Source organism: Coenobita brevimanus, chromosome 40, assembly GCF_032717465.1.
Source record: "Coenobita brevimanus isolate Jiangsu-jjx chromosome 40, ASM3271746v2, whole genome shotgun sequence".
In the NCBI taxonomy this organism is placed as follows: Eukaryota; Metazoa; Arthropoda; class Malacostraca; order Decapoda; family Coenobitidae; genus Coenobita; species Coenobita brevimanus.
The window spans coordinates 59,586,979-59,659,067 of NC_136993.1; the positions used below are offsets into that span (position 1 = coordinate 59,586,979).

General features: G+C 42.0%; 1 protein-coding gene across 1 annotated transcript; it reads right to left on the reverse strand.

Annotated features, from left to right (window-relative positions):
* Positions 1–15,489: 15,489 nt before the first annotated feature.
* Positions 15,490–35,040, reverse strand: LOC145397143 (ionotropic receptor 93a-like). Its single transcript, XM_080270340.1, has 7 exons — positions 34,921–35,040; positions 23,060–23,136; positions 22,417–22,576; positions 20,994–21,259; positions 17,498–17,635; positions 17,061–17,247; positions 15,490–15,765 (listed from the first exon to the last, which is right to left on the reverse strand). Exons 1-7 carry the CDS (start codon positions 35,038–35,040, stop codon positions 15,490–15,492), a joined length of 1,224 nt encoding a protein of 407 aa, XP_080126466.1.
* Between the last annotated feature and the right edge of the window lie 37,049 nt (positions 35,041–72,089).

Below are 72,089 nucleotides of genomic sequence, written 5' to 3' on the forward strand. Positions count from 1 at the left end.
GTTGAGCAGCGTATGTATTACAGACTTAATATACTAAGTAAGTCTAGTTGGACCCCTCTTCTTATTCACTCTCTCCACTACCTGTCGGTTCTATGGCTAACCTCCTTCTGAGCTCTGCTTCCTAAATTCTGGTGTAGCAGGGGTCGTGTCACGTGTGTTACACTGTTGTTGAAATGTTCTAGAAGCCTGTGTGTGAGTATGTGTGTATGTGTGTGTATGGTCACTAGGCATTGTTCGTGTGCTTATCTCGCTGACACACTACCTATCTCATCCCCTGACTTGCTGCTTCCGGTGTATTGTCAACATTTCTTCACTTAGACTTGCAAGCTCATATCCCGTTCCCAGGCTTGCCTGGTGCTCTGTCTATCTATCTGTCTATCTATCTGTCATGTTTTCTATAATGAATTGTATTTATAATATGGAGTCCTTACAATGTTGGTCTTCCCTCCCCAGTCTCCATCTTGGGTTGGGTTTTTGTCTCCTTATGTGTTTGCTGTGTCTGGCGACTCGCAATGCTGGGAAACAGGAGTCTTGGGGGTTGAGCAATGCTGCATGTTTAGCCCTACAACTAGCACCGCAACTCTTTAGTCCCCTATTCTGACTAGAAAAGCAGCCTGGCTGGGCCCGACCACGTCAATCGGCTGGTCACTTTTTGGCTGGGGTCAAGTGGGCACTGGGGGATCTGGTGGCTCCTACCATCCTGGAATCCCCCTTTTACGGGCCCCCAGTTGTTACCTGCATATACCTTCTCACTACCTCTTGGGTCGCCTGTGGTGTATCCATGGCATATGACCTCCCATTGTTGGGTTACATGGGGGATGAAGGAGTGGGGAATGATTTTTTTTTTCTTTTTTAGCTGCTCATGGACTCATTTTATAAAAATAATGTTGATGACCAAGCATCTGTCCCTGGATTCTCGGACTCGCACTCACTCATTGCCACTCTGGAGCCTTACTAGGCCCTTGGCAACTATCATCCTTTGCCCCAGAGTCGAGCTGGGACTGCGAGACATTCACGTTGGGCTGGTTCAGCCCTGCGGTTGGGCCAAGACGAGATGATGCCAAGGGTGTGTGCTAAATACCTAGTAATGAAACTCTTTGCACAGGTCAATATTGGATTTTGATATTTTTGATCTGCACCATACAACTGTCTCAGTTTGTGAAAGAGAATCTAAAATATCTTTGCAAGGGGATGGAGGCATCCTTATTGAGGTGTCCTCCCCAGAAGAGAGCTCCCAATTAATGGGTTTGACTTCAATTTCTGGTTCAGGTGTTTTGCATTCCACGTGCTGCTTTTAACCAACATAAAAGTGTGATTTTTTTTTTCTCATGACCTCCTCCAATACTCAGAGGCATGTTTGTTAGAGAAACTTCTATCTTTTGGTGAGGTGGCTGTTAAGCACTGCATTAGAAAATCAATGGTGTCCTGACCCTGACTCCGACCTTGTTCCTGACTTTTGACGAGTTAACCTTACCCACTTCTGGGAAGGCGGCTTGCCTGTCACTTCCTATGAAGTTATATATGCCTGCCCCAAAGCATGGTTTGCACTACCAGGGATATGGACATGTCATCCAATTTTGCTGCCGTGCACAGGCAGGCCTTCCTGGTGTCTGTCTCCTGGTCTTGCTGGTGTCTGTAGCAGACTATGTCATACCAGTGAGTGTCCAAGCCCTTCAAATGCTATCACTGTGGGGGTCTTCATGCTGTATGTTCTAGAAACTGACCTTGCTACTGTCTGGAAAAGGAGATTTTGCCCATTCGAACACATGAGAAGGTTTCGTTTCTTGAGACTTAAAAGAGAGCCCAGACTCATTCCTTCCAGCCTGGGGTTACTGCCCTGTGACTTAGAGGCTGCCTCGACTCATTCCAGTGCCCACTCATTTAGCTGGTGATTTGGAGGCTGCTGTTCCCAAGTTACTACTGTTTTTGAGACTGCGTTCAGCCACCCTATACTCTGTTTCTGCCTCCACTTTGGTGGCTGACTGTTTGTGCATTTCTGCGCTGATGGCAGATGTTCACGTTGATGTATCTCCTTTTGCTGCCTTATCCACTATTCCTGAGGCTCCATCTATACCCAGCAAACGTCAACGTGGTTCTTCAGAGTCCTCTGAACCTGAAGACTGGCCATCTAAGGTCTCTCATGTCGAACCTTGTATCGACCTCTCTCCTGTTCATTCTGCCCCGGAGGCTGACGGGTCTAATCAGGTGGAAGCTGAAGCTAATGGTTCACCTGTGGTCCGGTCCCCAAGTGGGGATGGTGTTGGACAAACCATAGGAGATTCAGTTCTGAAGGATAGCATGTCATCCACACTGGGTTCTAGTCCTGTGGACTCTACTTCCAATTCTGGGGCTTCTGGTGGTCGCACTGGCCGTCTTACATCACCAAGGGCGGCTTCCAGGCCACCTTCCAAGCAAACTGGTATGCCAACTCAAAGGAAGAGTGTTGTAAAACTTTCCTCTTCCTCATCCTTGTGTTTGCCTTCGGATGTTCAATGGAGTGGCCACGTGGAGGTGTATGCCAGTATTGTGTGCAAATTTGGCCTACTTTCAGTAGGTTGCGGTGCACCTCAAACAGCTGCAAGCAGACCTCTGATGGTGCTCCAGGAGGGATGAAATGGAAGCCCCCTCTATACCTGTCCAAGAGATAAGCTCTAATTTTCTTTATTTTGTTAACATGGGCTTACCCTGCTCTGCTAGCCTGTGTTCATGTGTCTTCAGTTCTTCTTTCATCCGGCACTAAAGTTCTACGTCAGGTTTTATTACATCTGACCTCTCTGCCGCATACAATCCTACATCATCTTACTCCTGTTTCCATATCTTGTCGACGCCATCACTCTTCTGTCTGTTTTACCTGGCCAACCCCCACTTTCCAAACTGATCTGCTCTGCAAGGTTTGCATAAAGGATTAATAAGCATCGAGTCACATGTAGATTCCATGCTCAGTGATATTATCTATCAAGCAAATGAACTGGCCAAAGGAGTTTATTGATCATAATAAGGAGTGTAGGACCGCTGAAACTAAAAGGACTCCTAAACAAAATATAATATGCCATGTTTAATTCTGATATTATATGGGACAGTCAAAACTCAAGTAGAACTTAGTATTTTCGCCCCACCACCGTACTCTCAGATATTGTCTTACATGACAGTGTAAATACTTCCATCATAATAACATTTGGAATCTACCTCAATCGGCAATGTGATTTGAAATAGGCCAAAATATAAATTAATAAAGCAGCCTCAATACATAATAAGATGTTGTGCCTTGAGAATCATCTGGATATATCGACTTAAACACCTAAAGGGAGCTGTGTGGACAAACATTCCCAACACATATCTGTACCTTAAACTGAATGCCACGTAGTTGTCCATGATATGTGTTTTTGTCTGAAGAAATTTTTGTATCTTACATGTCATTTCCAGACGATTTACGTCCCATGAAGGGATCTGTAATAGTGTAGTTAACTGATATTATTATCTACCACTAATCATCGAGAAGTCGCCCGTAGACAATGGAAGAATATACTGCAAAATATGCGGAAGATACAGTGGGTTGAATTAAAGGACAACTTAAAAAGCAATGACATCTGCATTGGTTTGTTTTATAGACTGTGAATTTCATATGAATAGTTTCTTTTATTCTCACTTTATACATCAGCCTGTGTCCAGTTTCACCACTGTGGGTCAACAACCCATCCATGTCTTTTGTTTTAATCATTCTTTTCCCCCATATACCAGTTAATATTGTCGAACCCACTATACACTTCATGGAGCTGTTTTTCCCCACTGGACTTGTTACATCCATGATCCAATTTCCCCTACAAACGTATTTCTCCTTGCATCAAGTTTCTCACCCTGCCAAAACATCCCATGCACAACGTGGGTCTGTTTTCTACCATGTGTTGAATTTCCCTATTACCTTGGTTTTAGCCAATGAACCTATTTTACAGACTTGGCATTCTTTCCCATATGGACCTGTTTCAGCAAAGAAATATTTTAGCTGCAGGGACCTATTCCCACGACGAGCAGTATTTCTTTCAGACGAGACTTACATAATACCCAATGAGACTATTTTACTATCATAATGCGACTTACACTATATTCAGTCACGTATCATTCGTTGCCCTGTTAAACCATACGAGGGGAACTAACCTTTCCCTCATGGATCTGCTGCTCCTTATGTGGGAGAGATCATATATATATATATATATATATATATATATATATATATATATATATATATATATATATATATATATATATATATATATATAGATATATAGATAGATAGAGAGAGAGAGAGAGAGAGAGAGAGAGAGATACTGCCAGATGCCTTAATCCCGTAAGGGGTGGCTACGACTAAATCGTCTCCATGTCTCCCTGTCCCCCGCCATTTAATTGCCCTGCTCCCAGCTCACTCTCCCCTCTTTCATACACCTCTCCACTCCATCCCTCCATCTCATCCTTGGCCTCCCCTTCCCTCTCACCCCCTCCACCTCACTCACATACACTTTCCTCGTCAGTCTCTCACTCTCCATCCTCTCCACATGGCCAAACCACCTCAGTGTGTTTCTCCTAACGCTTCCTATCACATCCACATCCACACTGCAACGCTCCTTCACTTCCCCACTTGTCAGTCTGTTTCTCCATGTGACTCCACATGCTCCTCTCAAATAACTCAATTCCACTGCTCTCTGGTGATAACTTGGCCATTCTCAGGGTTCGTCTAAACAGGAAGAAACACACAAAACGCACTTATCCAACACTAACGGTACTAGGCGAGAATACAAACTCAGGGTGGCGATACAAGAAGTTTACTACTATCCTTAAAGTCTAATTACAAAACTGGTAACATTAAGTCAAACATATTTGAGACATATAAGACAAATGGTCATTCTGGGGAAGGTGGGAGGGTCTTAATCTGAGGACACAAAGGGATCTCTACTCCTGGTGCACTAGGGAAATAGCAACAAAGTTTATACACAGGGAAAAGGGAGGAGATCCGGAAGTTGGGTATACGTCTGTACTGCAGGAGGTTGTTAAAAGCGTATCAGGAAGGCAGAGGCCAAAAGGGAGAAACTGCGACTCTAGTTCCGAAAGGACAAATCGGATATCTAGTTCTCACTACGGACCGAGGAAACAGACGTTAGAGTGGACTGTTCCCAAAGAGGGCACACAGGGAGGTTATAAGGGACCTGAGAAAGATGAGACGGCAAAGTCATACAGTTGGGCCACTGGGATCTCTCTTCCAGGCGTAGGGGGGGAAGGGACTGTTGGGGCATAGAAAGGGGAGCACAGGGAGAGGGGTCACTCTGGGGGATCATGCTGTCTTGCAGTGGCCGGTCCAGGATAAGAAGACATCGTGGCTACTTTGGAAGTGAACTGTGTCAAGTCAGTTCCGCTGGGACTTCGCATCTGCATCTCAGGGCAAGAGGGACGGCTAGTGGTGGTGTGTGCACGGTTCCTGTGTCCCTCCAGCTTGGAAGCTCAGATGGTGGCGATCCTGGTGGATGGGCAAGGCTACTTCCCGTTTCCTAGGCAGTGGTTTTTTAAGGCAGCTGGAGAGGAGACTGTGGTAGATGGCTTCGTCCAGGTTATGCCTATACTGTATATATACTCACGTATATATACTATATATATATTGTAATGCAAGGTGAAAAAGGCCCAACTCCTCGGTCCTAAAACACTTAACGTGTAGCGGGGTCCTCTTTCGTGACCTGAGCTTAGTGCAATGAAAGAGAGGCAGGACACAAAAACTCTAGGCAATAACCTTTTACACGTATATTCCCACAGCCAGACACAGGACAAAATACAGATATTACAACACGAATAGTGACACAGAAATAAAACCTTACTTAGGATATTAGTATCTCGCAGGATACTGACTAAACCACTACGGTTGTCAGTACAGAATGTCTATAGTGAACAGGTGTACAGGGAACACGGGCGCGCATGAGAGCACGGGAGGGGGAAGTCACACGGAGGGGGGGAAGGACTCGTGACGAGCCGGAACAGAGTTATAGTAATATTGGGAAAGGATACGTCTTTCTAATTTACTCTTAGTATCACTTGATAGAAAAAGCGTTTTGACATTTGATCTATCACTCGTTTATATTACGTTAGTTATGGGGAGGAGATGTTGTAGGGAGAGAGGGAATAGCGGAACACTGGATATTCACTGTATTTACGGTAATACAAAGGGACGGATATTATTCTCACTTTCTATGGTTTTTTGACAGCAAGGGACATATGTATACTTTCACTACAGAGACTTCTTCAGGGGAAGAGTTCTTACAGGTTTCTTATGAGGGCGTCACTTATGAGTCAGAGTTCTCAGGATTCACTCATTGTTCTCATCCTTACTCACTCGCCCGTGATTTCACTCGCCCTGCTACTGAACATACATTTAGTCACTATATCACTGTAACCTGTTTTCTAGGGCAACGTCACACTTAACCTAAATCACTTTCACTTATTATTGGGGCATCACCACACTTATCATGAGTCACTCATCGTGGGGGGCGGGGGAGAAACACGCCGGCGTCAATTCTGCCGGGGTAGGGGCACCGCCAAGGGGAGGCGTGCCGAGAGGGCACGGGACAACTCGTAGGGGCGTCCTCTCGCGTCCGGGGCTACAGGTGGCGAAGGGGCCCGCAGTCTCCGGGCTGGGCTCAGGGGTGTGGCCCTCAGGACTGGGGCCGAACAGCTCCAGAAACCTCTGGTGTAAGTCTCGGCCGGAGGTGGGAGTCTTACGCCGTCTTGGGGGCGTAGGGAGATCACGCCCGGGCGTCCTGGGGAGGGTCTGGAGAGGCTGAGGACTGCGGTCCCCAGAGTCTAGGGGCGCCGACAGGGGAGGACTGTGGCACTGGCTTACACTGGGGTCCGTCAGGTGAGTCTGCTCCAGAGCCAGGCGTAAGGAGCGGAGGCCAGGGGAGGCTGTGAGGCCTGGCTGGGATGCTCTGGTACGGGAGGTCCGGGCTCTTGTCTCCTGCCGGGGCGATGACTCACTCAATACCTCCTTTTGTCCGTGGGGCCCGGCAATTGGCCGTGGCTGCCCAGGGGCATGGCTATCAGGTGCCAGGGCCCAGCAATTGCCCGTGGCCTGAGTAGGGGAGTCAGCGCACCTATGTACTTCTTCGGAGCGGCAGTAGGCCGTCTCCTGCTTCAGGAGGGAGGAGCGGCAATTGGCCATCTCAGGGGCAGCACCTTCGGAGGGGCAGTGGGCCGTCTGGCGAAGGCGGGAGTGGCAGTAGGCCGTCTCCTTCTGCGGGAAGGAGGAGCGGTAGTAGGCTGTCTCAGGGGCAATGTCTTCGGAGAGGCAATTGGCCGTCTGACGAAGGCAGGAATGGCAGTAGGCCATCTCCTTCTGCCGGAGGGAGGAGCGGCAGTAGGCCATCTCAAGGGCACCACCTTCGGAGCGGCAATTGGCCGTCTGACGAAGGCGGGAGTGGCAGTAGGCCATCTCCTTCGACCGGAGAGGGGAGCGGCAGTAGGCCGTCTCCTTCGACCGGAGAGGGGAGCGGCAGTAGGCCGTCTCCTTCGACCGGAGAGGGGAGCGGCAGTAGGCCATCTCCTTCGACCGGAGAGGGGAGCGGCAGTAGGCTGTCTGGTGAAGGCGGGAGCGGCAGTAGGCCATCTCCTGAGGGGCGCTGTCTGGAGTTATGAAAGCAACTCCACCCCTAGCTGATTCAGCAATCCCACTCCCTGAAGGTAGTGTCTTTCTCCTACGATGCTGACGGCGCGACGGCTGGGTGACATAGGGGCGCACGGCCTGGGCTGACATATGTCGTTGTTGCTGTGTATCCCTTCGACTGGTGGTGGCTACTCCGTTGGGTCCGGGTGGGGGTGTTGGTACGTTCCCAGGCACACTGGGCTGTATACCACTCGCCTCGTTGTCGGGGGCACTATGGTATTCCTCCCCTGCTTCCATCTCTGGGGCACTAAGTTGTAAGTCACGCATTTTACCACTCTCCCCCTGTGAAAAGTCACGTCCCCATGGCTGGAGGTGGTATGCTTGCGTGTCGTGGGTGGCGTACACAGGCTGGAGGTGTTGCAACATGGCTTGCCAGGCGGTGGTGTAGGAGTTTTCCTCCTGCTCCGCGTCGCAGGTGAGGAAGAGTGTGGGGTTGGTGGTGGTGGATTGGAGGAGGGTTAGCAGGTGGTGTGGTCCACGGAGTCTTTGGTTCCTGCCAAGGGTAGGCGCCCATACGGCCCGTCTTACTCTCATCTTGTTCGGTGTGGCTGTCGGTGTGGTCGGAAGCTGAATGCTGGACACCGAGGGTAGGGGCCGGGTTTTGTGCCGTGGTAATGCAGCGTTGAGTCCCTGGGGAGTACAGGTGGAGGGGATTTGGGCCTGATGTATCATAATGGTGTGAAGTTGGGGGGAGGCAGGAGGTATAGGGGTATGGGTGTATCGGGCGGTTGGGCGTTAGAGTCGGCCGAAGGGGGTGGTGGTGGTTCTGAGGGTGGGTGTGGGTGGGGAAGTAGGCATGCGGGGTGGGCGGGGTTGGTTAGCACGGGTTGTTGCGCATGTTGGAGGCACGGTGGAGGGTGAGATTGTCAGAGTGGCGTGCGTAGGTGTGGAGGGGAGAGGGCGGTGGTAGTGGGTTGTCCTGTGGGGGTGGCGGGGTGGGCGGGGAACGTGGGCTCGGGTGGAAAGGGTGAGGCTGCGGAGGGAAGGGGTGAGGGTGAGCAAGGGGAGGTTGGTGTGGCGGGTGAGATGTCAGGTGAGGTGCGGGGGGTGGTGGCGGCGCGGGAGGCTGAGGTGGTAAGGGGGGTGGAGGGGGATGGCGAGGAGGAAACATAGCACTCGTATGTGGAAGTGACAGGTGGTGCGGGAGCAGGGGGAGGTTGGGGGTGTGGGGTCGGTAGCGATGATGAGGTCGCAGGAGAGGTGGCTTGGAGTGTAGGTGGCGAGTAGGGAGTGCGATCTTGTGGTGCCATCCCGGTGTTTGGTGGTGGGGTGGTTTGGGTGGTAGCAGGGTTCTGTGCTAGTGGTGTGGGGTGGGCGGTGGGTGCGAAGCTAGGGGATGGTGCAGGTGTGTGGGTGATGGCGGACGGTGTGCGGTGCTGGAACCGTGGTGACTTGGCAGGGGCTGTGGAGTGGGATGTGGCAGGTGGTGTGTGTCATTGGAGGCGAGGAAAGGTGGGGTGAGGTGTAGGGGGAGAGGGAGCCGGTGGTGATGGAGAGATGCGGCCTCACAGGGTTGTCTGAATGTTCAGGGATGGGGCAGTGCAGGTGGTAGCAGGGGGCTAAGCTCGTGAGAGAGTGATGGGTGGTGGGGTGCAGCATATGGTGGGTGGCGAGGCATCTGGTAAGGTTAATGGGAACGAGGTGGTGGTCCGTGGGGATGGTGAGGTTGAAGGTGGGGTAGGGGAGGTGAGCGAGGAAAAAAAGGTGGGTGGGGATGAGGCGAAGGGTGTGATAGGGAAGGTGAATGAGTTGACCATGTGGGCGGGGAAAGCGAGCAGTGGTAAAGTGATGGTGGTGGGTGGTGCGGGGTGGTAGGTGGAAGGCAGTAGACAGAGGGGAGGTGTTTTTAGGAAGTAGGTTAGGGGAAGATGAGGGAAGGGTCCTAGGAGGCCTGTGAAGAGGGAGGCAGGTTTTGTGTTGAGGGGGTATAGTGGTGTGTGGGGTGGGAAGGGTAGAAATAGGGGCAGGAATAGGGGAAGGTAGAACAGAAGAGATAGTGAGAGGGGAGGAAAAGGAAAGCTAACATTCCCCCCTGTCGTAGACTGGGAGAGATGTGAGGTGGCCCCCACCATTAAGGTGGGATGCGGGGGCATTGGAGGGGCGCTTTTTGTGTTTCCTTTTTTGTATTTTCTTCCCCTGAGGCTTAGGGGAATTTGCGTATGGTGGGGAGGTTTGTAAGCGCCCTCGTGTCATTTGGCTGCACTGGGCAGCTTCTAGCTGCTCACAGATGTCGTGGATCGGGCATCCGTGGCAGCACGGAGAAAATTCCCACAGGTTGACAGTGACGAGGTCAATGGGGAATTGATTTATTTCGCCGATGCGTTGAGGGGTGGCATGGACGGCTAGAAAGCGCCTCATTAAACTGATATCTTTATCCAGGTCTCCCGTTGGTTCGTGTATTATGAAATGTTCTTTAATAAAACTGGGGAGAATCCTGAGGAGTGTATGAAACGTGAGTTGTTCCCGGGTTTCTTCATCTGCCTCCGGGTAGGCAGTGGTGACTCGGCATCTTGCCAGAGTTAGGGTATCATTTAGATTCCCGTCAAATTTTAGACTATCCAGTTGGGATAGTGCCACCACTTTCCCTAATGATGGGCTGATGGCCTGAACAACGAACTCCATAAAGTTCTGCCAGGTGAGCTCCGGGACGATTTTCGGTGCTATGTACGCCACCGCTTTGCCCAATAGTGGGAGCGTGACTGAAATTTTCTGCTGGTCATTCTAAAAACCAATATCCAGTAAGGGTTTAATTATCGTCAGATACGTGTGTATATCATACTGGTCAGGGTCAAACCTGGGTAATTGTACGTGCGGTTTAGTTGCCATGTTGCCAAGTATTTCTCACTACCTCCCTTCTACGCCCGGGTCAAGAACCACCGCTGGCCACCAGTGTAATGCTAGGTGAAAAAGGCCCAACTCCTCGGTCCCGAAACACCTAAAGTGTAGCGGGGTCCTCTTTCGTGACCAGAGCTTAGTGCAATGAAAGAGAGGCAGGACACAAAAACTCTAGGCAATAACCTTTTACACGTATATTCCCACAGCCAGACACAGGACAAACTACAGATATTACAACACGAATAGTGACACAGAAATAAAACCTTACTTAGGATATTAGTATCTTGCAGGATACTGACTTAACCACTATGGTTGCCAATACAGAAAGTCTAGTGAACAGGTGTACAGGGAACACGGGTGCGCGTGAGAGCGCGGGAGGGGGAGTTCACATGAGAGGGGGGGGAAGGACTCGTGACGAGCCGGTACAGAGTTATAGAAATATTGGGAAAGGATACGTCTTTCTAATTTACTCTTAGTATCGCTTGATAGAAAAAGGGTTTTGACATTTGATCTATCACTTGTTTATATTACGTTAGTTATGGGGAGGAGATGTTGTAGGGAGAGAGGGAATAGCGGAACACTGGATATTCACTGTATTTACGGTAATACAAAGGGACAGATATTATTCTCACTTTCTATGGTTTTCTGACAGCAAGGGACATATGAATACTTTCACTACAGAGACTTCTTCAGGGGAAGAGTTCTTACAGGTTTCTTATGAGGGCATCACTTATGAGTCAGAGTTCTCAGGATTCACTCATTGTTCTCATCTTTACTCAATCGCCCGTGATTTCACTCGCCCTGCTACTGAACATACATTTAGTCACTATATCACTGTAACCTGTTTTCTAGGGCAACGTCACACTTAACCTAAATCACATTCACTTATTATTGGGGCATCACCACACTTATCATGAGTCACTCATCGTGGGGGGCGGGGGATAAACACGCCGGCATCAATTCTGCCAGGGTAGGGGCACCGCCAAGGGGAGGCGTGCCAAGAGGGCACGGGACAACTCGTAGGGGCGTCCTCTCGCGTCCGGGGCTACAGGTGGCGAAGGGGCCCGCAGTCTCTGGGCTGGGCTCAGGGGTGTGGCCCTCAGGACTGGGGCCGAACAGCTCCAGAAACCTCTGGTGTAAGTCTCGGCCGGAGGTGGGAGTCTTACGCCATCTTGGGGGCGTAGGGAGATCACTCCCGGGCGTCCTGGGGAGGGTCTGGAGAGGCTGAGGACTGCAGTCCCCAGAGTCTAGGGGTGCCGACAGGGGAGGACTGTGGCACTGGCTTACATTGGGGTCCGTCAGGTGAGTCTGCTCCAGAGCCAGGCGTAGGGAGCGGAGGCCAGGGGAGGCTGTGAGGCCTGGCTGGGATGCTCTGGTATGGGAGGTCCGGGCTCTTGTCTCCTGCTGGGGCGATGACTCACTCAATACCTCCTTTTATCCGTGGGGCCCGGCAATTGGTCGTGGCTGCCCAGGGGCACGACTATCAGGTGCCAGGGCCCGACAATTGGCCGTGGCCTGAGTGGGGGAGTCAGCGCACCTCTGTACACCTTCAGAGCGGCAGTAGGCCGTCTCCTGCTTCAGGAGGGAGGAGCGGCAGTAGGCCGTCTCAAGGGCACCACCTTCGGAGCGGCAATTGGCCGTCTGACGAAGGCGGGAGCAGCAGTAGGCCGTCTCCTTCAGCTGGAGAGGGGAGCGGCAGTAGGCCGTCTCCAGGGCAGCACCTTCGGAGTGGCAGTAGGCCGTCTGGTGAAGGCGGGAGCGGCAGTAGGCCGTCTCCTGAGGGGCGCTGTCTGGAGTTATGAGGGCAACTCCACCCCTAGCTGATTCAGCAATCCCACTCCCTGAAGGTAGTGTCTATCTCCTACGATGCTGACGACGCGACGGCTGGGTGAAATAGGGGCGCATGGCCTGGGCTGACATATGTCGTTGTTGCTGTGTATCCCTTCGACTGGTGGCAGCTACTCCGTTGGGTCCGGGTGGGGGTGTTGGTACGTTCCCAGGCACACTGGGCTGTATACCACTCGCCTCGTTGACGGGGGCACTATGGTATTCCTCCCCTGCTTCCATCTCGGGGGCACTACGCATTTTATATATATATATATATATATATATATATATATATATATATCGGTCTATCTATCTATCGATCGATAGACATAAAAATAGAAAGACAGATAGTCATACGCATAATTTTAGTTTTTAATGTATATATTTGTACTTATATATGTATCCCTACGTGTATATACTGTATGTATACTATATATATATATATATATATATATATATATATATATATCCCCTCCGTGGCCAAAGGCCCGGAATTTTCCGTGCACGCCAGGCCGACGCCAGGGCCATTTTTTGAAGTTTCGAAAATTGATTTCTTTTTCTTGCCATATTGAAGAGAAAGTTCACATGGACCTAATAGTGCAAATCCCAGCTTCCTAGACGCACTTTATTGCTTGCAATGGAGAGCGGAAGTTGCAGAAATATTGGCAACCGATATCGTCGCCCAGGGGCGCTGCCGCAATACAACTGGGCGGGTGTTATTTTTTTTTACCTCCCAAAACAATACGAATGGTGCTGAAATGTTGTGCATATATGAGATATGATGATATCGAATGATTTCAGTACGTAATCTGTTAGGAATGGCTGGATAAAAAAATTATGAATACTTTTTCTTTTTGATATAAAATATGTTTATGGTAGTTTCGAGTTATTTTTTAAGTTATCGTTGTGCCCATGATTGGAAAAGGGAGCGAAAGAGTTGAATTTTCGGTCCTAAATGAGAAAACTGCACATCCTCCAAGGTTAGACTGCCACACGAGAATAAAGTGGAGGGTCAGGTCTGATAAGCAATGTGGAGGTTGAGTCGCAACTTCGAGTTCCCACACCACGAGCATGGCTAAAAATACAGTAGAATCGTAATGCAGTTTCAGAAGTCTAATTATTAAGAATACAGATACAAAGCAGAAATAAATAAGTAGACGGGAGAAAACGAATTTTTTTCCGTAATAACATATTCATCTTTACCATTTTACGTTCATCTTTATTATTTACATTGTTATTTTCGCAATATATATTGCTGTCTCGTAAACAGGGTGGTTGTATGTGTTTTGCAAGGGAGGAAAAAGATTGTATTTTCTGTCTGGGTCAATCTAATGGGTGTAACTATGTGTTTTTAAGCATGGCCACGAGCGAAAAAATCGTACATCCACGCGCCATGACGGCAGGTGGTGAACTGACAGATGATATGTGAGAGGGTGAAGTCAAGGTCAGTCTCATGTCCCAGATTTTCGTTCACTTCCCGAAGGTTTTAACAGTTTTCTACAAGTTGAACTGCATCAAATGATCCAAACCCTTACAACAAACCTGAGCAAATAGGTAAAGATACCAAGACAAAAATTTATTTTTCACTTGTTATCATGTCTTTATTGTTTGTGCCTGTATTACTTCATAATAGTAGACAGGTGGTTGTGTGTGTTTTGCAAGAGAGGACAAAGATGATATGTTCTGCCTGGGTTGAGATAATGGGTGTAGTTGTGCTTGTTTAGGCATGGCCAGGAGCGAAAAAATCGAAAATCCACTCACCACAGCAGCAGGCTCTGAACTACTTCATGAGGTGAATGGGAGTATGGTGTAGGTCAGTGTGAAGACGTTCAGAACGTTCGTTCACTTCCCAAAAATTTTTGCGGTTTTTTATAGGCTGCGGTCAAACGACACCTGCGGCCATTGATCGGCTAAATGTCATTCGACGCCGGCGGCCACGGAGGGAATATATATATATATATATATATACACATAGATACATATATATATAGATAGATAGATAGATAGGTAGATAGATGTATACACATATATATATATATATATATATATATATATATTTGTATATATATATATATATATATATATATATATATATATATATATATATATCCATCCATCATCCAATCCTACTTTGCCCCATGAGGAGCGTAGGAGCCCGGGGCTAGGCAGTTGGTCCTGACATTTAAGATGAGAGTGACCAGCCTCATTCATCCCTGAGTGGCAATACGTGGGCAATCAACCCCAACCACCCCTTGGATATAAAACTTTACCGGCTCAATCCGATTGGAGCGCCGTAATTACCCATGAAACCACCAGGCGCCAAAATAGTAGTAGTAAATGGTTTCCTGGTGTACAGGAAACCATTTGGTTTGTTACTCAATGTAGAGTCACCCACAGGCAGAAGAAAGAGGAAAGAATGAAGGAATTAAAGACAGAAGACGGAGTGTAAAGTCACCAAAAGGCAGAAAGACGAGGAAAGAAAGACAAAACAAGATGGAAGGAAAGAAGGATGGAGGAGAGGACAGGGCAGACACCCGAGAGTAGCACTACATTGAGTGAGTGGATGGTGAGTGCCCCCACCTACCACACTATATGTATATATATATATATATATATATATATATACTAATAATAAATCAAAGCCTGAGGCCGTGTCCCCGCCGAATATTTGTTGGCACAGGCTGTTGTGGGCTGCAGTTCGGCATGACTGTAACCCTTATAGGTTCTCGTCCATACCTGCCTGCATCCACTAAAGTCACTTGTGTTGGTTGCAGTGTTGCAATATACCCGCCCACATCAGCACGCATTAATTTGGACGCAACCTTCCTCGCAGTAAAGGTGTAACCATCTTCACTCAAATGGCTTATATTTATTTTGTTCTTGCTATAGACATTTATTTTCTTGTTAGAAAGACTATCAGTGAGGACGGAGTAAGTCAACGTTATATTTAAATCTTCCAATTTGAAACGCCCACGACCAAGATGACTAAATCGTGTGAAGGTAGCAAAAATAAATAAAAAAATATACAGTATATAATACATCACCTGATTCAAGGATTATTGGTGTGATTTGAGTACACCATTACTGTCTAATAATTTCACTCTTTAGAACTCTTCCTAGGCCAGCAATGTAGTTTAAGCAATCACATTGAGGGGATGTCTCTTCCGTAACAAGAACCCCTCTATCAGGAAGGCCACACCGCCTAGAGTGAGGCCTACTAGGAGAATCAACAGAGGACCCTGGATGTGAGTTATGGTCAGGCTTTTAACGGTGTTACTGCTCCTGCTGTCTGCTACTGCTCCTATTTGATCCCCTGACTTCTGTTTCTTCAGTTCTTCCCTCTGTCTCACACGACTCTCACGGGACGCTGCATCCAACATTTCCTTCCTCCACTGCTCGTACAAACCAGCCTGTAGACAAAAAAAAATGTAACTTAATGGCATGATATCTTAATAATACACCAGTGAATTAATCATGGGATTTTTCATTTGGCTATTATAATTGCTAAGCTCATATCACCAATAATGCTTACAGACTGGTGAAGCTAAGTGGTGCAGGTTGTCACAGTTTTATCTGCATTTAAAGCAGGCTTCTGAAATGATTCATTGTTTTCTCATGATCATTTTAAAGTATAATCAAGCATTTAACCCGCCCCGTCACGTCGATGTATGGGTATGTTGCAACATTTTGCATTTGCCAGTCCCGGCGACGTACTGGTACGTCGTGCAATTGCAAGGTCCCTAATTTGCACAATTTTCAATTTTCGCAATTGATTTTTCGTACGTATACACGGGACACCTTCCTCTATTCCTCTACAAGATGCCAAGCAGGGACAATGCCTTACACTGCATAACCTCCCCCCTCCCCCCCTCACGCCATTGTCTCAGCAATTCACCTGTTACCAGTGACCTGGCCAGTAAAGTTATTCAGGGCCAGAGTGATTCCCCAATCGATGACAATGTGGAGGACAAAGTTTACATAGCATCAGAAGAAGAAACAGTCAGAAATAATGATCAGGTAATGTGGCAAAAAAAGGTCAGGTGTGGTGATTAGTTAGTGAGTGGAACAATGCTTATAATGCCTATATTACTGCTTGAAAACCAATATACTCTCATACTACATATAAATTCGTACCAAGTAAATAAATAAATACCGTTTATGAGTTGTGTGAAATAGTTACCCTCCCATAGAACTCGTTTTCTTTGGTGCCAGCATGTTAGAAAACCCAGTCAGGTAAGGAGGAACTCCTACCTGGGTCGAGTATTTTAAACCTCAGGTGAGCTATTTCTCTATGAATTTTCGATGTTTCTCACCAAAAGCGGAGGTTTTAGCCAAAAAAAAAAAAAAAATTGAAAATACTTTGGGATTGGGGGATGTCAGAGGTGCAGAAAACCTCGGGACGTGACGTGTTAACAAAGATTACTGTAATGGTACGGCCACAGTTGCCCGAAACATGTCATCGATAAAATTAAACGAAGCACCACGATGGAGCCATAGGATTATCGGAGCCTGAACGGTTGACGGACTCCTGATTCTCGTTTCTTCTTGTCGATCACAGGTTTGGGGCAAGTGTGGCGGCACTCTAACAAGGACAGATATTGAGAACAGCAGAATATTGCAAATGTGAGGATAGCGTCTGGATGCATTTAGTCCACTGAGGATATTGTTCGCCAGAGGATTCGGCCTGATAGGTATAAACACTTACTTCAGTAATGGCCATCACGTTTCGGTCAAAGACAGGCTTATAGGGAGCGTCGTGAGGTATAGGCCAGGCTGATGCAGACTCAATGATAATCTCTCTGCCTATGTATATCGGTGATGTGCCGTCAATGCGGGTAAAGTACTGGGCTACAGTCAACTCCAGGTACTGCCGTCCCCCTACGTGTGCCCTCCTGCAACAAATTTATGGCAATATTAGTGATATAGTAGAAAGTCTTCCGAGATTAGAATAAAGCATATCCCAAGTACGAAATATTCACATTAACCATATATATTATAAGTAACGGAATTTACTAGGAATACTGATACTGAATGTCACAAAAATAACACAAACAGCTCGACCAAAAGTCAGCTTTGGCACTGACGGAAAATGCGTCCTGAATCCAAGGGGTTGCATTACGCACATATAATTCTCAGACTTACTTCATGGTCAGGGCGTCCCTAAGTCCTTCTGTAATATGGACCCCCACATACATCAGGCTTCCCAAGGCCCGGAAAACGCTGTTGTCAGATATAGTGAAGAATCCTTTATATGATATCCCGTAAGATTCGATCGTGGCCCTGAAATTTAAAAAATTGATGTATCCAGCAGTTTTTTTTTATATATAAAATTAAGTGATGGACAAGTGTACGTATTTTCTGAACACATACTGCGAAATCGAAGGCAATCCGAATATCTGGCAGTATTTTTATGCGTTCAACTTTAGGCATAGACTTAACCGGGAAGGAGATTACAGTGGTTTTAACATCTAAGTCTGGCTGCTGAATAAACTTTGTTCTGCTACGTGAAAGCTAATCTCATGTAATGATCACGGGTGATCTAATAATGAGTCAGAAATTGAGGCATCCATACACATTTGCTACCCAGTCTACCCACAGCAGGTCGAGGAGGCTGTTCTTTTGATTAATTCTTTACATCACTTATTTGCTTACATATCTGTTTACACATGCTACAACCAGACGATTTGATTGAACTGAGGAATGACCTCTCATAATCACATGGTGTAAGGTTATATCTGACTGTATTGTTCCGAATGTCTGTCACGAGCTGAACCAAATTTTACGGAGATGAGAAAAATATTAACAATTGTTTTTTCTGCATGTAAGGATTAAGGATATAACCTTGAACTTGACCAACTAGGTCTTGAATACTGCTACACATTTCTCTCCATTGTCACTTTTCCTACCATAGATCTCATTATTTTCCAAGATATCAACACAGATCTCTAGCTGACCACATTGGCTGCAATATTCCCTCAGTATTTCCTGTACTCATTTCTCTATTTCCTTCCAATACCAACCATTTGTCTTTTCTCCACCACTCATCCTGCCTCCATTTCCTTCATTCTTTAACCCCTTAACCGCGGGCATCACTTTCGTGACGCTTGGGAGCAAGGGATCATACCGCGGGGCGTCGCTTTTGTAATTCTGTGTTATTTTGAATTCACCCGGGCTTCCAAGTGGGGGCTTGTATCATCTATCAGTACTGCCAATGTCCAACACTAGTCAGCACTCCTAATCTCATCTGTACTCCCATCCATTGTTGACAATTTAGCCATTTCTCCCCGTTCTTGACTCCCCTCCCTACCCCCCCTCCATTACCCTATCCTCTCGCCTGCCCGGCCATGCTACGCTAAGTAAATCTTCCCTGGAATTTTTCACTGATTTCATCCATTGAAATAAGCCCTATGTCGTATTCTTATACCAAATAATATATACAAGAAAGAAATAAGGTAAGTGAGAGTGCCATACACCTGGAATTGGCTAATTATCACCTGACAACACCTCACGTGCACTTGTTCGCTAATTTTCGCTGTTTTTTTCCCCTTGAAATATGCCGTATAATCTATTTTCGTAATAAATATACATGTAAGGAGGGAAGGGAGAAGCCTAAGTGATATTTACATTCACCTGGAACTACCTAATTTATAATGTATTGTCTAGATTTCCTGCCAATCATATCAGTGCTACACAAAGCTGTTTCAAGATTCAACATTGGTAGCTCTGATTATATATCTCCTAAGTAGGCCTCTAATCTATTTTTGTAATAAATATACATGTAAGGAGGGAAGCGAGAAGCCTAAGTGATATTTACATTCACCTGGAACTACCAAATTTATACTGTATTGTCTAGATTTCCTGCCAATCATATCAGTGCTAGACTTAGCTGTTTCAAGAACCAATATTGGTAACTCTGAATAACCCCTAAACAGGCCTCCAGGCTGGCCCTGCGTTATCAGTTTACTCTCATCTTCCGAAGTGAGGGGACGTATGTTTCTTCTTGCTGACTTCAAGGCCTTTTTTCACCCCCATGCAAATGGCTCTGTGACCTTAACCCCTACTAAACCTCGTGTGGAAAGAGGTAAAGGGCTGACAATTGATAAAAGAGTGACTACGATCTTTCTATTGAGTAAAACAGTGCAAGTGGAATTGTAAATAATGTGTAAATAATGTGTAAACAGCAAGTGAAAGTAATGAATGTAAATATACGTGAACAATGGAAAATAGTTTTATAAGTTATTTCAAGTGACAGTGCACAACACAGTGTAAATAAAATAGAAATGTAAATAACGTAAATAAAATAGAGAACGTAAATAGAAATGTAAATGAGTAGTATTATAAGAATACGAGTATATACCCTAGGAGTAATGAAAGTGAAAGTTTCACTCTAGCATGTCTGAATGCTATGAGTTATGAGAGTGAAGATGAAAGTGACATTCACTCTCAATGCCAGTATACAGGACGAGAAAGTGAATGCTACGTATTTTACTGAAAGAAATTGAATCCCTACAGTGACAATAAACTAATACTACTGAAGGAAACTTATGGATAAAGACTGTAGATATATATAAGTGTTATATAGTAATAGAAATATAAAGTGTGAGGGGTTTTATGAATAATAAATGACAGAGTAACAAAAGCGAACTAGTGCCAGTGCGACGATCAGACGCGCTCGTAATTTCCATTGCTTTCACAGTGTTTTTTTTTTTGAGTATGGATCCCAAACTACTTGAAAATTGTAGAATAGTGTTTATAGTGTTTGTATCTGGCTGTGATAATCATATTACGGGTTGTCGGGAAGTGTAAAGTGGAGACTTCGTTACCCTACTTCAGAGGTCTCCACAAGTCCTACGGTAACCGACGAAGGCTCAACAATCATTCCAGGAGAAAGCTGAAGGTATGTGCCATAAGCATATGTAATTTTATTATTCTAGGACTAATAACTGATTTTTGGCAAATATTTTTTGAGAGTCTGTCGGAGCCCAAATAACCCCGCGGCACACGCAAGTCATTGGTAAACAAGCCCGCGGTGAAGGGGTTAAAAGAAAATCATAATACTTTTTCACTGCCAACCATTATCATCACTAATCTACTTAACCTACTACCACTTCTCTCATTACTTGTATATAAAACATAATTCATTTCCACCACCAACTATTATCTTCACTCATCCAATAAGACCACTTACCCTTCTTCCATTACTTATATCAAAAACATATTTTTTTTCCTCTACTAACCTTCGTTTTCACTCTTCAACTGATCCCGCTTGCACGTCTTTCCTTGCTTATATATAAAGAACTCTTTTCCACTACCAGCTATTTTCATTCCTCTGTTGTTCCTACTTCGACTGCTATCATTAGGTACGTGAAAAAAATAAAAATAAATATATTCTTTTCCACTACCACCAGCCATTGTCATTACTCCTCAACTGATCCCACCTCCATTTTTTACCTGAATTAACAAAAAAAAAAAAAAATTGTCTTTTCCATGGACAACCAAGGTTTTCACTCCTCTGATGAGCCCGCTTCCACTTCTCTCATTACTTATTTTTTTCACTGCCAACCACTGTCGTCACTCCTCTACTGATCCTGCTTCCACATTTTTCATTACTTACATCAAGCACAATCTCAAAACTCACCTCTCTATTGAGGTGACGAGCTGCTCAACGGTTTCTGGTCTAAGGGGCAGGCTAGGGAGCGTAAGTGAGGCAATGAGGCTTCCGCGATATCCTGTACCAAGAACCACACCGAAAAACAGCCAGATGCCCACCAGGATGCGGTTGGATTTGCTTGTGGAGATACGACCATATAGTCCCTGCCCAAGTAAGCTGCCTACCGTCTCCAACACCACTGCCCCTGGACTCAGCCGACCGTGACGCCTCCACCAGGACTCTGACCCGGTGATCTGTGTGTAGAATCATATACAGATCATAATTCTACATTCTAGTTAACATGGAAAACTTTAGTAGCATATTTTCCTTACCAGCAGATATAGATCATGTTATATAACTTTATTTTGTGGACATAGCATACTTCAGAAGCACTTTTTCCTCATCAACTTATTTTGCATAGTAGACATTTCCCCTTGAACCCAATGAAGTCCTGCTACATCCAGGCGATCCAACACAGATAGAATCATTGGAAGTGTTAATTGTTAATAAATGTGTCAGCTCAACATGTACGCAGGGGAATACTTTTTTCTCAGTATCACAGTCTCCAAATGCATAAAGTTTTTCATACGTATAACGCTGTGTTCTTTCGAAGCTGAAAATCAAGTGGCAGTAGTTTTAGAATCTGGTTCGTATTAACTCTAGTTATTTATTTTTTTCCCTTGCACCAACGATACACAATTAAAAGTCGCAAAAACTGAGTTCTCTGCTCCCGTATAAGGCCTCCATAACACACCATTAAATACTTTCGCCATCAGCATCACAGAAATCGTAACTACTGCGTGCCATTTGAGAGCCGTTTGAGAGGCCATTGTCTCTCTCCCTTTATTACTTTCCATTCTCTCCTCACTGCAAAATACTCTAATGTGTATATTTGGAATTATCCATTGCATCAGGCTCCACTATAGTTTTCTTAAGGATCCATTCATTTGTCGTCCTTATATGCAGCGCAACATATGTGTATAAAACAACCTGCTTCACCTGCTCTGGCTGTTGCTTTTAAACATGAAGTTGTTCGACTTGGCTAACGCTCAAAGAGAAGTTGAAATTCCTGTTTGAAAAATTGATCCTTGTTGCAACCTGAATCAAGTTTTAATTGTCCGACCTATTCCCACATGTCATGGTCGGGAAAACTCGTATTTTTTTTAACACCAGAAAATTTTTTATCGGGCTAAGAATGATTCATAGGGTCCATGAATTAATAATGATACTATTTAGCCTCTCATGTTCGAGACAACCAGTATTTTATTACTAACTGCGATCGACCTTATTCAACTAAATCGTAAGAAACTAAAAGTTTCTTCATATGCCCCTATGAAGTCCCTCTTTGGAGGAATGTGCTGTGCCACTCTGTTTGCTGGAAATCAGGGTGTCCTAAGAATATGCATCTTACCTTGACGAGGGTGAAGCAGACGACTACGGTAGAAACTAAGACAGCCGCCCACACCTCGTGGCTGAGAGGGTAGTAGCAGCTCAACCAACTGGGTTTTAATACAGGCTTGGCCAACGCGAAGCAGAAGGGAGAATAGTCGAACGTGTGTGTGTAGTCCCACCTGTATTACATTATAGATGTTTAGCATTTAATCTGCTGGACAACCTGCCTCAACTCTTCTGATGAAAGCATTAGAATCACGTGTGACACAATGATAGCCTAAATATTAACTGTAGTCCAAGTGCTTGTTGGAGACGTATTTCTAGTCCATTTCATTTGATAATATACACCAATTAAAGTTTTCTGTTATGAGTTGACGGAGGAAGGGAGAGTTGATAAATGGAATCTGTTGTATTTACTAACGTTGAATTTTCAGTGTTAGTCACTATCATAATGTTGACGTAATTAGGATATAATAGGGGTTATAATTATTTCATCATTTGAGTGAGCATGAAACTGTTAACGCAAAAGGGTAACGTATATTAATCTCTTCACTGAGAGTGGCCATTATAGAGCACACAAACATTGTCTCAAGGTGGTTATAACAAGATAATAAGGCTGTCTTCGACGTAAAACAGTTAAGAGCATACATAAAGTGACGGACCTCTCGAGACGGCTGGGCAGCACCACATACACGATGCTGGCCATGAATGACGTACGTGCCATCACCTGGTCCGTCACCTGCCACAGATAATAGAAAAAATTAACTCAGAGTCAAACTACAGTAACAAGCTTTGAAGTTAACACTGCTGAATTTGGAGATACTAAAATTCTCAACACAATGCACAGCTGTTGGAGATAATTTATTGAGCAAAGCACAGCACAGATAAATGAGATAATTTACTGAATTAACACTGCAAAGATGACAAAGATGATGTATCCAACTACATGCTGCACGAATGTTTGAAATAATGACTAATGACCTCTGCACTGCTAGGGAAGAAGGAGCTTAGAATCCCACACTCAACCGATATCACACTTATTCAATACCTGTCCGCATTACTTAAAAATCTCCTCTCTCTCTCTCTCTCTCTCTCTCTCTGCCTTCCCCCGTCATACTCTCGATGGCTGACTACCAAAGGCTGTCTACAAGGTCCATGTTCAGTCTGCCGCACCCAGTCAGTCCTTGACTGTATCCCGTAGACAGTGTACCCGCCTTCTTTGTCGTGTTCCTCCTTTTCTTGCTTTTTGCACCAGCAAAACTCCTCTTGGCTGTCGTCCCAGTGCAATTAACGTCCCTCATTCCTCCTCCTCCTCCTCCTCCTCGCTCTTTGTCACTCGAAGGCTGTCTGTTTACCCCCACCCTTCAACATCTCCCTCTCCTAGTAGTATGAAACGGCAGTGTTCATCTCCGACATGTGTCTTTCGACCTGCTAAGTCTAGTGTGGGGGTGCCCTTTGTTACGGAACCTTCCTCCAGATAGGTGTCCCCTCCCCTGGGTCTGGTTTCTCGGGGAGACCTTTACGAAACGTGCTAGCATCCACAGAGGTGCATCCATTCCCGGATTTTCTCCCACTAATCCTGATCCCCCTCCCCCTGATCTGCCAATAACTTCCTCCCCTTTTATCGCTCCAAGCAATATTCCTCCCCCAGTTTTACCTTCTCCCATCTCCGTTTGTCACGAGTCGTTGTAGTTGTTGCTCACCGTTCAGTGTATATCGCATGGTATTATGGCTTTCCCTCAAAGGACCCTTCGAAGTTTTCATTCGAATTGCTCTGACCTTCGATGCCTTTTGACCCAGAATTGTCGTTTGGTTGTGTGCCTTCAGGAGACCCCCCTCTCCACTCCACCTGTTCCAGTTCCAGGTTATATTCTTGTTAGTCCGCCTAATTCGATTTTTTAATCACCTATCCTCGTCCACACTGCAATTCCTTATGAACCTACTTCAGTTTCTTCGTCACTTAAATGTTCTGTGGTGAGGGTTTTCCCTTATCTTTGGATTAGTGCAGTCTCCCTCTGCTTGCCACCTTCTGTCCCTATTGATATCCTCGAGCTTCCCCGTCTTTTGTCTCTTTTACAGCAGCCCATCTTGTTATTGGGTGATTTTTATTGCAGGCACCATTTATGGGGTGACTATTATTTCTACTAGAGGCCATTTGCTTGATTTTTTTCTCTCTAGTCAAGATTTCCTTATTCTCAATTCTGGTTGCTTTACACATCATGATCCTCACACTCATACATATTCTTGTATAGATCTCTTTCTTTGTTCACCATATCTATCTCTATATTTTAATTGGTCTGTGCTAGATGATTGTTTGGTAAGTGATCATTTTCTCATGTTACTTACTGCTGCATCCTATTCACCTGTTCTCCATCTCCCTTGTTGGTGTTTTGAGCTTGCCAAGTGCAATGTGTTCGCCTCTTTTTAAAATCTCCTATTGGATCCCTTTACCTTTTCTAGCACTGGTAATATGGTTTCATATTTTACGGATTTAGTGTTAGCCGACTCAGTGGAGTCCATCCCCTAGACTACTCGCGCCATTGCATCCAGATTAGTCCCTCGGTGGTCTAGTGATTGTGCTAGAGCCCTTCTGGTCAAACGGGCTCAATGGAAGATCTACCATTGGAGGATTAATACTCTGGGCCATCAATCTGCATTCCTTGCATTTAAAGGGGTCGGTGCCATTTTTCACAGGACAGTTAGGGCTGCCATAAGGTCTAGTTGGTCATCTTATGTGTCCTTTGCTACATCTTCTATGCCATTTCATGTTCTATTGAATCGTATTCACAGAATTTCGGGCAAATACTCTCCTTTGGCGGCCCCAGTACTCTGTATCCATTGTCCATCTGTTACAGATCCTGCTAGGGTAGCTGATATTCTTGAAGGCCGTTTTAGTGAGATTAGCAAACGATCCCATCTCTCTCGGGAATTCTACCAATATAAGCAAGAGGCCGAATGTACTGCTGTGATTCTTGCTTTGTCATCTGTTGAATCATATATTGCTTCCTTTTCTATGTCCGAGCTTCAGTCTGGAAGCGTCTTGTGGTAACACTTGTGATGGCCTGGATGGTGTTCATTACCAGATGATAATGCATCTTCCTCAAACAGCGTTGTTCTTTCCCTTGTCACTTTATAACCGGATCTAGACAAATGGTGTGTTCCCTACTGTCTGGGGGAAGGCATATTTGCTTCCCTTTTTAAAGCCTGATTGGCCTGGTCATTCTCCCCACGATTATAGACCATCCTGGAGTGGATGGTTAATGCTCGTTTGGTGTGGTATTAAGAATCTAAGAGTCTTCCTTCTGCTTTCCAATATGGTTTTCACAAGGGGCTCACCACTCTGGATCCCTTGATGATGTTGGAGTCTTATATTTAATCAGGCTTTTTGCCACAAACAGTCAGTTCTTGCAGTGTTTTTTGGTCTTGAGAAAGCCTGTGACACTACGTGGAAGTACAACATTCATCATGCTCTAGATAGTTTTGGGATTGACAGTAATTTGGGTGTCTGGGTAAGTTTTTGAAAGATCAAACTTTTCAGGTGTGTGTTTGCAGTAGTTTATCGGCCTCCATTCCACAAGTGGAGGGCGTTCGACAGGGTTGTGTTCTGAGTACGACTCTTTTACTCACAGTGATCAATGGTATTCTCTCTTCTCTCCCTTCAGGGATTCATCTGTCTGTCTATCTATAGCCCGACGCCCTGATCCCGCAAAGGGTGGCTGCAGACAAAACGCCTCCAAGTCGCTCTGTCACTGACCATTTGACTACCCTCCCCCCAACTCATCCCCCCCCTCCCTCATATACCTCTCAACTCCATCCCTCCACCTCATCCTCGGTCTACCCCTCCCTCTCCCTCCCTCCACCTCACCTACATACACCGTCTTAGTCAATCTTTCATTCTCCATTCTCTCCACATGTCCAAACCACCTCAGTGTATTTCTCCTTATCTTCTCAGCCACATCCATATCCACCCCACAACGTTCCTTCACTTCTTCATTCATCAACCTGTCCCTCCTTGTCACTCCACATGCTTCTCTCAAGTAACTCATTTCCACTGCTCTCACTCTTGCCTTGTTCCCCTCTTGCAAGGTCCATGCCTCGCTTCCATACGTCAGGGTAGGGATCACAATACTATCATGCAGTGACTTCTTAACTTCCATACTCACCTCCCTATTTCTCATCACTGCTTTCAGTGAACCAACAACCTTCCTTCCCTGCTGTGCCCTTTCACGCACTTCATCCCCCAAAGTTCCATCCTTACTTATCACACTACCCAAGTACTTGCATGCACTCACATTCTCCATATCCTCACCATCCAACCTCACTGTACATTTTGTGACTTCATTCCTCTCAAACACCATAACTTTACTTTTGTTTACATTAACTCTCAACTTCCTCCTCCTACACACTGTCCCAGATTCATTCACCAAACCTTGCAACTCCCATTCATCTTCACTCAACAATACTGTATCATCAGCAAACAGCAACAAAGGAATCTTCCAAATCTCACCCTCATTCATTAGAGCCACCCCCACATCCACCGCCCGACTTTGCACCTCCTTTACAACCCCATCCATGTATATATTAAACAGCCATGGAGACATCACACAACCCTGTTTCAGTCCCACAATGAGATCAAAGAACTCACTCAGCTCACCATCCACAAGCACCATAGCCCTTGCTCCTTCGTACATACTCTTCACAGCACTCAACAATTTCCCCTCCACTCCATATATTCTTAATACCTTCCACATACCTTGCCTATCTATTCTGTCATAAGCTTTCTCCAAGTCCATGAAGGCAGCATACACTTTCTTTCCCTTCTCTAGATACTTCTCTACTAAACATCTTAGAACAAGTATCTGATCTACACAGCCTTTTCCCTTCCTAAATCCCCCTTGTTTTTCTCCAACTAGCTCCTCTGTCATATGCCTAACCCTATCAATGAGTATTCTACCATATAATTTACCAGTTGTCACGAATCAATCCGCGACATTTCCCTTTTGTGAGAAGCCACGAACTATTAGTGGAAAACTCACTGCGTATCGCTCAGCTAACCGTTTCTCCCTCCATTTCGGGGTACACTTTTCAAAACATTCGTCACTGTTTTCAAAAGTGACCGATTTAATGCACGTCACTAAGTGCTGTACTGAGCGATACTATTGTTTTCTTTATTGTTCGCCCCTGCTTGCACTTGACCGTTAAAAATGCGGCCGAGTGCTCCGCTTTTCTTTCCCACGACTTGGTCAGTCTAGTGTTTGTTGTGACGGAGGAAGGTCCTGTGCTCCAAGAAGTGTGAGAGGTCGCTAGCACCCAAGCTCCACTGAGACAGTTAATCCAGTCCTCCCACCCTCGGGTGATACAGAGCATTCATCGACCGGTATTTCCTTTTTGTATAATCCTAGGTTTAAGAGTTTAGTTAAGGTGTTTTTTCCTAGGCGTAAGTATTTAGCTTTTGTGTGAGTGAGTGAGTGCGTCTCATTTAATTTGATTTGAATTGTAACGTTAAATTTATTTTTTGTGATTAATAAATTTAACAGTTCCTTTCTTGAGCTCAATGTAAAGTAAAATCTTGTTTCATTTAATCCAAATTAAGCTTATTTTCCATATAGCTCCTAGCTTGCATAAATGTTTGCTTCCATAACTGGTACTTAGACCAGTCTTGTTGTATTAATTTAAAATCCGTTGTGCCAGGAGTTAATGCATCAGCAAGAACCTGATGTTATTATTATTAGTATTAGTTATTTATTGTCAGGGGTGAAGTAACTTTCTCCAGAGGCTAACAGTACAGTAATTCAGCAATTGTGAGTAATTAGTCTCTGCTGTGTACTGTTGAGAAAGTTTTTGAATTCTCGTTCTTAGAGAATCGTTGCACGATTTAGCAAGACAATCATTGTCCCTGCTCTTCAGTATTATTGAATATTATTATCAATTTAAATAACATTTAATCATTTATTTTAAAAACACTGTGATATTATAAAAACCCCGTGACACCAGTCACACAAAGAAGGCAAATACCCCTATGGTTACCACATACTTCTCTCTCCCCTTTTCCTTTATATAAAGGAACAATTATACCTGATTTCCAGTCCTCTGGAACCCTTCCCTCTTCCCAAGCCAATCTACACAACTTCCATATCCACTTCACAACAATCTCACCCCCATACCTCAGCATTTCACCACACACTCCATCAATTCCTGGAGCCTTTCCCAACTTGATCTTCTTCATTGCTTCCAGTACTTCCGCCCTACTAATCTGTTCCTCCCTCCTCTCATCTCTAATTCTCCTAGGCATTCCCCAACCAATTATACTCGCACTGCTCTCACTCTCTACATTGAACAAATCCTCAAAGTGCTCCTTCCATCCCCTCAATTTCTCTCCCTTCTCCACCAACAATCTATAATTCCTATCTTTCACTCCCCTACTATTTCCCCTTTCACACTGCCTTACTTTCTTTACCTCCTTCCAAAACAATTTCTTACTCTCCCTCCATTTCACACTCAGATTCCTCCCAAACTCTTCATCCACTTACTTCTTACTCTCCTTCACCCATCTCTTCACCTCCCTTCTCCTGCACACATGTACCTCTCTCTTCTCTCTCTCATCTTCTCCCCTACCTGTACTCTCTAACCATTCACTATATGCCTTCTTCGTTTGTTCCACAGCTCGTTTCACCTCATTGTTCCACCATGCTGTCCCTTGCACACCCTTGCATCTCCTCCTCACTCCACAAACCACCTCACACACTGTGCTTATCTCTTCCGTAAATATCGTACATACGTCTTCCACCCCTTCCATCTGCCGTAGCTCATGCCTTCCCAATCTTTCTTCTACTATGCTCTTATACTCTGTCATTTTCTCACTATCTTGCAAATTCTCACAGGAGCTGTTTCCTCCTGTCTTCCTCTTCGTCTCCTCACTATTTTCTTTGCAGCTTTACCTTGGCCATCACTAAGTGATGGTCCGAGACTCCATTCCCCCACTCTCTCCACATTCTTGCATTCAACATTTGTCTTCTCATTCGCTTATCCACACACACGTAGTCTATCATTGCCTTTCGTTCAACAAGTTCACTATCCATCCTCCTCATTACTCTCCATGTATACCGGTGGATCATCTTATGCTGAAAGTAGGTGTTGGCCATTGCCAACCCCTTACCAGCACAGATGTCCACCAAAGAACTACCATTCCCATCTACTTCAGCTGGCACACCTCACTGACCAACCACTCCATCCACTTGTACATTCCCAACTTTGCCATTCATGTCTCCAATCAAAAGCACTCTCTCGCTCCTCTCAAATTTGTCCATACATGCTTCTACTCTCGCCAAAAACTCATCTTTCACTCTTGCCACTCTGTCCTCTGTCGGAGCATACACACATACAATCCCCAACGCTTGTATACCTACTTTCATCCTCACCCATACAATCCTTGCACCCACTGTTCCATACTCTCTTATATTCTCCTTTCACTTCTTGCTTATCATCAGACATACTCCCTCTTTTGCCCTCTCATTCTCATTAAGTCCCGCACATATACCTAAACCATATTCCCATTCTCTCACCCTTCACCTTACCATTTAGTTTCAGTCAATCCACATATATCCACTTTTGCATTCTCAAGCACCTGAACAATCTCTCTCTCTCTCTCTTTCACTTCATTATTCACTCCTCTTACACTCCAAGTTCCCACCCTCAGAATGTCCTTTGTCTATTCCTTAGTCGTCAGCGTATGGTCCGTCCTGGTCCGAGTCGCTTTATTCACTTGTTTAATTAGTTCTTTTTACGGGGTGGGGCACTAACCCACCACCAATCCTTTTAGTCACCTCGTACAACAAGCAGGGATACTGGGGGAGTATTCTTGAAACCCCCCTGCCCCCAGGTGGTTCATGCCTTCTTATATCTTGATGAATTTGCAGTTTACCTAGCCAATGCTGATGCTTCTCGTCTCTGTTGTCATATGCAGTCGGCGATAACTGCTTTGTCCACTTGGGCAATTTCTCACGGGCTTCGTTTTTAGCCATCTATATCAAGTGCAATGATGTTTTCTAGATGATGTAATATTCCACAGCTGCCTCTTTACAACACCCATGTTACCTACCATACTACTACTACATTCTTGGGTCTGTCTTTTGACTCTTTTAACTTGGCCTTCACATATTGCTGTCCTAAAGACGTCTGCTGTTTAGAGGTTTCAATTTCTACAAACCTTGAGTCATCTTACTTAGGGCTCTGACCGTTCTCTTCTTCTGTGTTTACATGTTACTGTGGTTTTCTCTGTTCTTGATTGTGATTGTACAGTTTATGCCTCTGTGTCCCCTGCCATTCTTCACAGGTTGGATGCTGTTCATCACGAAGGCTTCATCGTGCTTGCGGAACATTCCGTTCTGCTCCTGTCCAGAGCCTGTATACTGAATCTGGATTGCCCTCTTTGTCGCATCATTGTGGTAAATTGACTTTTCTTTATTAGTATATCTTAGTGACAGGAAAATAAGAGTAAAAGTAGATGATGTACATTCCAATTTCCACTCAATTAATGCCGGCGTGCCGCAAGGATCAGTTCTGGCACCAACCCTATTTCTGGTTCATATTAATGATCTCTTATCTGTCACCCACAATCCCATTCACTCATATGCAGATGACTCAACACTACATAGTTCATTCACACTCGGACACCCATTTACAAAGTCTAATATCTCTACCTCTCAACTCAGTACAGCCATCTCCATAAATCAAGATCTATCTACGATCAGTGAATGGGGACAAAACAACCTTGGCTCTTTTAATGCTAGTAAAACTAAATATATACAGTTTACTAATAGACAGATATTGCCAGATTCGTACATTACCTTCAATGCTGCTAATATTCCCATCTCCAAAAGTATTGAAATTCTTGGTGTCTCATTTAACAGTGCCCTCAGCTGGACTTCTCATGTCAGATCACTTGCTAAAACCGCCTCAAAGAAACTTGGATTATTGTACAGAGTCCGTAACTTCTTCGCCGATGAGCAGTTAGCTATAATTTATAAGAGTCATGTGCGTTCTCAGCTTGAATATTGCTCACCCATGTGAAATGGTTGTGGAGAGGTTGTATTAAGACAACTAGACAAAATTTAGAACAAAGCTGTTAGAATCATTAACAACCCTGTCATTACATATAAACTACCTCCCGTGCAAATAAGAAGGAATGTTGCCTTCCTTGCATTATTTTACAGATATTTTTTTGGCAAATGCTCAGACGAAGTTGCGTCCATGGTGCCACCTCTCCATGTCTTCCCTCGTGCTACACGGGCATCTGGTAGCGCTCATGACTGGAATGTCACTCATTCATATTGCAGAACTTCTGCCTATCAGAATTCTTTCATTCCCCGAACTGCATTTCTCTGGAATTCGCTTCCCCAGAGTTGTTTCCCTCCAAATTTGAACCCACAGCTGTTCAAGTCTAACTGTTACAGACATTTTATGAACGGAGGACGCCAGTAATCTGGTGTACGGATTGTTTTTATTTACTCATTTGTTTTTCCTTCCTGTGTTCTGTTATTTATAAAAAAAAAAATTATAGCCTTCATCAGCATTCCTCGTCTGGTTTCCTTCCTACATCCCTTCTATCATTAATAGTCCGTACTTAACCTTTACTTATAGGCAGTATTCTTTTTCTAATAGTGTAGTTAGTTTGTCCCACTCATTGTCTCTTCCTTATCCTCAGGAACTTGCAACTCGTCCTTGTGCTTTCCCTCTGTGGCTTATCCCCCCCTCCTAATACTTGTTCATATGTCCTCCCTACGACTAAGTCCTCCACCTCTCCATACATTCTTTGACCCCTCTTCTTTAGTCACATGTCTTGTCATTCGTCGGCTGCTCCCATCTATACCGATGGTTGTAATTCCTCTGCTGGCACTAGTTTTCCTGTTTTATTTCCCGACATTTCATGGCAGTCACATCCCTTTGATGCCGCCAGTGACTTCACTGCAGAACTGGATGCTCATTTGGTTGCCGTTCAGTATATTTTCTTTTTTCTCAGACCTCATCTTTTGTTTTCAGAGACTCCTTTAGTGCCCTTTCTTCCCTAACGACCACTCCTGCAGCCAACCCATTGGTCCTTGAAATCCAGGAGTGGTTGTACAGGATTGCCACCAAAAATGAAACTAGTTACCCATGGCTGGGTTCCAAGTCATGTTGGTATTGCTGGAAACGAGCTGACAGATTTCCTGGCCCGGTCGGCTGTGTCCTGTATGATATCCTGCAGCTGTCTCCCGGTGAGAGACTTTTCTCGGTCGATTTCTGGCTTGCTTAAACATTATTGGCAAATGGGATGGAAATGGAATGGTCTAACATCATTGATAATAAGCTGCATTCTGTTAAGCTTACTGTTTGTCAATGGTCCTTTTCCACCCATCCTAACAGACGGTGGGAGACTGCGTTAACACGCTTGCGTTTAGGACATATCTGTGTTACGTATGGTTATTGGATGTCCAGTAAGGCACCCCCTCTTTTCTCATTTTGTCAGATTCGACTTACTTTAGTGCATCTTCTAAAGAACTGTCCTCAATACTTTGTTGAACCTCGTCGTGCTTTCCCTTTCCTTCGTGATTTAGGTCGTCAGCCTTCACTGTCTGATCTCCTTGGTGAATCCTGCCTCTTTTATGTTACCCGTCTCATGTCTTTTTTAACACTTACGCCTATGCTTCCCTCTGTTTGATCTCTTTCCCTTTATAACACCCACAAGGCCTGATTGTCTTGCATGTTTTCTGCTGTAGTGCCAAATGGCCGTAGCTGCCTGACACTTGTTCATTAATCTCTCTCTCTCTCTCTCTCTCTCTCTCTCTCTCTCTCTCTCTCTCTCTCTCTCTCTCTCTCTCTCTCTCTCTCTCATTATCGTCGTCGCTGTCATTGTATTCTCACCTTCGTATCCTCACCGAAACTAGGTTGTCTGAAGCCACTGAATGTAGTCTCTGTTTTGCATCATCAGTACTCATTTCATGGCTAGATATTTATTTACCTCCACCAACGACGCTGGAGGAGGTTATTTATTCACCTATGTTTGTCTGTCTGTCTATTTGTCCAGACGATATCTCCAAATGTCCTCAATCTATTTCAATGAAATTTTGTGGAAGGGTGGGCCATGGGCCAAGGAAGAAGCGCTTTAATATTGGTGTGGGTCAGGATTCGGAATCGGAGTATCCTGCATAATATCCCCAAAAGTTTTAAATGAATATCAATGAAATTTTGTGGAAGGGTGGGCCATGGGCCAAAAAAGAATTGATTAAATTTCCGGGTGGATCCGGATCCTGATCTTTTTTAATGACAATGGCGTTGGTGGAGGTAGGCTTTCAATAAGGGCTTTCTATTTTATAAGCTGTGTTTCTAAACTTCAGTTTTTTCGAATCCTCCATCGTCTGACTGTAGCTATATTGCCAGTTTCTGTTACATCTGTTTGGGTTAATATATATATTTTTTCCTAACTCTTCCGCTTATTCAGAACGGAACGACTGTTTTCGACATTCTGTCCGTACCTCCCTTTTCACTCTTCACTTCTGCGATATTATAACTCTTCAGTTGGACAACTTATTCAATTTCCAAACTATTACATTCTTGGCCTATAAAAATAAAAAAAATTGAATTACTCCAAAATACATGGGCTAGATACAGTGGGCATCGCCTCGGCAGCAGAGGTTAGCGTTGTTATGATGAAGCTCTTGGCCCTTATTCACCAGGGTTGGAATCCTGGTGTGGGCAGCTGGCGTCATTCGACTCAGGTGTCCATACTTCCTTTGTGGGATGATAAGTAACATGAAGGGAAGGAAGGGACCTGGTAACCTGGAGGCTACAGTGTTATGTATTCCAGGATATAGAGTGAGTAATCCAACACTGACAGTAAGGCCAAAGTTACGGAAGTGGGCATCGCGGTTAAGCGTCTCAGGATGTTGCACCAACCATTAAAATCTGCAGTCAGAAAAGTATCCCCAAAGATTAAAAGAATTTTGGGAAGATACCAAATACAAACTAAAAATGCCCTATTATATTGATGTTATTAAGGTGTAACATGAAAAATACACTGTTAAGGAAGAAGAACTAAGATGGGTTACTTTCACAGTCGATTTGTTTGCATAGCAGCGGCAGAAATTCCCATTATGGTGTTTCATTCCAGAAGAATGAAGTTCACTAATTATTCCATGGTACTGTCGTATTGTGTTACTGATTCACCCACTCACAATCACTGCCAAAGTTCATTGTGGAAGAAGAAACAGAGAAGTGAGATTTTCGCACAAAGCATCGTAACAAAATGCAGTTACTACAGAAATCGCCGAAAGACTATGCCAAGGAGAGTATGGCACCATAACCTTACGAAGAGTCAAGACTTCGTTTGACAGCATCGTGAAAAAAAGCTGCAAGTAAAGTAATGTCTGAATTCACTTATGCCAACGAGAATATGGTTGGCATCGTAACATAAAGCAAGGACTAAACAAGTAGTGTGGCGTCTCTAATGCCAACGCTATTAAGTTAACCCCTTAACCTTGTTCCTCACCTCATCCCAGTTGTTCGAATGTAGAACACGGAAGGTGAAGTTGACGGCTTCTGCCAGTGTCACCAGCTGGTTGTAGTCAATGCCATAGTGCCTGGTGGTGTTTCCCTCAACTGACGTCATCCAGTACGGCTCGTACGGCAAGGCGGTCACGTTTATTGTCATCCCGTGAAAACTGTTTATTGTTGTTGTTATTATTATTATTATTATTATTATTATATTCATTATTATTATTATTGTTGTTATTATTATTATTATTATTATTATTATTATTATTGTTATTATTATTATTATTATTATTATTATTATTATTATTATTATTATTGTTGTTGTTGTTGTTGGAAGAGTAGGCACAGGTCCTGAGGATGACATAATGGGTTGTTATAGAGTACCATGAGAAAATGATAATGGGAAGCGACTAAAGGATATGTGTCAGGAGAGGAGGTTGTGCATTTGTAACTCGTATTTCAAACACAAAGATGAACTTAAATATACATGGTATGGAGGGAACGGGGATCGTGTTGAAAGAAGCCTGATATGATTACGTGCTCGTAGAGAGGTCGATGATGGGAATGGTTGCTGATACGAGGGCTGTGAGAGGACGATGTGGAGGTCTGTCAGATCATATGATTGTGGTATGCAAGATCAAGCTGAGAGGAATGAGGTGGATCAGGAGAGAAAGGAGCAGTCAGGGAGAAAGACTGAAAGTTGAGAAGCAGAGGATCAATGAAATGGAAGATGATTACAGGACCAAAGTAGAGGAGGAGTTAGAATCAGTGAATGGGAATGAAATGGATCTGGACATCCTGTGGAATGCATATATTGATTGCTTAGTTAGGAATGCTAAAGAGGTCTGTGGTGTGGCAAGAGTAACAACAAAGAAGAAAGGTACGGCATGGGGGATGAGGAAGACAAGAGAGCAGTGGAGAAAAAGAGGAAGAAGTGGCTAAAGTGGTTACATGACAGGGGTTCAGTTGAAATAACAACTGAATATATTGAGAGCAAGGAGCACGTGAAGAGATAGTAAGAGGAAAAAGGAGATAAATGATGATCTAAGAAGAAAAATTAATGCGAACTATGAAAATAGGAAGTTGTTCTGGAAAGAGGTGCAGAAATGTAGAAGTGAAAGGGGAAAGAAATGTGATGGTGTGAAGGATGTATGTGGTAGATTAACCCATGGGGTTGAAGTAAGGGCGAGATGGAAAGAATATTTTGAAAGTCTGATGATTGGGAATATAGAGAGCAGAGCTGCTGTAAACATGATTGGTTTGGCGGGTGTGCAGGGAAGGAATGCAGTGCCGGGAGACGTGACACTCGCACAGTGCTGCGAAGCAGCTGAAAAATGGGAAAGCAGCTGGGGTTGATGAGGTGTATGCAGAGATGAATAAATGTAGTGGGAAGAGTGGAATGAAATGCTTGTTGGAGGTATGTAAGAAGGCATGGATGAGTGAAACTGTGCCCGCAGAGTGGAAAAAGGGTATGATTGTTCCCCTGTACAAAAATAGGGGTGAGCAACGTGAGTGCAAGAATTATCGTGGCATAAGTTTACTGAGTGTGGTAGGGAAGGTATATGAAAGAATTATTATAGAGAAAGTAAGAAATATCAGAAGTCCTAGTGAGTGATGAACAGGGTGGCTTTAGGAGTGGCAGAGGATGTGTGGATCAAATATTTGCAGTGAGACAGATAGCACAGGAGGCTTGTGAAAAGGACCGTAAGGTGTTTATGGCATTCATGGATCTGGAAAAAGCATATGACAAAGGGGATGGAGAAGGATTATGGAAAGTTTTGCGCATGTACGGTGTAGATGGGTGTGCGACAAGGTTGTGTGATGTCCCCATGGTTGTGTAATATATATATGGATGGGGTGATGAAAGAAGTAAAAACACGAGTACTGGAGAAAGGGATGGAGTTGATAATGAATGGTGATGGATGAAATATCTCAAATTTGTTGTATGCTGATGATGCAGTACTGGTTGCGAGTACTGGACAAGAACTTGGTAGGCTAGTGAAGAGTTTGCTGATGTCTGTGAGCGTTATGCCTTGAGAGTATATGTAGAAAAGAGTAGTGATGGTTACTGTGAGACAAGGTGACTCCAAGTGCGATGTTACAGAAAATGGTGAGAGAGTTCAAATACCTGTGTACAATGATAGAAAAAAAGAGGAAAATGTGTAAAAGAAGTTGAAAGTAGAGTGACACAAGGAAGAAAAGTAGCTAGTGCAATGAAGGCCTTGATAAAAAACAGAGGCTTGAGTGTTGCAGCTGCACAAGGCTTACATGATGGGGTGTGAGTGCCAACTTTAAGATATTGATGAGAGACTACGGTGTGGCATGAAAATGAAAAGTCCAGTAGTAAGAGCAGTGGAGATGGGACTGCTGAGGAATGTATGTCGAGTACAGAGGATGGAGAGGATACGAAATAACGTGATTCGTGAAAGATGTGGAGTAAGGAAGTCTGTGGACACCAGAATCGAAGAAAGTGTACTGGGATGTTATGGTCATGAGGAGAGTATGGATAACAATAGAGTTGTTAATAAGGTATATCTGAGCGAATTTGAAGGTGGGAGAAGGCGAAGTAGGCCAAGGAGAAGGAGGAAAGATATGGTGGATGAATAGGTGAGGAAGAGAGGTTTGGAAATCGGTGAGGCTAGGGACCTGACAAGAGATCGAGCTGGCTGGATGAATGTTGTGAGGAGAAGTGCATGATCAGGGCTTCGGCAACCCTTTTCAACGTGGCAGCATTCGTATTGACTCAGTCAGATATGTTTATATGAAGCTACGGAACGTGGTGAATGTTTTTGGCGTCTCCGATAGAACCAGGATTCCGGGGGCTTGAATGATGAGTGAATGGAAACGTGGCCCATTGGACTGGGCAAATTTGGGCTGTCTGGACATTGCTACTCCTCACCCTGCCCTAGGGTGGGAAAGGAGGTCCGGATGATGATGATGATGATGATGATAAAGATGTTATTATTATTATTATTATTATTATTATTATTATTATTATTATTATTACGAGTATTATTATTATGTGGTAGGTGGGAGCGCTCACCATCCACTCACTCGATATAGTGCTGCTCTCGGGTGTCTACCCTTTCCTCTCCATTCTTCATTCCTTCCTTTCTCTTCTGTCTTTCTTTCCTTCATTCTTTCCTTGTCCTTCTGCCTACGGGTGACTTTACACTCCCTCTTCTGTCTTTCTTTCCTTCATTCTTTCCCCTTCCTTCAGCCTGTGGGTGACTCTACACTGAGTGACAAGCCAAATGGTTTCCTGTACACCAGGAAAGCATTTACTACTCTGAGTGGTAACCATATAACCAGATTTTGGCGCCTGGTGGTTTTAGTGGGTAATTATTGCGCTCCTATCGGATTGAGCCGGTGAAGGTTTATATCCAAGGAGTGGTTGGGATTGATTGCTCATGTAATACCACTCAGGGATGAGTGAGGCTGGTCACTCTCATCTTAAATGTCGGGACCAACTGCCTAGCCCCGGGCTCCTATGCTCCTCATGGGGCAGTGTAGGATTGGATGATGGATGGATGGATAGATTATTATTATTATTATTATTATTGTTATTATGTTTACTACTACTACTATTACTACCACTACTACTGCTGCTACTACTACTACTACTACTACTGCTGCTGCTGCTGCTGCTACTACTACTACTGCTACTACTACTACTACTACTACTGTTACCGCTACTACTACTTCAACATTTTTGACCTTGTGCTATAGCAATATTGAACTCTTTTTAACCGATTATATACTTTGTTAAAGTTTAGGTTATTTATTTATTTGTTTATATGTTGTGTGCTTTGAACATGAGTGAGTGAAGGTGTGTATGTTTAAGGGTGGGGATTTTAAACACCATTATTGACTCCTCCTTAACAATATATTACACATAAGATTAGACAATTTTTAACGTTATGAAGTCAATGTAGAAATACGAAAGTTGTCATAGGTGATGGTATAGATTAATAAAATAAAAAACAGGAATGATAAAAAACTAAAGGTGAAGAACAGTTCTGAAAATCAAATTCTACCCCCTGGGGGTAGGGGGGTTTCAAGAATACTCCCCCAGTATCCCTGCTTGTCGTAAAAGGCGACTAAAAGGGTTGGCGGAGGGTTAGTGCCCCTCCCCGGAAAACAACTAAATAACTAAAAAGACAAACAATAAGCCTCGGACAAGGACTGACCAAAAGATGACGACCAAGGACCGGGCAAAGGACATGGTAATCGGAAAGTGGAGTGTAAGGGGAGCGAATGATGAGGTGAAAGAGAGAGAGATTGTCCAGGTGCTTGAGGGTGCGAAAGTTTATGTATGCGGAATAACTGAAACGAAATGGAGAGGTGAGAGTGTGAGAGAATGGGAGTATGGATGGGGTATATGTGCAGGAGTAGGTGAGAATGAGAGGGCAAAAGAAGGAGTATGTATAGTTGTGAGTAAAAGATGGAAGAAGAGCATAAGAGAGTATGGATCGGTTGGGTCAAGGATTGTGTGGGTAAGATTGAAAGTTGGAATACAAATGTGGGCGATTGTGTGTGTGTATGCGCCAACGCAAGATCGTGCAAGCAGTGTGAGAGAAGAGTTCTGGACAAATGTGGAAGTGTGCATGGAAAAGTTTGGAAGGAATGAGAGTGTTTTTGATCGGTGATATGAATGGTTCAGTAGGGAATGTGAAGGTGGATGAAATAGTTGGTGAGTGGGGTGTGCCTGCTGAGATGGATGAGAATGGCAATGAGTTAGGGGACATTTGTGCTGGGAGGGGGTTGGTGATAGCCAATACCCTCTTCAGGCACAAAATGATCCACAGGTATACATGGCGAGTGATGAGAAGGGTGGGTGGTGAACTGAATGAAAGGAAGGCAATGATTGATTATGTATGTGTGGATGAAAGGATGCGAAAATGTGTAATGGATGCAAGAGCTTATAGAGGTTGGGGGAGTGGACTTTCTGACCACTACTTGGTGGTGGCCAGAATCAAGATCCAATTAGGATGGAGAAATAGAAGAAGGGAAGGACGGGAAGAAGGAGTAGTTGTAAGGAGAGTGGAAAGATTACAAGAGGATGAGAAAAAGGCAGAGTATAAGAGAGAAGTGGAGGAACGATTGGGCAAATATGAATTGGAGCAGATGGGGGACGTGGAAGGTGTGTGCAGGATATTTACAGAAGAAATATGTGCAGCATGTGATGTGGTGTGTGGGAGGAAGAGAAGACGGAGGGGGGTGCAAGGAACAGCGTGGTGGACTGAAGAGGTGAGACAGGCTGTGGCACAAAAGAAGAAAGCATACAATGAATGGATGAGAAATAGGGGCGTGGAAGAAGGTGAGAGGCGGAAGAGAGAGTTATATTTAGAAAGAAAGAGAGAGGTGAAAAGATTAGTAAGAGAGTGTAAGAAGAGAGCGGATGAGGTATTTGGAAGGAACTTGAGTATAAAGTGGAGAGACTGTAAGAAAATGTTCAGGATGGAGGTGAAAAGAGTAAGACAGGGTGGAAGTGACGTTAGCAGGGGAGTGAAAGATAAAAATGGTATATTACGAGTGGAGAAGGGAGAAAAAGTGATCAGATGGAGAGAACACTTGAAGGAATTCTTGAACATAGAGGATGGAAGTAATGCGAGTATAAGTGGCTGGGGAATGGCTGGGAGAAGGAGGGAGGTGAGAAGACAGGAAGAAATCAGTAGGATAGAAGTTGTGGAAGCAATGAAGAAAGTTAAATCAGGGAAAGCCCCAGGAATTGTTGGAGTGTGTGGTGAAATGCTGAAGTATGGAGGAGAGATAGTAGTAGAATGGATGTGGAAAATGTGCAGATTGGCCTGGGGGGAAGGTAGAGTCCCGGAGGATTGGAAGTCAGGTATAATTATTCCCTTGTACAAAGGAAAAGGGGAAAAAAGAAGTGTGTGGAAATCATTGGGGCATCTGTCTTCTTAATATAATAGGAAAAGTGTATGGTAGGATACTTATTGACAGGGTTAGAGAAAGAACAGAGGAATTAGTTGGAGAAGAACAGGGAGGCTTCAGGAAGGGAGGAGGTTGTGTAGATCAGATATCCATTCTTAGATCTTTAGTGGAAAAGTTTCTAGAGAAGGGAAAGAAGTTGTATGCAGTTTTCATGGATTTGGAGAAAGCATATGACAGGGTGGATAGACAAGGATTGTGGAAAGTATTAAGAATATATGGAGTAGATGGGAAGTTGTTGAAAGCTGTGAAGAGTATGTATGATGTTGTTAAGGCTGCAGTGCGTGTGGATGGAGAACAGAGTGAATTTTTCTCTTTGGAGGTTGGGTTGAAACAGGGATGTGTCATGTCTCCATGGTTGTTCAATCTGTGCATGGATGGGGTAATAAGAGGTACAAGGTAGGGTAGTGGATGTTGGAGTGGCCCTGGTGAGAGAGGGTAGTGTTTGGAAACTCCCTGTACTGTTGTTTGCAAATGATACTGTGTTGTTGAGTGAAGACGAAGGAGAGCTGCAAGGCTTGGTGGATGAGTTTGGGAGAGTGTGTAAGAAAAGGAATCTAAATGTGAATGTAGGGAAGAGTAAAGTGATAGTCTTTGAGAGAGGTGAAGTCAGTGAATGTACAGCGAGACTGGATGGAGAGGAATTGATAAATGTGAGTACGTTTAAGTACTTGGGTAGTGTGATGAGTAAGGATGGAGGTTTGGAGGGTGAAGTGCTTGAAAGGGTACAGCAGGGAAGAAAGTTGCTGGTTCCTTGAAAACAATGATAAGAAGCAGGGAAGTGAGTATGGAAGTGTAAAAGTTACTACATGACAGTATTGTGATACCAACTCTAACGTATGGATGTGAAGCTTGGACGTTGCTGGAAGGACACAAGTCAAGAGTAAGAGCAGTGGAAATGAGTTATTTAAGAAGAGCCTGTGGAGTCACATGGAGAGACAGGCTGACAAATGGGAATATAAAGGAGCGTTGTGGTGTGGATGTGGATGTGGTAGGAAGCGTTAGGAGGAATACGCTGAGGTGGTTTGGCCATGTGGAGAGGATGGAGGGTGAAAGACTGACGAAGAGACTGTATGTAAATGAGGTGGAGGGGGGAAGAGGGAGAGGGAGGCCGGGGATGAGATGGAGGGATGGGGTGGAGAGGTATATGAAAGAGGGGGGTGTGAGTTGGGAGCTGGGCAGTGAAATGACATGGGACAGGGCGACGTGGAGGCGATTTGTTTGTGGCCACCCCGAACGGGATTGAGGCGTCTGGCAATATATACATACATACATACATATATATATATATATATATATATATATATATATATATATATATATATATATATATATATATATATATATATATATATATATATATATATATATATATATATATATATATATATATATATATATATATATATATATATATATATATATATACATTTATTTATAGTACCAGTAATCATATAAAGGTTAAAATTTATATCTTAAACACATATGATCTGATTATAATCAGTCAGAAACAATAACAGGTTTTCTGGAAAATATTACTATGTGGTTTTGTGGATATTTATGACGAGTTCAAATATAAATATATAATAAATATATATATATATATATATATATATATATATATATATATATATATATATATATATATATATATATATATATATATATATATATATATATATATATATATATATATATATATATATATATATATATATATATATATATATATATATATATGAACTCGTCATAAATATCCACTAAACCACATAGTAATATTTTCCAGAAAACCTGTTATTGTTTCTGACTGATTATACTTAACTTTTATATCATTACTGGTACTATACACTCACAACAAATTTTGCAACAGTAACATCCAAGAAAAAGACAACTTTCTGAGACCACAGTATAACTACCTACTACGAGAAAGATGAGAAGTATCTATAGCAATGGTACACCAGTAATATATTTTTCTCTTATTTTAATGCCAGTGTTAATTTATTTTTGAGCAAAATTGGTTATTTAGTATTATAGTCGCTTGAATGGTGAGGGAATGGGAGTGTGACTTGTTCATTTGAGAAAGCTTTGCTACCTCGTTCTATCTTTTCTTTCTTTTTTATTTTTTTCTGGCTCTGAACTCTACTTAGGGAATGGAGGTCTGGATGATGGTGATGATGATGATGATGATGATGATGATAATTATTATTATTATCAGTATTATTATTATTATCATTAATTATATTGTTATTATTATTTTCTGTTACTGTCTTAATTTCCGGATGATTCCTTTCAACTTACGGGGAACTTTCTAAATTGAAGATAGAGAATATACCTTTCATTAAGGTTTTTCCAACTACCGGTATATGTCTTTCGAGAGCGGAATAAAACCCAGTAATCTGATGTTCTCCTGATTAAAAAAATAAATTAATATCTATCTAAATAAATAAAACACGCCGTAGTAGTAAAGGGAGCAAATGATGTCGTTTTGCTGACCCCTTACCCTTGGGACGCGGTATTTTATTTTGATTTTGTACGAGAACAATTTTATTCCTCAAGATAGTTACCCAACAGCCAGTAGATTGGTGGAGTCTCCAGTTGTCTCCTTCAGTTCTAAAAGTATATTAAAAGGTTTATAAAATTGCCATGTGGTAGGGGTAGAGAGAGAGAGGGGGGGGGGGAGGGTGTTCAGCTCAGGCTGTCTCTTTACATATAATAATTACAATTAATAACGTACTCTTGATATTTTTCCGGGAAGAGACTGAGAGAAGTAAGATCGAGAAGCCCCTTCCTGGGCGTCCATGTGGCCAACTGGACTATCTGAGCACCGGCTGGGGTGTAGGGCAGGTGTGCGAACACACCGCACCTGTAGGGAACACATTAAGTAAATCAGTGGGAGTGAAAAAGACTCGTACTTTATTTCCCCGTATGTACAGTAATGTTAACTGTTCTGTATTCTGCGAAATAATATCTATAACAACATTATTGAACAATTGAACTTATGAAAACCAGCTCATGTCAGTAGCATTAAACTGCAGTACATATTATATCTTACATTTCTATTGTTTTCTTACCTATATCCAGTCATTAATTACCTCCGCCAACACAAGTTGGAAGTTATATATTCAATCCTTTTTGTTTGTTTGTTCACAAGATATTTCAAAATGTTACTCGCGGATTTCGATGAAATTTTGTGCATATGTCTGTCATGGGCCAAGGAAGACTTGAATAAATTTAGGTGGTGATCTGAGTTGTCTGATATAAGAGTTGGCGGAGGTATGCGCTCTCTTAACGCTGTCTACTTGTTGATTTTTGCACCTGGGTTTTTGTACTTGTGTAATACAACTGTTCTTCTCTTACTTTTCTCGGAAGTAATGCTGTGAATATCGGGACATTCCTAGGAAATGCAGTACTACCCATCCTTTTGCCACTGATATGGACTTATCAGAGATACAGTAGAAGACTTTGAGTTGTGTGGAAACAGTAAACTCTGATCTTGAATAGGTGGATGATGATGCAATTCTCCCATACAGAAGTATACTTAGGAACAATATGAACAGGTTAGGATCAGTATCCAAATGAGTGGGATTGTAGTCAGGAGAAAACAAAAAACCTATGCATAATGTATTCACAACAAACCCAGCCTAACTGTCGATGGTGGCGTAATTAAAAGTTTTGAGAAATTCATTTATTGACTGAACCATACTGACCAACTTTGACACTCTGCAGATGGAGTTTCAAGTGAGACCACTTAAATTCCACAATAATATTCATCTCAATAATTCAACTCGTGTTGTTTTTTTTGTATAGATACGAATTATATTAACACAAGTAGACAGTTTCTGAGAAGTTCTTTTCTTTGACGATTATGTTTTTCGAAATGAATCGTGGGCATAGTATGGGAAGATAGAATACACAAATGAGAAATTGTTAAGAATTCACTGACATACCGCTCAGTGTCAAAACAAAAGTGGTGATGGCTGGGCCTGTCACGTGCACGCTAACCTAGAATAATATTGCCAATTAGCTCGAACCAATAGACGGCTGAAATGAAATATCAGAAGAGTGAAAAGGGAAACAGGAAACGAAATAGTGATGATAATTTCGAGAATATACTTTGGGACAAGAATGCTAAATAATAATGCTATGTGGCTCTGTACGTCACGCGGCTTTGGAGTAAAGTGTATGAAGGCAACCCTGTCCTCTTCATCACTGTCCTGTGTGAATCATTATTACAGTCATTCTCCTTAATACTGAAACCCTTCCTTGTAACTTTCGTTATTTCACACTGGCCTTTTATCGTCCTGGATGTTCAGAGCCCTGTGGTTTAAAGTCTCTTTCAGGCCATCCTTTTATCTCCATTATGATCTTGGTATTTTAAAGAGGAACAGAGAGGTTTAGGTATGGCAAAAGATGTGACTTTCAGGGGTGAACTTGGAGAAGCATGTGAAAAAATGTTTAGCTCAGTTAGGACTCTGTGCTGCCTATACTTATAATATTTATACAGTGAATGGAGTGATCTGTAAATAGCTATTATAAAATTAGACATGACGCAAAGCATGCTCAATGGAATATCGTTCTGGTAAATATTACAGCTGTAATAGTTCGATGGGAAAGTGGTGAAGATATCACAGTTGAGCATGACATGTGTGCAAACAGAAAGAGATGGGCGTGAATACATTTATATTTACATATATTTTGGAAGCTTTAATTTCTAGAATCTACACCATTCATTGTTTTGTCTCACTCTACATGAATTTCTTAATGGAAGAATACAGTGACTCAGATATTTGCAAAGGGGAGATACGTGGAAGTTAACGTACCTCAGTTCCTGTGCAAATTCGTCAGCGCTGAGCACCATTGCATTCGTCATGGAGAAAGTCCAGTGAGAGGTAAGTAATACCCCAGCGTCTTCCCTGGACAGACGAGTGACCACCAGGAGCCTTGTCAGCCACACCAAGAGGCGGCCTTTAAGGGAACTTTCAGCAAAGGCGGCAAGGAAATCTGTGTTGTCACTCATCACCACCACTGTCACACACCATGATGACTTTCGCAACTGGTAATGTTAGCATGGATAAAATTAGTCCAGTGACTCACTTGGGTCAATGGTGATGAGACTTTTTAACATAATATCTACACACTGAAAAGATTTCATGTCCACCTGAATCCTGAGCCCTAATAAGGAATAGTAGTTAGCCTAATCAGTTATGTAACTGAATGATGATTTTTTTGTTTCATGAAGCACAGTCACAGAAAAGAATCAGCGTATGTCAGTAAACTAAAGCTTATGCAACTTAGAGTGAAATATGTGAACTTAATTATTATTATTATGTTATGCAAAGTATAAACAAAATATCCAAACAACCACAAAACTGTAAGCATTTCTTCTTATTCAGTTTAAACCATGCTGACAAGTTATTTATAAATTATACGCATCATTACCAAGTTTATTCCAAACACCTATATCGATGACGATATGAAGCGGCATGTCATTTTTTCCACCAACAAATGTGCATCGGATCCAATGATTTTACTCAGATTAGGTTTATGGATATGGCCCGGAGACCAAAAGACAGTGCCAGTGGAAGAAACCATTGTCACAGAGACCCCTTCCCCCCTGAAAAGCTCGTCAGTAAGGATGGCAAGTGAGCCTCATGCTGCTTGAATCATACGGCATGGAAGGATTACTGAACAGTTAATTTAATCCCAGAAGTACTTTTGTTATTGGAGCTTTCTACGCGGAGGCTTTGTAATATCTAGCGAAATACAGTTGATATGAGCAGGGGAATTCAAAACTCAATACCCCACAGTTTTTGGCTTCGAGAAAAGAAATCAGTTAGTTTCACATCGACCTTATTCACAAAACTTAGTACTGAGTAACTTCTGGTTGTTCCCCGCACTAAACCTCACGAAGAAGGAAATGTTTTTGACACAAATGAAGACATTCCATCCAAACGTTGAGGGTCCAGAAGAGTTCAAAGATAAATAGCCCCAATTGTCCTTATGTGAGTAGGCGGTGCATTGGAAAAAGATTGTCGATGCAGGAAGGGAATATTTAGAATGGGAAAACTGAAGTAGTTGTTTATTGCTCACTAATAATGAATTCTCCAGACATTATCAAAACTCATATCACAACTCATACACATGGCCTAGAGAGACAAAAGGATGCACTGTGTCCTGAAGGGCAAGAAGCAAGAGATTTATGACACTTGTAAATACTGTGTTGCTGACCGTCATCAAGAGAATCATTAACCCGTTAATGATCAAGGCGTCAGATTACATTCTCCCAAGTTCAGCTGCGTCATTCAGAATAAATTGCGCTTATGGGATTTCCGATTTTCCATGGTTATATCGTATGTAATTTTTTCTGGTACCAGGTCATTAAATCTCAGTGGCTTGCATCACCTAGCCGTGACTGCACCCCTTTACTTCCTCGTTTCTCTCACCCTCTGCTTGATTCTCTCTCTCTCTCTCTCTCTCTCTCTCTCTCTCTCTCTCTCTCTCTCTCTCTCTCTCTCCATATGTCTGTCTATCGATCGACCGAACGATCTATCCACCTACCTATCTATCTATATAAGCCCCTGTCTGTCTGTCTGTCTGTGTAACGAAGTGGCTGTACGTAGCTAGGAATTCCCCTGGTGTACATGGATATTTTAATGTAATGCCGCTTACGTCTTCGTTGTTTTAGAGGATTTGGACCTGATTTAGGCGACATTTTTTTACCCTCCACCTGACAAAGTCAGAGAAGGGTACTGTTAACACTGGTGTCCATCCGTTGAGCTGGGCGGCAGGGCGGCTGACCGGGTGTAGATATTTCGTTTCCGGAGCAAATCTCAAAAAGCATTAACTATAGAGTCTTGAATTTTCGCATAGTTATGTGTCTTATAGTGAACTAAATGAAAAGGTAAAAAGAAATATTTTTTATCCGAAATTTTGTTGCAGCCCGCGCAAGGAACCTAAAGGGACCAGGTTATGTCTACCATGGATAAACTACTACAATTTATAAGTTGTAGGGTCTCTGTGTACTACTACAAGGGGGGGGGGGAACGGCCATTATGCACTTGAGTTAGTGTGCAGGGAGGTGGGGGGGTATGTGCTTGGTCAGATGGAGGGTTGCAACGATGATAATGATAATGATGATGATGATGATGGTGGTGGTGGTAGTGGTTAAGATGATGATGACAACGATTATGATGATGATGGTAGTGTTGTTGTGGTGGGTGGTGATGGTAATGATGATGATGATGATGATGAGGAGGAGGAGGAGGAGGAGGATAGTGGTAGATGATGATGATGATGATAGTGGTGGTGATAGTTGAGGTGATGATCATGATGACGATAATGGTAGTAATGTTCGTTGAGATGTTGATGGATGGTGGCGGTAATCGAGATGATGACGATGATAGTGATGATGATGATGATGATGATGATGATGGTTTTTCTGTCATCTTTTTAAGTTTCAATGTGTGTGTTATACATGGGGTGGGGGGCGTTAAGTGAGCGGTTAGGTGTGCAGCGAGGTAGGGGGAGGGGGGATGTGCATGTTCAGGTGGAGAGTTGCGTTGCCTATGTTTTAATTTGTCTGACAAAGGAATGTAAAACCATATATGTGGGTTTATACCAGTGCCAGGATAAGATAGCGAAAACATTTTTGAATTCCCACATACACTGGGACTGAAGAGAGTTACAAGTATTAAGACCTAATTTTGCTATATATATATTGTCTCGGCTACCTCCCTTTCCTTGGGGGAAGCAGCCTAGGTATATATATATATATATATATATATATATATATATATATATATATATATATATATATATATATATATATATATATATATATATATATATATATATATATATATATATATATATATATATATATATAGTGTTACATAGCCTATGATTTCATCATCCTTTGTGTAATTCTAACGTACAGTATGCTGCATGTTTGATCACGAGCGTGTTCTACCTCACTCCCCCCTTCTACCCTTATAGTAGAGTAAGTCGTTCTTTCTGTTGTTCAGAGCAGGATTGTCAACTCTTTGTCCCCTATGGCTTCATTTGCGCGTCCTTCTTACAAGTTGTATCAACCTCTGTTGGCCCCTATATAGTGAGCTCAGTCTCTGCATTAATGGCCACTTAGATCTACTCCTCATTTTGCTCACATCTCTGTCCTCCCCTGTACAGTTATTATTGTGAGTTCTCAGGAAGTCTCCAGCTATCTAGCAGCTGTGTAATTTGAGTATAAGTGTTATTGCAATTTTCTTGTATTGTATAGCATGGGGTGTTAATTCGTAGCCCTAGTGAGGTTTTTTGTGATTAATATAAAGTTTTACTGTCAGCCAATTGTAAATAATAGTTTGTATCTGTAATAATTTATCTTGCATTAACTGAGCATTATCCAGTGTTTTCTCATTTTATCAGGGCTGACTTAGATAAATTTACTCTTGCTAATTTCGTGTTAATAGAGGCTATTGCAGTTAACCATATATTTAACCTGTTTTTTGCCATTACATTATCCTTATGAGTCCTGAATGTTTTGTTAGTTTGAGCATTAAACTTTAACTTGTAATTCTACCTAACTCTTTTGTTTTAAACCTGGAACTTTACGGGACAGTAGTGATTTTTAGTATTCTCACTTAAAGTGTACATTAACTTTCTCTGTTCCGTAACATAAATTTTCCCTCCCCACAAAGAAAAAGAAATTTACAAAGGAAATTTCTTATTACTCTAAAACAATCTGTCTAAAGTCTAGATAAGCAATCTGCAATAACATTTTCTTTCCCCTTGACATGTTGTGTGTCTAATGAATACTCCTGAAGAAGTAGACTCCATCTTGTCAATCTCTGATTTTTATCTTTAAACTTACTAAGGAATTTCAGTGGGTTATGATCGGTATAAATGACTATGGGGTCAAAACCAGAACACAAATAAAATGAAAAATGCTGTAAACCCAAAATCAAGGCCAAAAGCTCTTTCTCAATAGTTGAGTAGTTCATCTGAGGTGGAGTGAACTTCTTACTGTAATAAGATACAGGGTGTTCAATACCCTGATCATCCTCTTGCAGCAAAACAGCCCCAGCTCCTGTATCACTTGCGTCAACAGCCATCTTAAAAGGCTTAGCAAAATTTGGAGTAGCGAGCACTGGCTGACTTAATAGGATAGCTTTAAGTTTGCTGAAAGAGGATTCACAGTTATCGGTCCAGACAAATTTAACTCCCTTTTTCAGTAGGTCTGTAAGTGGTGATACAAGAATTGAAAAGTTAAGAACAAATCTCCTGTAATAACCTACCATTCCCAAAAATCTTTGTAGCTCTTTCCTACTTTTAGGTCTGGGAAGATCACTTATAACCTGAACCTTAGCTCCTGGTGGTACAACATGTCCATCACCAATTACGTACCCAAGGTGTTGAACTTTAGCTTGACCAAACTCACACTTTGATAAATTAGCTACAAGATTAGCCTGAACCAAACGTTCAAGAAATTTACTGACATGGCATAGGTGATCTTTCCAGTTGTCATTGAAGATTAATACATCATCAATATAAACAACACACCCTGCCAAACCCTCTGTTACAACATTCATGAGCTTCTGAAATGTGGCTGGTGCATTCTTCATACCATATGGCATTACAGAACATGCAAAAGTCTTTCCTAGTGTTACAAAACATGAGATCTCCCTAGCACGTTCAGTCATAGGTACTTGCCAGTATCCCTTTAACAAATCAAACTTACTTATGTACCTAGCCTTTCCGATCTTGTCTATGCAATCTTCCACACGAGGGAGAGGGTAAGTGTCCGTTTTGGTTATCTGATTAACACGTCTGTAGTCGATGCAAAGCCGCTGTGACCCACCTGGCTTAGGGACTAGAGTGACAGGAGAACTCCACTCTCTCTGACAGGGCTCAATCATCTTGTGGTCCAACAGGTAGCCAAGCTCCTTCTGGATGAGAGGAACTTTCACTGGGTTCACACGGTAAGGAGGCAGTTTAATTGGCTTTGCGTCTCCAACATCAACATCATTCATCAACACAGTGGTTCTTCGTGGAGTGGCACAGTACACTTGCGGGTACTCCTGCAGTAATGCCGAAAACTCCTGCCTTTCCTCGGGAGCTAGATGAGAAAGTTTAGTCTGGAGATCATTCATGATATCAGGATTCTTCCCCAAACTATCACTCAGGCTCATGCTGCATGGGAGAGCTTCACTTGCAGACTCGGGTGGAACAGCTACAGTGCAGACTGGGTTATTTTCGTCCCGCCTGTGATATAACTTTAGCATGTTGATGTGACAAAGTTGCTTGTTCTTTCTACGATCTGGTGTGGCGATGACATAGTTGACATCACTGAGTTTCTTCTCCACGAAATAAGGACCACTAAACTTGGCTTGAAGAGGTTGCCCATGCACTGGTAGCAGAATCAAAACCTGGTCTCCTGGCTGAAAGTGGCGTAACCTGGACTTCTTATCATACCAAGTCTTCATCTTCTCCTGAGCAGCTCCTAAATTCTCTCTCGCCAGCTGTAAAGCAGTGGACAGCCGTTCTTTGAACTTCATCACATACTCCAGCAGGTTGACGTTATCTTCCTCCGACAGCCAGCATTCCTTGAGTAACTTAAGGGGTCCTCTTACTTCATGGCCAAACAGTAGTTCAAAAGGTGAGAAGCCCAGTGATTCATTTGGAGATTCTCTTGCAGCAATTACAACGAATGGAAGACCCTTATCCCAGTCTTTCTGATGTTCCAAGCAGTATTTCTTGAGCATCGATTTGAGTGTTTGATGATATCTCTCCAACGCTCCTTGGGTCTGGGGATGGTAAGCTGAAGACGTGATCTGGGTGATGCCCAACTCTTTCAGAGACTGCTTGAAAACATTTGACATGAAATTACTTCCCCGGTCTGACTGTACCTCCTTGGGTAGACCAAACTTTGTGAAGAACCCTAGCATTTCCTTAACCACGTTCTTTGCTGAGATATTTCTAAGTGGAATGGCTTCAGGATAACGAGTAGCCATATCAATCAGGGTCAACACATAAGAAAATCCTGAAGAAGTCTTAGGAAGAGGGCCCACAATATCCACCAACACACGGGTGAATGGCGCCTCAAAAGGAGGAATGGGAACTAGAGGTGCAACCTTTTCGGTCTGATTACACTTCCCCACAACTTGACAGGTGTGACAAGACTTACAATACCAGGAAACATCCCTGAAGATACCTGGCCAGTAGAAGTGTTTCAAAATGCGTGCCACAGTCTTCCTCACTCCAAGGTGTCCTGCCAAACTGGAATCATGAGCCAATCTAATGATATCCTGCCTACAAACACGAGGGATGACAACTTGATGTACAACCTCCCATTCACAGTCGGCTGATGCTGTTGGGGGTCTCCACTTCCTCATAAGTACTCCTGACTTTATATAATAACAAGTAGAAGCACCGGCTGACTCTTCCTCACTGCAAGCAGAGTTAGCTAGACCTTTCAACTCAGGGTCAGCAACCTGCAACTCAACCAACTCTTGACGAGACAAATTATCAACGCTACGGGGTACTGCCTCATCTGGTGAGTGGTCCAAATTAGCAAGAAAAGTGTCAGCTAGGATAAAATCATCATCATCATTATCCTCTAAGTCACCAGTAGTAACTTTAGACTTAGCCCTAGTGACAGCACATGCAGAGAACACATCAGGGACATCACAATCCTGGGCCGCAGCCACTGGCTCACTAGACAACTGAGGAGCTGGACACACTTGACTTCCATCAATATCATTTCCAAGTAAGAAAGTTACACCTGACATTTGGAGTGTCTCAACCAACCCAACCATAACGGAACCATTAACAAAACCAGACTCTAAATTCACTCTGCACAGAGGGACAGAGAAGTAATTATTCTCTACACCTTGTAAGATTACAGTTTCATCAGAGGAATTAACATTAGAGCCTAGAACACTGGTCAGCATAAGGGATTGGCAAGTACCTGTATCACGATATATTTTAACTGATTTCCTGTCATTACTGTCCAGAGGACTAACAAAACCATCAGACGGGAAATTAGCACATGAACTCTTGAGAGTGTCACCCACGTTACTGCTCAAAAGAGGAGCTCCATCATGAGAATTTAATTTACCCCTCAAAGCAGGTTCAATTAACTCGGTTAAAGAATTCTGGGAACTCTCAAGGGTGGACACTAGACCAATTGACTGAATATTTAAAGATTCCTTTTTGTTCACATCACGCTGTCTCTTGAAACATTTCTCCGTAGTATGACCAAGCTTACTACAATAAGTACATTTACTTTTCTGAAATCTAGAGGTGAAGCTGGTATTTACTTCCTGAGAAACATCATCTTTATTCTCTTTCCTGTTACCTGTACTCTGAGTAGAGGCAACATACTTACTCTCAGCTTTCCTTTTTTCTCTAGACTATCTCTTGTGAGTGAGAACATATTCATCAGCTAAAACTGCAGCATCAGACAAATTATCTATTCATTTCTCATCAAGATATAGGCTTACATCTTTATTAATACACCTTTTGAAGTCCTCCAGCAAAATCATCTGCTTAAATTTGTCAAAATCAGAATCCACATTCTTAGAATTTAACCACTGCTCTAACAGATCTTCTTTGATTTTTGCATACTGAACATGGGATTGCTTATCTTGCTTGTAAGTTGTCCTAAATTTTACTCTATAGGCTTCAAGAACAAGCTCATAGGCCTTAAGAATCAAGCTCTTAACTACATCATAATTATCAGATTGATCCTGAGGCAAAGATGCATAAGTTACTTGAGCTTTACCGGTGAGAACAGTTTGAAGGAGTACTGGCCAATACTTTTTGGGCCAATTAAAACCTGTAGCTACCCTCTCAAACAACTGAAAATACTTAGTTAAATCAGATTCATTAAAAGGAGGGACAAGTTTAACATTTTTAGCCACATCAAAATCATCAGAGCTAGATGATCCAGTTCCACCTTGTTTCATGCGATACTCATGGTCTGCCTGAATCCTAGCAAGTTCAATTTGTGCCTGAGCCTGTACCTGTGCCTCCTGAATACGAGCATTTGCCTGAAATTCAGCCTCCTTAGCACGAGCCTCCTGCAGGGCTAGCTGTAACTTAGCTAATTCAATCTGTGTTTGCTCATTTGGAGGAGTTACATTAAACAAGCTTTTATTAATTATGTCAACAATTTGATCTTTAGAATGATGAGAGCGAACAGCAATTCCCAATTGTTGAGCAACAAGCTTAAGTTCATTCTTTGTTCTGTTTACTACATCACACACTGTTTGCACATTTGACAAAAAATCTTTGGCTTCATCAAGCGTAGTAATAGTAGACATCATGAATAAATCACAGACACAAAATATCAAGCAATATCCTTATGATAATATCCTGAATATCCTGATAAGAGGTCGCCAAATTTATGTTACGGAACAGAGAAAGATAATGTACACTTTAAGTGAGAATACTAAAAATCACTACTGTCCCGTAAAGTTCCAGGTTCAAAACAAAAGAGTTAGGTAAAATTACAAATTAAAGTTTAATGCTCAAACTAACAACAAAACATTCAGGACTCATAAGGATAATGTAATGGCAAAAAACAGGTTAAATATATGGTTAACTGCAATAGCCTCTATTAACACGAAATTAGCAAGAGTAAATTTATCTAAGTCAGCCCTAATAAAATGAGAAAACACTGGATAATGCTCAGTTAATGCAAGATAAATTATTACAGATACAAACTATTATTAACACTGTGACATCTGTAATGCGGTGTTATTTATTAGTCATATCATCCTGCGCTGTCGGCGACTTATTCGTGAACGTGCTTCACTTATAAATTACTGCGGCGCAGTAGACGTCCCCTTCACCCTTTCCACCATCCTGGGTGATGGGGGCATTGTTATGACTGAATTGATGGCTTTCTTGAGAGAGACCGGACTGATCAGAGTGATGTGACTTTTTTACTGCGTGGTTATGGTTTTTATGAACAGTAAATATGTATATATTGTAATATTAATTAGGGTTGACAGTTGACATATTTTAAATAGTTCCTCCTCCCACCGATCTATTTCTAATATAGATGTCCCCTACATTAAGCCAAGTTCCTCGCCTGACAGTCACCAGCTGATCAGTGCAAGTGTGCAATATAGGAAGGTATTGGGCACTTGCAGTCGATGGTGGTCTGCTGGGCGAGGTTCTTCACTTTCTGTACAAATTATGTAAATACATTATATTATCTTGCTTAAGTTATTCTAATTAGGGACGACAGCTGACGTATATGGAAATGTTCCTGACTCGTCTGGTTCCCTTTCATATACTGATGTCCCCTATATTAGGTTGTGCCTCGACTGACAGTCACCAGGTGATGAGTGCAGGTATGTCATGTAGAAAGGCATTACATATCTGCAGTCGATGGTGTTCTGTTAGTCGAGGTATTTTTACCATTAGTGTAGGTCTAGCTATTTGTCTCTGTAGGATTTAGTATAGGTTAGCGATTTGTCTGTTAGGTGATTAGTTTTAGGGTCTTTAGATTAGTTTTTCTTTATAATATAAGGTATAAAAAATAAAAAACCAAGAAAAAATTAAAAAAAAAAAAATTATAAATAAGATTAAAATTATTATATATATATATATATATATATATATATGTACGTTTGCATGAAAGTGTGTTTGTACGTATGCATGGAAGTGTGTGTGTGTGTGTGTGTGTGTGTGTGTGTGTGTGTGTGTATATATGTATGTATATATATGTATATATGTTTAAATATATATATATATATATATATATATATATATATATATATATATATATATATATATATATATATATATATATGGCCTTAATAACCAGGGGCTTCGGCCCCAGTGGTTGATAGGCCGGAAAAAAAAAAAAAAAAAACTATTATTAACAATTGGCTGACAGTAAAACTTTATATTAATCACAAAAACCTCACTAGGGTAACGAATTAACACCCCATGCTATACAGTACAAGAAAAATGCAATAACACTTATACTCAAATTACACAGCTGCTAGATGGCTGGAGACTTCCTGAGCACTCACAATAATAACAACTGTACAGGGGAGGACAGAGATGTGAGCAAAATGAGGAGTAGATCTAAGTGGCCATTAATGTAGAGACTGAGCTCACTATATAGGGGCCGGCAGAGCTTGATACAACTTGTCAGAAGGACACGCAAATGAAGCCATAGGGGACAAAGAGTTGACAATCCTGCTCTGAACAACAGAAAGAACGACTTACTCTACTATAAGGGTAGAAGGGGGAAGTGAGGTAGAACACGCTCGTGATCAAACATGCAGCATACTGTACGTTAGAATTACACAAAGGATGATGAAATCATAGGCTATATAACAATATAGATATATAGATATAGATATAGATATATATATATAATATAGATATATATATATGTGTGTGTGTGTGTGTGTGTGTGTGTGTAGTAATTATATCTAATGCCTTCGCTACAGTAGGTGTCTCCATACCTAAAAAAAGAAAACAGAATGGATGTAGCAACAATAATATATATACAACGATATCGTGCTGAAAGGGTTAACTGGTGCGACATCACACTGAAATAAATTTAGCATAATATCAAAGCATAAACATTTCTAAAAATATAAGAACTGCAGACTGTGGATTATATGTGGTGTGATAAATCAGTCATGAAGCACAGTTAATTCATTCAACTCAGTTTTTCTTGCTAGCCTAACTAATGGTGTTTCTAAATTAAAAAAAACGGGAATACTAGTAATACTAAATTGGCAAAAACTTTAATAAAGGTATATCCACAACGTTTTTCACGAAGGAGTGACGCTCTGCTGAATAAAATTAAACACTGAAATCGCATGCATATGTTAAATAAAGAAATTCAGACAATGGCCTACCCGTCGAGCCTGGCTCACCACCCAGGAGAATTGTGCCCGCGTCACATTAGCGTCCTGGCCGTCTGCCACCACCCCAAACACACCTACACCCCACACTGCTCGAAGGTAAGCCATCTCCTGTGTACAAATAATGACTTCAGTTTTGACTCTGTGTGTGTGTGTGTGTGTGTGTGTGTGTGTGTGTGTGTGTGTGTGTGTGTGTGTGTGTGCGTGCGTGCGCGCGTGCTTGCGCGAGCAACTTACTGAAAGACAATGAACTGCTCCTCACATTCTGGTACTTCTGGATAAAAAAAACATTTGAACTATGTAATTATAAATAACAGTAAGTTATAAAGCCACTTAGTACAATGCTCATTTTTCTAGAGTAAATATATAATACACATTTCCCCCCCCCCATGTGGAGAGGGTGGAGAGCGAGACTAACGAGAAGATTGTATGTAAGTGAGATGGGGGGGGGAGAGGGAGAGGAAGGCCAAGGATAAGATGAAGGAATGGAGCTGAGATGTGTATGAAAGAGAGGAATATGAGCTGGAAGCAGGGCAGCGAAATGGCGGGGGGACAGGGTGACATGGAGGCGGTTTGTTTGTGGCCTCCCTTTAATGATTAATGCGTCTGGCAACAGATAGATAGATAGATTTTTTGGTAGCGTTTGACAGTACAAAAATAGGTGAAGTTACACTGTCAAGGATATTTGTGTTTACATTACCTTAAAAATTGTGGCTGAGGACTTGACGCCATCTGTAAGGAGTAGCGGGAAGCACTTTGTTCCGGGAAGGGTGTCCAGCACATCAGCAACAGCTTTACCCAAGTTTTTTAGCACTCCTTCATTTCCTGCAAAGTAAAAACCATGATTCTTTAAAGAATGTGATGTTGAGAAATGAAGTTTTGCAGATAACCCTTTTTTATAGATAACATCTCTCACCTCCTTCCTCCTTTTACCTGCGGTGATAGCCAGCAGGTCATTGAGTGACCAGCGTTCCTCTTCTTAATCTTCTGCTTCTGGTGAATTTGCTAAAAGGAGGCCTTTGGAGACTTAAAAGTGGCATCATATTAGGTCATTTGACATGATGAATCCAAATCTGGCATCAGCCGACACCTGAGGTGGCGCCAACTATTGGGCGCTATCTAGCGACAACTTTGGTTGATGTTGTCCCTAGGTGGCGACATCTCGCCGCGCAGGTCCAAAAGCAATTTAACTCTTTTTTCCCCCATGACTCCTAGACTACTGACTACAGAAGATTAATCGTCAGAAAAAGAAATGATAGTATGAAGCTCCATAACAGACTGTATTGCTGATGACCACTTGAGTGTTTCATAAGCATTTCACAAATACAGCCAGGAATGATCTTGTCCTCGTGAAAATCGAATATAGTCAAGATCAGTTATAAAAAAAAAAAAATAGGGTATACAGTAAGTCCAAGAAATCTGACATTTAAATCCAGCAGAACATTCCGGCGAGAACTGACCTCTTCGCCCCAGTTCACCTCAAACACAAGGTTTATTCTTGCCAAACATACTTAGAGACACAACCATCATCAAAGAACCTATATATATATATATATATATATATATATATATATATATATATATATATATATATCTATATATATATTCTTTTTTAATAACAGAACGGAGGAAGGAAAAACAAATGGGAAAAAAAAATAATCCATACACCAGATTACTGGTGTCCTCTGTTCATAAAATATCTGTAACAGTTAGACTTGAACAGTTGTAGGTTGAAATTTGGAGGAAAACAACTCTGGGGAAGCGAGTTCCAGAGAGATGCAGTTCGGGGAATGAAAGAATTCTGATAGGCAGAAGTTCTGCAATATGGTTGAGTGACATTCCAGTCATGAGCGCTACCAGATGCCCGTGTAGCACGAGGGAAGGCATGGAGAGGTGGCACCATGGATGCAACTTCGTCTGAGCATTTGCCAAAAAAATATCTGTAAAATAATGCAAAGGGAGGCAACATTCCTTCTTACTTGCAGGAGGTAGTTTATATGTAATGGCAGGGTTGTTAATGATTCTAACAGCTTTATTCTGAATTTTGTCTAGTTGTCTTAATGCAACCTCTCCACAACCATCCCACAAGGGTGAGCAATATTCAAGCTGAGGCGCACATGACTCTTATAAATTATAGCCAACTGCTCATCGGCGAAGAAGTTACGGACTCTGTACAATAATCCAAGTTTCTTTGAGGCGGTTTTAGCAAGTGATCTGACATGAGAGGTCCAGCTGAGGGCATTGTTAAGTGAGACACCAAGAATTTCAATACTTTTGGAGATGGGAATATTAGTAGCACTGAAGGTAATGTACGAATCTGGCAATATCTGTCTATTAGTAAACTGTATATATTTAGTTTTACTAGCATTAAAAGAGACAAGGTTGTTTTGTCCCCATTCACTGATCGTAGATAGATCTTGATTTATGGAGATGGCTGTACTGAGTTGAGAGGTAGAGATATTAGACTTTGTAATTGGATGTCTGAGTGTGAATGAACTATGTAGTGTTGAGTCATCTGCATATGAGTGAATGGGATTGTGAGTGACAGATAAGAGATCATTAATATGAACCAGAAATAGGCTTGGCGCCAGAACTGATCCCTGCGGCACGCCGGCGTTAATTGAGTGGAAATTTGAATATACATCATCTACTTTTACTCTTATTTTCCTGTCACTAAGATAAGAAGAAATCAAAGGAACAAAAGACGTTAGTCCATAGCAAGGGAGTTTGGACAGCAGGGAACGGTGCCGTACTCTGTAGAAAGCTTTAGAGATATCAAGAGCTACTGCACGAGTTTCTCCAAAAAGATCAATTGACTGATGGATCGTATGAGTTAAGAGATTGAGTATGTCAATGGTGGATCTTTCGCGGCGAAAACCCTATTGTCTATCACTAATTAAGTTGTTGGATTCAAGATGTTTAACAATATGCTTATTAATTAAAGTTTCAAATACCTTACCAAGAGAAGATGTGACAGTTATTGGTCTGTAATTGGAGGGGTCAGACGAACTTCCTTTCTTCGGAACTGGGTGGATATTGGCTTCTTTCCATGAATTTGGGAATAAAGAAGTACGTATGCATAGTCTGAATAATTTAGCTAGGACAGAGGCAAGTTCAGGGGAACACTTTTTCAAAACAATTGGCGGAATTCCATCTGGGCCTGGAGCTTTGTTGGTAGGTAAATTGTCTAGGATGGATTTTACGAATCTTGTCTGTATTTTAAGTGGGGCAATTTCGGGAGAATCAAGTTCCAGTACTGAGACATTCTGGCTGGTATCATCTATGGTAGAGTTTCTTGCAAAGGTACTAGCAAAGATATCTGCTTTCCCACGTGGGTCATTTGTAATATTGCCATATGATTCACACTTTGTTCAGGTTTAGCCCTGCTCCACGTCAGAAACACCCATTGATCTCTACTGAGCAATTTGTGAGTACGGTGTAAGACAGTCCTAGCTCTCCTACAACTTATAACTTTAAGTCAGTAGTAAGGATCATCTCTCATTCACTGACCCACCATTGAGGTTTAGAAGCAAGAGTGATACCCTGGATATTTCTGTCAACTCGATTCATGCTGGCGTGCCACAAGAAGCAGTACTAGCTCCAATCCTATTCCAAATTCATATTAATGATCTCTTATCTGTCACCCATAATCCCATTCACTCACATGCAGATGACTCAGCACTGTTCATATTCACAAAATTTAATATCTCTAACTTACAACTCAGTACAGCAATCTCCATAAATCAAGACTTATCTACGATCAATGAATGGAGACAAAACAACCCTGTCTCATTTAATGCTAGTAATACCAAATTTATACAATTTACTATTAGGCAGTTGTTGCCAGATTCGTATATTACCTTCAGTGCTACTAATATTCCCATAAATCAAGACTTATCAAAGATCGCGGAATGGGGACAAAATAATATTGTTTCATTAACTGCTAGGAAAACCAAATATATACAATTTATTACTTGACAGCTATTGCCTGATTCCTATATTACCTTCAGTGCTAATAATATTCCTATCTCTAAAAGTATATATTGAAATTCTTGGTTTTTCACTTAACATTGCCCTCAGCTGGACCTCTCACGTTACATCACTTGCTAAAACCGCTACATAGAAACTTGGATTATTGTACAGAGTCCATAACTTCTTCACTGACGAGCAGTTACCTATAATTTAAAAGAGTTATGTGCGATCTCCGCTGAAATATTGCTTACCCTTGTGGAATGGATGTAGAGAGGTTGCACTAAAACAACTGGACGAAATTCAGAACAAAGCTGTTAGAATTACTAATAACCCTAATATTACTAATGAACTACCTCCCCTACAGGTATGCAGGAATGTTGCCTCTTTTGCATTATTGTACAGATACTATTATGGAAAATGACCAGACGAAGTTGCTTCCATTATGCCACCTCTCCTCGCCATCCCCCACGCTATGTGGGGATCTGCTAGTGCTCATGACTGAACTGTCACACTGCCATACTGCCGAACTTCTGCCTATCAGAATTCTCCTATTCCCCGAACTGCATCTCTTTGGAATTTGCTCCCCAGAGTGGTTTCCCCCCAAACTTCAACCTACGGTTATTCAAGTCCAACTGTTACAGATTTTTTATGAATGGAGGACATTTGTAATCAGGTGTATGGATTATCTTTTTCATTCTTTTGATTTTTCCTTCATCTGTTTTGTTACTGTAATAAAAAAAATAAAAAAAATGACACTGTAGTGAATATAGATCAAACTGTCACACAGAGACTCAATCATTCACTGAGGTTTTTAACAAAGTCATTTGATTTCCCAAACAACTACCTACAGTATGTAGTTGTTTTCAGGCAGTGCATAGACACATATCCCTTTTCCCTATTACTGAAGGTAGTATAGCACATAAAGCAGAGGTCTTGTAACGAAAAACTGTCATTTGAACCCCCTCTTTATTAAGATTATTTTTTCAGTGCAGTGTTCTTTCCATCCTTTTTATATTTTCTGTTCACTTATCCTTGTGTCAGTTCTTCTGGAAGAAAATATGTGTAGTTCTTCACTGTCTGTGAAACGTTCCATAATAATAAAAAGAGCTAAATATAATTACTACTCTCTTCCCCAGTGAAGACATGCAAAAGTAAATATTAATTTCTATGAATAATTATCTGAGCTTCTATTAATGTTGACCGAACTCTCAGTTGTTTTCTAATTAATTACCAAACAACTTCATAAAACTAAATTTTCTCTTCAGATTTGTTAAATAATTATTCCGCTTGCATCCCTCCATTACTGCAGGAGGCATACAGCACCCGTCCAAGAGAAAACTCTTATTGCTTTTCTGTCCAAGTCTCTATTGCAAGAGTTATCCGTTACTCCCAGTCCTTCATGTATGCAGCAGGTCAACTGTGGAACTGTCTTCCTCTGCCTGTGTTTTCTACTGCCTGTGACCTCCAGTCTTTTCAATACAGTGTGTCCTGCATCTGAAAATGAACGGATTGTGAATTTGGTTTTGTGTTATAAATCTTCGCAATATACCGTATATGACGATGATTAGCCTATTGTGTTGCTATTATTATTATTTTTATTTCCACTTTTTTTCCCTTTGATTTTGATTATATTACACAGGAAGGTACCCTACGGTAACCGAAGTGCTTGCCTCAAATATAAACGACCATGACATATTTTTGAAGGTCATAGACTTAATTTTGGTTGCAAAAATTGCATATTTGAAATTGAAATGTCTTAGAAACTAATTGAGATACAACTGTTTGGTTGAAAATCTATGATAGAAAAAAAAGTTTGCTGAGAATTTTGGCTGAATACTTTACCGTTTAGCCTAGTGGAAAGTATGGAATTCAAAACTGTTCAGTGTTTTCTTTGTAACACGTTTTAGAGAAAACCACTAAAACTGTAGAGCTGTAACTCTACAGAAATATAGCCGTAGTCCCTCCCATTATCTCACAGGAATATGGTCACAGTTATGTATAAAGGCTGCCAGTTATTGAGAGAAATGTAAAATGTACCCATGCTTCATTCATTTCTTCCACACCTTTGTCTTCAAAATTTGTTGATATCACACAAGAAACTACCTTAGGTTAATCAACGAACATGTTCCAAATATGAATGACCTTGAACTACTTTTAAAGGTCACAGTTTTATTATGCCAAAATTTCATAGTTTATAATTAGTAGATTTCAAAAACCATTTATGGTATAGCTATTTGGCATATAATCTTACAAACAGTTATGGCAAAGCTTCCTTATTGTGGCTACACAATAAGTAAATAGGACACTAGTTTTGTTTCTTATTCTTCGTTGGAATGAACAATCTTGCGGCCCTCTGGCCTTTGGTTCCTTCTTCCTTGTATAAAAAAAAAAAAATCGTAGTCTAAGATATTACCACTACCTACATTCGGCGTACCTGTGACCAGTGCCATAAGCAAGTCAAATTTCCAAGCCATAATCCTAGTTCGTGTTTATCAATGTTTGCCAAGAGTTGGTGGAAATATATATATATATATATATATATATATATATATATATATATATATATATATATATATATATATATATATATATATATATATATATATATATATATATATATATTCTCTGACCTTAGATAATCTGATGGCAGCACAGAGTAATTCTAGCACTGTACCGGCCTTCGTCGGAAACCTATATCTGAGTGATAAGACAACTTTTACAGTCACACACACCACAAAGTCAGCCAGGAGACAGGTCGTGTGTACTGGGCAATCCCCATGCCCTGTCCTCCCCCCTTTCTGTTTTCTAACCAGCCCATACCCCACTGACCGGGCTAATGTATGGCCCGGCCGCGAAATTTTTTTTCCTGCCCAGTTCCGTGACTTTGCACATATGGCAACGTTGCCCTGTGTTTAGTTTGGCAACGCCGCGCAGCAGTGAGCCTGACTTGGGACCGAAGGGGCGCCAAAACCACTGCATAGGATAAACTTGCAGGGGCGATTGCTTGCCTATGGTAAATGGGTCAGTTGCACAGACTGTCTGAGATTATTCACGAACAACAAAGTAGACCCTTAATATGACAACAATAATTGCTTATTTTCAAATCATTATTTTACATTCAGTCCCTCACTGAAGATCAGCAAATGTGTTCCCAGCCCAATGCTATTACCAAATAGAATATATTAAGTGAGTTTATTTTTTTAATTCCTTGTTTCTCTTGATTTACTTATTTTGCACACAATGGTCTATAATGTCTCATGTCTGACCCAATGCCTGTCATCAGCACATGGGAAATAGCATATGGTGCCTGGTGCTGTGTAATATTCAATAAAGATTATACCGTAACAAATAAAGCTTTGCATTTCATCAAATACAAAAACCCTTCAAGCATACTTAACATGAAATAAAGGACATGAGAACATGAAAATAATCTGAAATGTAACCTGACATATGATTTTACTAATATACCTAAGAAAAACAAGAAAATAATCTGAAATCTAACCTGACAAATGATTTTACTAATATACCTAAGAAAAACAAGAAAATAATCTGAAATCTAACCTGACATATATACCTAAGAAAATGTCTAATGAAACATTGATATTCAGGCATCATTGATACCAATATTTCCCAGCTTGCAGCAGAAATTACCAAGGTTAACCCTTAAGAATGATCATGAAAAGCGTTTTAGGTGATAAAATATTATGGGTCATTAACCTCTCTCTCTCTCTCTCTCCTGTAAACACAGCTGATTGAATCGTACGTCTGGGAGCAATGACAAGAAATGACAGGTAAAGTAGTATAGGCCTACAACATATGTTACTGATAAGTGTTCTCAACGAACAGTCATGTACCACCCCTAAGACGTACCGCATTTTCATTAAATCAACATATAACTAATTTTAGCAAAGTGTAGAGAGTATCTTCCTTGCATACTCACTTTTTATTGATGACCCTGCATGTTATTATTTTATACTGTTTCAAGCTCTCTCTCTCTCTCTTTCTCTCTCTCTCTCTCAGCAGACGAGTGACGAAGTAAAGACAGTGGTATGGCCCCTTTTTATATTTATTTAAGCTAAGGCAGCGAAAACTATATGACCTCTATGTCTCTATTATTCTTTCAATCCATGTAAAATATAGATAGTCAGGTATTATATTTATAGTCAAGCATAAAAAAGGTAAATAATTGTGATGAATACTAAACCTGGCATCCGATATGGCTCACTGCTGCGCGGCGCTGCCAAACTAAACACAGGGCAACGTTGCCATATGTGCAAAGTGACGGAACTGGGCAGGAAAAAAAATTTCGCGGCCCGGCCTGCACTATTGGTGCAGGGAATCTTGGAACGAACGAACGAACTTTTACAGAGTTTTCTTCCCTGTGTACTAATAATCTCTTCAGTTTCCTGAATCAGGGCACTCTTTGATCAGTGCACTTTTGTTTTAAATTATAATGCAAAAAGATAATCAGAACCACTCTTATGACTTTTATTGATATTCTAATCTGCGTAGGTTGATGTGCGTTAATCTTTTAGAAAGCAGGTCCATATCCAAACAGTTGTGTCTGGTTGCTGGTACTCAGCTTTATTCAGTGTGAAGGAATCTTGTTAAAATTCTAAATTAGCCCAGTACCAGAATTATTGACTCATTAGAAGAAAGGGCATAAATTAATTGTCTCTGTATTCTGTACTGCAGGACAATTCAATGCACCTTAGTGATTTAACCCCCTACATAACCGTCAAGGAGTTACTCTTCATTCAATTTAACCCATCCCCAATAGATCCTGTTGCAGCTTAAATCAAGTAAGCAAGTGTCAGAAAAAGACAATACTGTGGCTCGACGTCCTTTTTATAGTACATCTTGGTGACTGGTATCATACTCTCGTGTAAATCTATTACTATAACTCAGCATTCATGATGGAGGGATGGCAACTTTAGGCCATGATAAAGGATCAGAGCATTGTAATCTGCGTATACTCCATAACATTCGACCCTAAACCATCGCCACCATTTACACACCATGCTACTTGAACTATGTTGCTTCCAAACTAAGTTCTCTTTGAATGGACATTGCTACCTGCCCTATGGTGATCTACATCACAAAAAGGATGCATCTTCCTTCAAACAGTACAATAACTGCATTATGCTGAATGACGAATCTTTTAGCAGTAACAACCACAACGCATTTTATGTATCTATTACCATCCTATTGCATGAACATATGTGATTGTATTTTTTCTTGTTAAACTTATTTTTAAGTGGTTTCATGTAGATATGCTTGACTGTTTCTCTGCTTTGTTTCTTGATACTTTGTTAATCAGTAGTAGCCAACTTGTATCCTCTTAGCCACACCCTGTGTGCTTCTGTAGTTGTAGTAGTAGTGACAGTAGAAGTAGTAGCAGAAGTAATAGTAGTAGTAGTAGTGGTGGTAGTAGTAGTAGTAGTAGTAGTGGTAGGAGTAGTAGCAGAAGTAACAGTAATTGTAGTAATAGTTGTAGTAGTAGTAGTAGTAGTAGTGGTGGTGGTAGTAGTAGTAGTAGTAGTAGTAGTGGTGGTGGTAGTAGTAGTAGTAGTAGTAGTAGTAGTGGTAGTAGGAGTAGTAGCAGAAGTAACAGTAATTGTAGTAATAGTTGTAGTAGTAGTAGTAGTAGTAGTAGTCGTAGTAGTAGTAGTAGTAGTAGTAATAATAATAATAATAATAATAATAATAATAATAATAACAATAATAATAATAATAATAATTATTATTATTATTATTATTATTATTTGCTGGTAGGTGGTGGGGACCATTATCCACTCACCTGATGTAGTGCTGCCTACTTCTTCCTTCACCTTTATCATTCTTTTTCTGTGCCTGCCCTCCTCTCTTCCTATTTCTCCCATCTTTCCTGTCACTTCTTATTGCCTTCCTTTCCTTTACAGGTGGCTTTACATTGAGTGACAAGCCAAATGGTTTCCTCTAAGCCAAGAAACCATTTACAGCGCTGGGTGGTAATCATATAACCAACCATACGTGCACCCTACGTGTCAACAAAGGGGTTGGTGGAGGGTTAGTGTCCCTTCCCGTAAAACAAATAACTCAAAGTCAAGTGGCCACCCCTTACGGGATTATGGCGTCTGGCAATAGATAATAAAAATAATAATCTATCTATCTATCTATCTATCGCCAGACACCATAATCCCTTAAGGGGTAGCCATTTGACTTTGAGTTATTTGTAATAATAATAATGATAATAACAATAATAATAACAATAATAATAATAATAATAATAATAATAATAATAAAAGCAATAATAATGATGATGATGATGATGATGATGATGATGATGATTACAATTAAATCATCAATGGAGCGTAAAGGGAACCTGAGGAAGGGGCGAGCAGTGGTCCTACAGTTGCTGCTGCAGCCACCGCCACGACCAGCATCATCACAGGGCTGGTCATCGCCTTGTAGCCACGCTCTGAGGAAGAATTGTATACAGATAACGGAACAGTGAATACCCGAGGCAAATTTTATAGATTTATCTTTTATCCTTTTCGTTCACTATCTTGTACATCCTTTTCATTTGGTTTTTGATTTGCCCAGACTGTTTTATAAAATTCAAGTGAGACTTTTCGTATTAGAAGGGTTAGATGTAGGGTACATTATCCCTCACCACGGGAAGATTACGTTACCTCCAGAAGATGTTTTTAATTTATATATATATATATATATATATATATATATATATATATATATATATATATATATAGCTATCTAGCTATATGTATCTATATCTATATCTATATCTATGTCTATCTATCTATATGTATATTTATAAAGAATATTTATCTATCTATCTATCTTTCTATATATTTATATCTATATCTATATATATATATATATATATATATATATATATATGATCAGCTCTTTCAGGTCAGGTGCGGGTAAGGGGATGAGTCTGTTATGATGTGGCAGGGGTAAACCAGCTCTGCTGTCGGGCCCTGCTGCGAATGTCACTGACTGCATTGCGCAGTTGACCCTTGTGCGGTGTGGTGCGGTGAGGATCTGCCCGTTCTCCCCTTTGGGACTAAGATGCGAATGAATGTGTCTGAATGGATGAGTAAATGGGGAGTGTGTCGTCCTGTCTCGGCTACCTTCCTTTCCTTGGGGTAAGCAGCCTAGGTATATATATATATATATATATATATATATATATATATATATATATATATATATATATATATATATATATATATTCATTTATTTATTTGTACATTACTGGGTTAATAAACAGAGCCTGTATGTAACTCCATCAGTTCAAAGTACAGTGGAACCTCGGTCCTCGAACGTCTCACATGTCGAACAAATCGGACCTCAACCAAAAAATTCAAGAAATTTTTGCTCCAGAGGTCGGCCAAAATATCGGACCTCGACCAACCTGAACGTAGCCAAACGAAGGGAAGCTGGCCGACTGACAGTCACGCGTCCACCTTTGTTGTTCGTCAACGTGGTCGTCCTGCTGTGCTTCACATTTTTCTTGATTCAGTGCAGTATTAGCCCCTAATAATGGCTCCAAAGAAAGCAAGTTCATCCAGTACGGCTACTGGCAGTGAAAAGAGGAAAGTAGTGCGGAAAATAATTGAAGAAGTGGAAAAATTATTGCTTATCTTCATCAATGAGAAACAGCAGGAGACAGTGTTAGTGAGTATATAATTTGTGAAAAGGCAAGAGAAATATACAGTCACCTCGTCAAGGAAAGCACTGGTACCAGTGCTGAAACTTAAATAGGTAAGCATCTGGGGTCTTGGAACGGATTAAAATGATTTACATTATTTCTTATGGGGAAAATTAGTTCGGTCCTCGATCAATTCGGTTTTGGAACAGCCTTCCAGAACGGATTGTGTTCGAGGACCGAGGTTCTACTGTATCTCCTAAGCCGAATATCATCAGGAGGGAGCAAGAATAAGCTTTAAAATACACTTATGTGCCAAAAGGACGCCTTCTCGCGGTGGCACCGTATAGCCGGTCGACTCCGCTGGCCTATTATACAACCACCCCTCAGCTCCCTCCCAATGCCTCTAAAGGGGGATGGTTAAGTGTAACAAGGGGACAGCGTCGCCCTGCAGTCCGTCGTGTTCACGTTTGGATAAACCTGATGTTGCAACTATACATTACCAGTTTAGTCACAGGCCTTATTTTCTTGCAATCTTTACACGATTTTACACAACATGGGAGAGGCTCTTCAAACTTGGTGTTAGTTATGACCTCCAGTAATCTTTTTCCTATATGGGATCCACATAAATTTCAATAAAATTATATAGTGATAAAGATGGGGGCACTCACCATCCACTCACTCGATGTAGTGCTGCTTTAGGTGTCTGCCCTTTCTTCTCTTCCATCCCTCCTCTTTTTCTTTCATTCTTTCCTCTTCCTTCTGCCCATGGCGACTTTACACTCCCTTTTCCGCCTTTCTTTCCTTCATTCTTTCCTCTTCCTTCTGCCTATGGGTGACTCTACACTGAATGAGAAGCCAAATGGTTTCCTGTAGGCTATACCAGAAAACCATTTACTACGCTGGGTGGTAACCATATAACCAAATTATGAAGCGCGGTGGTTCAGTGAGTAATTACGGTGCTCCAATGGGATTGAGCCTGTGTAGGTTTATATCCAAGGGATGGTTGGGGTTTATTGCTCACGTAATGCCACTCAGGGATGAGTGAGGCTGGTCACTCTCATCTTAAATGTTAGGATCAGCTTGCCTAGCCCCGAGCTCTTACGCTCCTCATGGGGCAACATAGGATTGGTTGAAGGATTGATGGATAAAAATAACAATGAAAATACAGCCTAGAGCAGGATGGTTTATTTACCGTGACAGTAAAATAATACACGTGAAATTTCAACTATTTCAGTATTGAATCACTATAGTCACTGTTCTGCAATCCAGCTTTGTTGTTGCGTATGTACATCCTTCAGGGAAACATAAGTACATGAGGCAGTGGCTGACTTATTTATCTTAATATTAAATTCGTTAGCCATTGACTCAGACGCCTATACGTCTTTTTCTTGCTGTCTCCTTGCACTTTTCGTCATCTTAAGAGAGACTTTGAAATGGAGGGATTTGAGAGAGCCTTCATTGGTTTAAAATGGAGAGGTGAATATAGCCATCATTAATTGGAAATGTAAGGGTTAGATAAAGCCTACATTAATTGGAAGTGGTTATATTTAGCCTTCATTTACATTCCTGAAGGATTCTTCCTAAACTAAACAGAACCGTCTGAACAGACAATTCACCACAGTCTACCCATAAAGTGGACCACACGATCATTCGCACATCACTCAAGCCCCCGGAATCCTGGCCCCTGCAAAAAGCTCATCCGATTTCTGTCAAAAATTGCAGTTAAGACTTGCTTCCGGTGACTGCACACAAAATTACTTAATTAGTTACCTTTTGGTAACCAATGATGTTCAGAATTCTTTTACTCTTCTTTGCTGCGATAAGGGCGGGGCAGGAAGTGGGGGAACGGGAGGTTCTGGGGTAGGGGCACCCAAACCTAGAGAAAAGTTTGATCCAGAAGCCCCTCCCGGTCCAGTTGGACACCATCGAGGACCAAGGAGAGGACACCCATCCTTTGAACGCTGTCCCCGAACCCCTGGACCCTGAACACCCCTCAAACTCTAACCCCCTACAGGACATGGGTGTGTTCGAGGGGGGCGGTGTTCGTGTAGTGGTGTCCCACGGCGAGCAGGAGGTGGTGAGTAACGGGGACCAACACCCACACACTGAACACCCTCACCTCCAGGCCGACAAATACCCCATCCGCCCTCGCCCCCAGGACCCCACCCTCGCCGTCCACCCCAATTCCTCGCAGGACGTAGGTTTAGCCGTTGTGGGGCAGAGTGAGAACGCCTATGTAGTGGAGCAGAAGGTGCGGCCGGTTGAGGTATGGAAGGTGAATAAGGTGGTGGTGCCTATCGTGCTGCCCCTTCCAGTAGTGCTGCTGCCGATTGTGTTCGTGTGCTGCCTGTGGTGCTGTTGTCTCCTCCTCCTAACAATCCTGCCTTGAAACAGTATTTTCCTGAACTAAGGGGACTTTCGAGCACCTCTTGTTTAGCTGTTTACTTCATTGCACAACATATTATTCTCTACTATGTTATGTATCTTAATTTATTTATTTTGTAGCAGGCCAAGGAGCACCTTAACTTATTATAGTTATTTTACACTCTCTTTTAGATATGTGTGTGTTATTACTTTCTATTTGGGGTTGTAATTTTGTTGGCTCAAACGAATAGCCTAAGTAACATTACTTGTTTCATAATTCATGTAGGATTAAACCTTATTACTCACTTATATACCATATATGCACTTCTGATACAGGCATATGGTGTTATTTTTGTGAACTTACAAGGCTTTGTAGCTGACAAGAATGTTGATATGTTAGGTAGATGATGGGATCGAACTGGTTGGATGATGAATGTTATGAAGTGGTGGCATCCTCGTTTAATATGACAATCGTAGGACTGAAACTGGCTCATAGGTAGCCTAATAATGAAATTACTTGTGGAACTGTACAGGCTTGAATGGTGAGTCAGTGAGTGTGTGGTCCTTTTCATTAGTTAGCCAAGAGTGTAGTTAATTTTTCATAATTATCCGCTATTTTTTTCTCATTTGCCATGCCTTCTAGACCGTAACTAGTACGTTTGCGGCTGGAAATAAAAGGCAAAATGATAATGAAAATGGCGATATAAATGTACTGTGTCTATAAAGAATTAATTCAATAAGTAAGTGGTGACGTATGGGCTTGTGAGGTGCAGGTAGGATTCATGGGTCTTCAAAGATCCCTCTCACTGGGCATCCCATTGGATAGTTTTATACTTTGTCCTTTACAGACAGCATAAAGCAAAATAAGAAGAACAGCGAAGGTGGGTGAGATATCTAGGAAGGTGGGGCCAGAATGGCTCAGTGGTAGCCCTTGCGCATCACGACCGTATGGTTGGCAGTTGGAGCCTACACCAGTGCATTTTTGTGGTGAGAGATGTAGCTATCCCTCCAAGGATCTCTCCTTGTCCTGCATAGCTATATGGTCCATTTGTCCTAGCTTGCAGAATTTACCCGTTTATCCGAGAAGGTGCGAAAAAGAAGACTACGTAGATGACAAGTGGAAATGTTGGGTGGGAGTGAGACACAGGTTAGAGCTTGAGTTCTTTGTTTTCTCTCACGTTTCGTGCTACACAGACCCCTCCCTGAAGATGGGTTCCGTGTAGCCCGAAACGTTTGATAAAATAAAGACTTCAAACTCTGACCTGCGTCCCTCTCCAACCCAACATTTCCAAAGAAAACCACATTGGCATGGGCACGTGA

Bases quoted from the DNA above. Each gene is read 5' to 3' on its own strand.
- LOC145397143 (XM_080270340.1), bottom strand. From the start codon at position 35,040: ATGACGTCAGTTGAGGGAAACACCACCAGGCACTATGGCATTGACTAC. The intron at 23,137-34,920 runs GTGAGGAACAAG...TATCTGTGGCAG, and splicing joins ATTCGAACAACTGGGATGAG to GTGACGGACCAGGTGATGGC. The intron at 15,766-17,060 runs GTAAGTGTTTAT...TTTTGTCTACAG, and splicing joins ACGTGATGGCCATTACTGAA to GCTGGTTTGTACGAGCAGTG.